This window comes from Adiantum capillus-veneris, chromosome 7 (genome assembly GCF_014529385.1).
Source record: "Adiantum capillus-veneris isolate H3 chromosome 7, ASM1452938v2, whole genome shotgun sequence".
In the NCBI taxonomy this organism is placed as follows: domain Eukaryota; kingdom Viridiplantae; phylum Streptophyta; class Polypodiopsida; order Polypodiales; family Pteridaceae; genus Adiantum; species Adiantum capillus-veneris.
In genome coordinates, this window is record NC_140937.1 from 33,145,841 (window position 1) to 33,217,929 (window position 72,089).

The 72,089-nt window shown below is 39.2% G+C and overlaps 2 protein-coding genes and 1 pseudogene across 2 annotated transcripts in view; 2 read left to right on the forward strand and 1 right to left on the reverse strand.

Annotated features, from left to right (window-relative positions):
* The first annotated feature begins 17,646 nt into the window (after positions 1 to 17,646).
* Positions 17,647 to 20,015, forward strand: LAP3 (Calcium-dependent phosphotriesterase superfamily protein). The gene is made up of 5 exons (XM_086515779.1): positions 17,647 to 18,146; positions 18,556 to 18,849; positions 18,942 to 19,109; positions 19,197 to 19,355; positions 19,636 to 20,015. Exons 1-5 carry the CDS (start codon positions 17,740 to 17,742, stop codon positions 19,883 to 19,885), a joined length of 1,278 nt encoding a protein of 425 aa, XP_086371905.1. The 5' UTR covers positions 17,647 to 17,739; the 3' UTR covers positions 19,886 to 20,015.
* A 2,168-nt stretch (positions 20,016 to 22,183) lies between these two features.
* LOC147453656 (uncharacterized) lies at positions 22,184 to 23,075 on the reverse strand (annotated as a pseudogene).
* Positions 23,076 to 70,787: 47,712 nt separating this feature from the next.
* The window catches only part of LOC147453657 (protein NRT1/ PTR FAMILY 3.1-like), a 5,727-nt gene continuing 4,425 nt past the window's right edge, over positions 70,788 to 72,089 (forward strand). Inside the window, exons 1-3 of the mRNA XM_086515780.1 lie at positions 70,788 to 71,472; positions 71,576 to 71,793; positions 72,039 to 72,089. The exon at positions 72,039 to 72,089 is cut by the window's right edge and continues 497 nt beyond it. Coding sequence (XP_086371906.1) covers positions 71,283 to 71,472; positions 71,576 to 71,793; positions 72,039 to 72,089 — 459 coding nt within the window. The 5' untranslated portion in view covers positions 70,788 to 71,282. The remainder of the gene's footprint in view (positions 71,473 to 71,575; positions 71,794 to 72,038) is intronic.

Genomic DNA, 72,089 nt, shown 5'->3' on the forward strand with positions numbered 1-72,089 from the left:
GAACTAATGTGCAGACATGCTTGCGGCATCTAAGGCTCTCAATTACCAAATGGACTAGTCATCCATTCTGGAACACTGTCGTAGGGTAAAATAGGGATCCTCTACCCACTAGCAAACGAACTAATGACTAGGCTTTATCTTCTCTACCTCATAGTCAAGGACGACTATGATTTCAAAAGAGAGGGAATGTCATAAAAACTAAAATCTAATTCTCCCAGCTGATTTTCTCAAGTTAAACTGATCATTTAATATGGGGAAGTACTAGGGGAGTAAAAGCTAGAATATTGGTAAGGTTGCCAGACCGGTCTCTGTAGGAATCCAAAGGAGGAAAAATAAGCATCCAAAGGGGGGCAGTCTGCAACAGAGAAATGTGCATCAATGGAGCTTAAAAGACCTAAGGTTTAGCTCCATTAAGACTTCCATAGGCTAAGGTTCCAAAAATTAACTAAAAAGATCAATGGCCAAAGGTGGAAAAATTGGATGGTTATAGGAAGACTAAAAAGTCTTCCCACATCCCTAGGAAGGAGGGGGCAAGCCCTAATGATAGGGGATGAGAGAGAAACTCACACACACACATGCTCCCAAGCTCTCCCCAAAGGGAAGAATGGACACATGGCAGGCTTCAAGGCCAGTTGCCCCCAATCTCCCCTCAAATCCTATTAGATGGCCATAGAGGTGGATCAATGAGAATTAGGCTAGAGTAAAACTAGTCTAATCAATTTAAAAATTCTTGATAAAAGAACCAATAGAAATTAAGTTCCCTAGAAGACTATTGGACAGTCTATCAAGGGGTCCAATGAGCATCCAACATCCTAGTGGCTTGCTTGATTCCTATTGGCCAGAAGACTATAAGATCCAATGAGAGTTTAAATGAATTATTTAATTACCTAAAGATCTCACAAAAGGGGAAAGGGGGACACATGTGACAAGTCTATTCATTATGCTTCTAATTTGTGATTGACGAAGCTTTGTAGGAGCAAATGGGTAGCCATCAAGAGCAAAAAGGAAGAGGGGTCGACCAAGTAGAGAGAGAGTTGACATTTTAGTCTAACCAACCTTGCTCCACACACACACACACACACACACACACACACACACACACACACACACACACACACACACACACACACACACACACACACACACACACACAACTTATGTGTTGAGCAATAACTCCATCTCGTACTCCAAGCATTGAGAAGTAGAAGCCTACACCAACAACTCTTGGCTATGGAATGCAAATCCAACCAAGAGCCAAGCTTCAATGCCCTGCTCATCTCCTCTATCATGCTAATTAGTAAGCTAAGCTATGCTATTAAAGTGATTATGTGAGGAGAATACTTCTTTCTTGTAAGAGACACATTCTTCCTCTCAATCTTTCCTCATTCCCTGCTAGCTCTCACCATTTTTGAAGGTGTGTGAGGTCTTGGGACTGAGGCTAGGAACACTAGGTGTGTTTTTCAAGCATAATTTGGTGCATAAAGCTTCCATTTTCATTGCACCAACGAGTTTTGTCAAGGAACACAAGGATTGTATGGTACACTAGTCTCCTTTGGGAGAAGCTATAATACAAAGCCTTTATGGAGGGGGACCGGCTCCATGTAAATCCGGTCCTCAAATGTTGTCAATTGTTCCATTTCTCTCTCTTTTCTAGTATTGTCTATGCCAAACTACCTAGGTGTAAATTGCTATGTTGATTTCTCAAATAAAGTACTCTCTCTATGCTCATTAGGAACTTGTTCTTAATGAAATGCTCACTGTGTTATCATTTTCCGTTACACACAAGTTACTAGTGCATTAAATGTTAGAAGAGCCTTTGGGCACTCACTTTAAAGTAGGATTTACTCTTGTGACATCATGAACCACCTTGTTAATACCATCCACTTTGCTTCATCGAGTAATGTATCCACTTTTGGGCAATGTGGGCTTTCCTATAACAATACAATGGTGTATTATAAGAACCTGCCATTCGTAGTAGGACAGTAAGGACTTAAGAGAAAAAGTTAAATTGACCTACACCATATTGATAGTTAAATGCAAGCCAAGATGCAACAAACTTAAAGATGCATGAAGACATGAAACATGTTGACACTAGATGCACCATAGTAGGAAGAGGCAACAATGGAGTCTGGAAAATTCTTGCAATCATATCATATCTATAAATGACTTGAACAAAAAAAGGTGGTCTACCTTGGCACGCCCCCTTGTGTAGAAAGGAGGCGGGTACATCCTAGAGATGTCTATTGGGATACACATTCAAAATTTGTGGCCGATCGTTTTTTCTTTACACAAAAAGGTGGGAGATCATAGCCAAAGTCATCACTTGTTGACTATTGTGTATGCTTTGATTTTGGTGTAGCCTTCTTTGGAGATGGAGAGGTCTTTGTTTGAACAATTATTTCCTTGATCACTGCATTTGTCTTTGCCAATTGCATGTCCATGCCCAAATCTTTAGTTCGTTGACGTCAAGTTGGTAGTTTGGATCTGGTTGGAGTCTTCTTAGGACTTGCACTTCATTTTATTGTACTCCTTGGGGAGGCTCCTATAGGCACAATGGACCCATCTCCACCTTTTGTGGACATTGCATGTGTATTTGGATCTAAGAAAACTCTCTTGTCTCTCACCTTCCTCCATTGGTGTTGGCAAACTCACCCCGTTTTGAAGATTGGACTTCACTAGTTGTGTGCATCACATCGTCCAAGGCATCTTGCACATTGTCTACACCAATACTCTGCTCTAAACCATCCTCAGACAATTGTTATGCTGCCATTACAATGTGTTAGTTTAGAAAATCAATCTTAATAGGATTGGAGTAGATGACAATGTCATCAAAGAAATCTCCCAAGAAGCTTTGATGATATCTAAAGGCCTCTCCATCATCTATTCAAGGTGCTTGGTGTGTTAGTAAGCCCAAAAGGGAGTACCAGGTATTCATATAAGCCAACTGTTGTATGAAACGCCATCTTAAAAATATCCTCATGCAAAATCCTTATCTGATAATAACCACTTTTGAGATCTATTCTACTAAAGTAGTTAGACCCTTGTAACTTGTCAAATAGATCCTCTATCCTAGATACAAGAAATCTATTTTTTATGGTTATTCTATTAAGTGCACAATAGTCCATGCACATTCTAAAAGTACTATCATTATTTTGTAAGTTGATAAAGCTAGTGCAAAAATGAAAATGACATGGGCCTTACCATCCCATTTTCCACAAGCTCGTTCACTTGCCTCATAATCTCCTCTTATCAAACCTGTGAGACTCAATAAGGAGGCTTATTAGGAGGTGAACTACTAGTAGAAGTTCTAATAAGATCCTATTGTCCTCTTTTGGATGTAGATCTCTAGGATTGTCATCTATAAACACATCTTGAAACTGGGAGAAACAACCAATTCAATTTCTTTAGTTTGCACTAGCTTACCTCTTTAAAAAAAATGCATCCTCCTTAGACTGTTGACAAAACCATTACAAGAAGAGAACTTTCATTACTTTGTCAAAAAGTTGGAGTTTGAACAAGTGGTATAGTGCTACCTGAGCTAATTCCATCAAGTGTAACATCCTTGCTTCTATAGGAAAATAAAAAAATTTCTTTCAAGAAACTTCGTAGTGGTAGCCATGCGATCAAACCATGGTGCCCATAGGATAACACCTTCATGTTTGAGTGGGAATATACAACAATGCTCAACCTCTTCAGGTGAAAGTTTTTTTAAAACTTTGTAGTCTTTTACCTTCACCGTTTCTTTGTTGTTGTTGTTCTTGTTGTTTATTAGCCATGAAAGAATTGTACATCACGTTGTTCTGCCCCTTTTGTTCAATCAATTCCTTAGCGTATCCATAGTCTTGGAGCCCTTTTTACTCTCTTGTTGGAAGTGAATCCTTGAGGTTACCATCATGTGATGTATGACTATCGAAATAGTTTTGGGCCTTTGTGAGTTGATATACTCATCTCCTCATAAAGGCCGTCAAAAAATTGTTGCTTTTGTTTTGCAAAGTCTATCTTCTTCTAGACAGTGGCTTTGAGATGTAACTCCCCAAATGTATCTACATAGACTCATAGGGTGCCATCTTCAAGCTTCTCCAAGGACTTTGTCTTTGGCATTGCTTGAGAGGAATTGCTTCACGATAGCAATCCTCAAGGCCTTCCATGTATATAGAGCTTCACCTTGGGCACAAAGACTTGCCCACCATTGATAGGATGATTTTTGGAAATACATGGAGAGGTTACATAGCTTTGAAGATTCTGCAAAATCTTCATTTCCAAAAGCCGCATCAAATTGTTGGATTAAAGCCAACACTTTATCAATCAACAAAAAGACTATCAAAGCCCATCAAATGGCAACCTCTTTATATCACAAATCTTCAAGTACCACGGGTTGCCAATGTCCATAGTGTCAAATAGAGATCCTAGAATGACGAATAATTTTTGGAAGGGTCTCTTTGAGAAATTAGGTACAAGGGTAAACTTCTCTTCGGCCTATCACACCCGCAAACGGATGGCCAAAGTGAAATAGCTAACCTAACAATTCTTGATCTACTAAAAGATTATGTCAGAGAAGTAGATCAAAAGTCCCAATGGGAGAAGTACTTAACTTTAGTGGAGTATGCTTACAATAACACTGTACATACTTCCACGGGAAAAGCACCTTTTGAGGTGATAGAGGGAAGATCAAAAAGTCCCTTGCTACTTAAGGTACATGGGAAGATGAATATAGCTGATGCCTGCAAGAATCTTTCCAAAAGATTAAGGATGCTATATCTATCTCTCAGCAAAGGCAAAAGGCTACCGCTGATAAGCACAGAAGGACTCTAGCCTTTAAACCAATTGATTGGGTCTTGCTTAAGTTTCCCAAGGCTTGATTATGGCTTACAATGGGCAAGAATCCTATGGGGCACCAAAAGTACTATGCTAAGTTAGCAGAAAGGTACTATGGTCCCTTTCAGATTCTTAGGCCAATCAATGAGATGACCTATCAACTCAAGTTGCCCAACCATTGGCTCATACACAATGCTTTCCACATGAGCCTACTAAAGCCTTACAAAGGAGAGCCACCTCAAGAAGCAACCATTGAAGACCCACCGGAGATCGAGGACCAAGAAGAACTGTTGCAGCCCGAGTCCATTCTCCGACACGAAGACAAGGTATTACAAAGTGGTAAGACTATCCGACGATATATTATCAAGTTTAAAAATTATTCTTTTGAAGATGCTAGATGGATGCAAGGCATTCAATTAAAGGATAACCTAAACATTGTCAATGCTTACAATGATTCCCTAGAGTAAGCAAATGTAAATATGTATAAATGAACAAAGTTTTTGTCTTATAAGACTCTTTTTCTTTATTGTGCAGAAATGTTAAGAAGTATGCATGCTTAGGATCATGTTTGTGGAGACGATGTCTCCCGAACACCAAGTAGAGTTTGTCATTCTACTATGGAATATTGATACAAACTAATTTGCAGACATGCTTGCGGAAGCTAAGGCTCTCAAGTACCAAATGGACTAGTCATCCACTCTGGAACGGTGACGTAGGGTAAAATAGGGATCCTCTACCCGCTAGCAAACGGACTAATAACTAGGATTTATCTTCTGTATCTCATAGTCAAGGATGACTATGATTTAAAGGGAGAGGTAATGTCATAAAAACTAATATCTAATTCTCCCAAATGATTTTCTCATGTTAAAATGATCATTTAATATGGGGAAGTACTAGGGGAGTAAAAGCTAGAATATTGGTAAGGTTGCCAGACTAGCCTCTATAGGGATCCAAAGGAGGGAAAATAGGGATCCAAAGGGGGCAGTTTGCAAAAGACCAATGTGCATCAATGGAGCTTAAAGGACCTAAGGTTCACCTCCATTAAGACTTCCATAGGCTAAGGTAACAAAAATTAACTGAAAAGATCAATGGCCAAAGGTGGAAAAATTGGATCGTTATGGGAAGACTAAAAAGTCTTCCCACATCCCTAGGAAGGAGGGGGCAAGCCCTAATGATAGGGGATGAGAGAGAACACACACACACACACACACACACACACACACACACACACACACATGCTCCCAAGCTCTCCCTAAAGGGAAGAATGGACACATGGCAGGCTCCAAGGCCAGTTGCCCCCAATCTCCCCTTGAATCATATTGGATGGCCATAGAGGTGGACCAACGACAATTAGGCTAGAGTATAATTAGTCTAATCAATTTAAAAATGCTTGATAAAAGAACCAATAGGAATTAATCTTCCTAGAAGACTATTGGACAGTCTATCAAGGGGTCCAATGAGCATCCAACAGCCCAACGGCTTGCTTGATTCCTATTAGCCAGAAGACTAAAAGGTCCAATGAGAGTTTAAATGAATTATTTAATTAACTAAAGCTCTCACAAAAGGGGAAAGGGGGACACATGTCATAAGGCTATCAATTATGCTTCTAATTTGTGATTGACTAAGCTTTGCAGGAACCAATGGGAAGCCATCAAGAGCAAAAAGAAAGAGGGGTCGACCAAGTAGAGAGAGAGAGAGAGAGAGTTGGCATTTTTAGTCTAACCAACCTTGCTACACACGCACACACACACACACACACACACACACACACACACACACACACACACACAACTTATGTGTTGAGCAAGAACTCTATCTCCTACTCCAAGCATTGAGAAGTAGAGGCCTACACCAACAACTCTTGGCTATGGAATGCAAATCCAACCAAGAGCCAAGCTTCAATGGCATGCTCATCTCCTCTACCATGCTAATTACTAAGGTAAGCTATGCTATTAGAGTTATTATGTGAGGAGAATACTTGTTTCTTGTAAGATACACCTTCTTCCTCTCAATCTTTCCTCATTTCCTACTAGCTCTCACCATTTTTGAAGGTGTGTGAGGTCTTGGGACTGAGGCTAGGGACACTAGGTGTGTTTTTCAAGCATATTTTGGTGCTTGAAGCTTCCATCTTCATTGCAGCAACGAGTAAGGAACAGAAGAATTGTGTTGTACACTAGTCTCCTTTGGGAGAAGCTATAATACAAAGCCTTTATGAAGGGGGATCGGCTCCATGTAAATCTGGTCCTCAAATGTTGTCAGTTGTTCTATTTCTCTTTCTTTTCAAGTGTTGTCTATGCCAAACTAGCTAGGTGTAAATTGCTATGTTGCTTTCTCAAATTAAGTACTCTCTCTATGCTCATTAGGAACTTGTTCTTAATGAAATGCTCACTATGTTATCATTTTCCGCTACACACAAGTTACTAGTGCATTAAATGTTACAAGAGCCTTTGTGCACTCATTTTAAAGTACGAGTCACTGTAGTGACATCATGAACCACCTTGTTAATACCATCCACTTTGCTTCACCGAATAATGTATCCACTTTTGGGCAATGTGGGCTTTCCTATAACAATACAATGGTGTATTATAAGAACCTGCCATTCGTAGTAGGACAGTAAGGACTTAAGAGAAAAAGTTAAATTGACCTACACCATATTGATAGTTAAATGCAAGCCAAGATGCAACAAACTTAAAGATGCATGAAGACATGAAACATGTTGACACTAGATGCACCATAGTAAGAAGAGGCAACAATGGAGTCTTGAAAATTCTTGCAATCATATCATATCTATAAATGACTTGAACAAAAAAAGGTGGTCTACCTTGGCACGCCTCCTTGTGTAGAAAGGAGGCGGGTACATCCTAGAGATGTCTATTGTGCTACACATTCAAAATTTGTGGCTGACCTTTTTTTCTTAAAACAAAAGGTGGGAGATTATAGCCAAAGTTATCACTTGTTGACTATTGTGTATGCTTTGATTTTGGTGTAGCCTTCTTTGGAGATGGAGAGGTCTTTGTTTGAGCAATTATTTCCTTGATCACTGCAAGTGTCTCTCCCAATTATTTCCTTGATCACTGCAAGTGTCTCTCCCAATTGCACGTCCATGCCCAAATCTTTAGTTCGTTGACGTCAAGTTGGTAGTTTGGATCTGGTTGGAGTCTACTTAGGACTTGCACTTCATTTTCTTGTACTCCTTGGGGAGGCTCCTATAGGGTAAATGGATCCTTCTCCACCTTTTGTGGACATTGCATGTGTCTTTGGATCAGGAAAACTCTCTTGCCTCTCACCTTCCTCCATTGGTGTTGTCGCACTCACCCATTATGGAAGATTGGACTTCATTGGTTGTGTGCATCACATCGTGCAAGGCATCTTGCTGTAAGGTTTCCAGCTTTCGAAACCTTAAAGATTGTACTAAGTTTGCAAAAATTAATGGAAAACACTATTGCAGGACTCCAAACACTATTAATTTTGGTATTATTGGAATCATAAGCAGAGCTTTACTATGTTTAGAAATTTTCAGGATCTGATTCCGATAAAAACGGGAATAGTTACGGGTCCTGGAAAATTACCATAGAAATTTAATTAATAACAAAAATTGAATGGTTTCATTATTAATCATTAGCAAAGACTTCTTTACACTAAGGTTCTAGAGTTAGATAGGAAAGTCCAAATTTCATCATTAAAGATCTGCAAAAACCAACCAGGCAAACTCTGGAAGGTATGGGGTGAGTGTGGAAGCTGGGGAAACTTGCCAGGAGCAGTGATGGCTGAAAATGGCACAAAGTTCAAGCTGGGGGGCTGCTTGGACTAGGGGAAAGCTGCCAAAAGCTGCCAGATGCCCAGAAAAAGTTATAAATAGGACCTTTCTCTTCATATTTTGTCAGACTCGGAGCCTATGGGAAATATAGTAAAGTAAATAGAAACCCTTTGATATCAATACCAGAGAAAGAGTATACCTTGGGAAATCTATTCTTATATTAGGACTGAAATTAGCCAATTTAACCATGAATTAATGGTAAAAATATTAATTAGGATTAGATTAAGTTGAATTATTTATCAGAGATACAATAGACAATTATTAATCTAGAAAAGTTATCCTATAGTTTTCTGAGAAGTTTTCATAATTAATTAGGCCTAATTACTCTGTTTTTTGAACAATTTTAATAGGGGAAATTAGTAAATGGAATTCAAATTCTTCCATATAATTATCAGTGGTTAGTTAGGTGTTCAAGAACCCGTGATAATTAGGAGAAAGTCAAAAAATTAATCTAGCTAATTACTTTAGCTAAAATATCCTATTTTTTGAGAAATTTAAATAGGAGAAATTAGTAAATAGATTTAAATTGAATTGAGATGTTTATCAAAGGTTTATTAGACCTCAAGGAACCTGTGGAAATTATTCTACCATTAGAAAATTAGTTTAACTATATATCCCAGTAAAATTACTCCAATTTTTGGGAAAAAATAAAAAGGGAAATATAGTAAAGTAAATAGAAACCCTTTGATATCAATACCAGAGAAGGAGTATACCTTGGGAAATCTATTATAATTATCCGAACTTTAGATAAATAGTTTAGGAACGTATTTTGGTCAAAAGTAACCAATTTTTGTATATAATGGATAAGAAAAATTAAGAAATAAAATTATCTAAGTGCCAAAGAATTAACCGAGGTCCAAAATCCTTATTTTTGGGTAAACAAGGAAAAATAAATGTTATTCAATTAATCCTCTAATGGATTAAGTCTTTTTATAAGGCTGCCGAAATGGCTCCCAAGAGAACGAGGGGGAACCCTTTGACTGAAGATGAAGATGTTAGTAACAAACGCAATAAAGCAACTAACGACCATGAAAGCAGGGCCTAGCCATAGGCCCTGATTCATTAGAAAATTAGTTTAACTATATATCCCAGTAAAATTACTCCAATTTTTGGGAAAAATAAAAAGGGAAATATAGTAAAGTAAATAGAAACCCTTTGATATCAATACCAGAGAAGGAGTATACCTTGGGAAATCTATTATAATTATCCTAACCTTAGATAAATAGTTTAGGTACGTATTTTGGTCAAAAGTAACCAATTTTTGTATATAATGGATAAGAAAAATTTAGAAATAAAATTATCTAAGTGCCAAAGAATTAACCGAGGTCCAAAATCCTTATTTTTGGGTAAACAAGGAAAAATAAATGTTATTCAATTAATCCTCTAATGGATTAAGTCTTTTTATAAGGCTATCGAAATGGCTCCCAAGAGAACCAGGGGGAACCCTTTGACTGAAGATGAAGATGTTAGTAACAAACGCAATAAAGCAACTAACGACCATGAAGCAGGGCCTAGCCATAGGTCAACAGAGGAGATTTTACGGGCACCTGCTTCACAGCAGATGGACAACCAATCCTAGGTGGATTTCAATTATGCCATTAATAGCTTTTAGAGTTCATTTTAAGTTAAGCATTGCATACGTAAGGTTAGGAAGGAAAAAAACTGGTTGTAAATGGAAGGTAACTTCCACGAAACCCGCGAGCAATGATTGTAATTAGGAAAGGACTGATTGGGTTATGACTGGTTGAAATAGGAAAGAAATGTTTGGCCATCCTTAAGACAGCTTGTCTCAAGACACCTCTGATTCCTTGGAAATATTTTACTCCAGGTAATGAGTAATGATGGAGATACCATCATGGAGGAGTCGGTTACCTTGGCACGTGTGGAGTCTTTACCCCGTGCTCGTTTATGTTTATGGATAGTACTTTTAAGTTTATCCTAGAGGAACCACCCGGTTGTATGGGCAATTGGTTTTGGCGTATGGGCGCCCGGACTTTGGGTGAAGACTTTCCACCCTGGTTATATAAATAAGGAATGGGTGCTGTTTTTCACCCTTGTATAGGTGGTCTTGAGACAAGTTAGTACTGTTAGTGATACTTAGAAATGACAGTAGCTTGTCTTAAGTTTAAAGATGTGTGTTTTCTGAAAGAATGCTTTCAATACTGTTTTCAAAGGTTGTCTTAAGGAAATGCAGTTTGAAAAGTTAAAAAGGAATCATTATTTTAATTGTGAAAAGAGTGTGGTAGTAATTAAACAACAATAGAATCATGTGTGAGTGCGGGGTGGTAAGTGGGGATTGACTAAGGTTGTTAATCATGGATGGGTGGACCTGATTAGTCAGGTAACTATCCATTTCCGCGCACTAAAACGATTAAAAACTTCTTCACTTGGACAAGGAATCCACCAGCAGTTGTGCACTCACATATGCTAGAGGGAAAAAAGAGTTGGCTAAGGAAACCTTAATCTAAAGGATGAAGATTTAGGGCCGGATTTTTTTTTAGGGTCCCGTTTCCACTGCGAGACAGGACTAGGTCTCTTCTAGGGCTATAAACCTAAACCATTGTCAATGGTAAGGGTGAATTCCCTGGAACTTTTCTTGTTTAAAGACTTTGACCTTAGTAGGCCTAGAGACCTAGAGACCTGTCAAAGGTTCCATCCCGCTTTTGGGTGTCGGCGGGTTTGGAGACTTTACACTTGCACATTGTCTACACCAATACTCTGCTCTAAACCATCCTCAGACAATTGTTATGCTGCCACTACAATGTGTTAGCTTAGAAAAGTAGTCTTAATAGGATTGATAATGTCATCAAGGAAAACTCCCATGAAGCTTTGATGATATCTAAAAGCCTCTCCATCATTCTATTAAAGGTGGTTGGCGTGTTAGTAAGTCCAAAAGGGAGTACCAGGTATTCATATAGGCCAACTCTTGTACGAAAGGCCATCTTAAAAATATCCTCATGCAAAATACTTATCTGATAATAACCACTTTTGAGATCTATTCTACTAAAGTAGTTAGACCCTTGTAACTTGTCAAATAGATCCTCTATCCTAGATACAGGAAATCTATTTTTTATGGTTATTCTATTAAGTGCACAATAGTCCATGCACATTCTAAAAGTACTATCATTCTTTTGTAAGTTAATAAAGCTAGTGCAAAAATGAAAATGACATGGGCCTTACCATCCCATTTTCCACAAGCTCGTTCACTTGCCTCATAATCTCCTCTTATCAAACCTGTGAGACTCAATAAGGAGGCTTATTAGGAGGTGAACTACTAGTAGAAGTTCTATGGTACGATCATATTGTCCTCTTTTGGGATGTAGATCTCTAGGATTGTCATCTATAAACACATCTTGAAACTTGTTTAGGAAATCAAACAATTCTAATCCTCTTTAGTTTCACTTCTTACCTCTTAAAAAAAACGTGCATCCTCCTTAGACTATTTGACAAAACCATGTAACAAGAAAGAGAACTTTTCATTACTTTGTCAAAAGTTGGAGTTTGGACAAGTGGTATAGCGCTACCTGAGCTAATTCCATCAAGTGTAACATCCTTGCTTCTATAGGAAAATAAAATTTTTCTTTCAAAAAACTTCATAGTGGTAGCCATGCGATCAAACCATGGTGCCCCTAGGATAACACCTTCATGTTTGAGTGGGAATATACAACAATGTCCAACCTCTTCAGGTGAAAGTTTTTTTTAAACTTTGTAGTCTTTTCCCTTCACCTTTGCTTTGTTGTTGTTGTTTATTAGCCTTGGAAGAATTGTGCATCACGTTGTTCTCCCCCTTTTGTTCAATTAATTCCTTAGCCTATCCATAGTCTTGGAGCCCCTTTTACTCTCTTGTTGGAAGTGAATCCTTGAGGTGACCATCATGTGATGTATGACTACCGAAATAGTTTTGGGCCTTTGTGAGTTGACATACTCACTCATCTCCTCATAAAATCCGTCAAAAAATTGTTACTTTTGTTTTGCAAAGTCTATCTTCCTCTAGACAGTGGCTTTGAGATGTAACTCCCAAAACGTATCTACATAGACTCATGGGGTGCCATCTTCAAGGTTCTCCAAGGACTTTGTCTTTGGCATTGCTTGAGAGTAATTGCTCCATGATAGAAATCCTCAAGGCCTTCCATGTATTTGGAGCTTCACCTTGGGCACAAAGACTTGCCCACCATTGATAAGATGTTTTTTGGAAATTCATGGAGACGTTACGTAGCTTTGAAGATTCCGCGAAATCTTCATTTCCAAAAGCCGCATCAGATTGTTGGATTAAAGCCAGCGCTTTATCAATTTCTCCGAAGGTCTATCCATTCTAGAAAATAATTCAAAGCATGCATGCCCTCATAATGATTTTATGTTGGTGCATACACATTAGAAATTAGTTTAGTATACATAATTGAAGCTTTATAGGCATTGAAAAATGACTACATAGTGAGATGATTAAAGATATCAAACAATTGAAACCAACTAATTTGCAATAGATTTTGTCGAGAAAAAATTTGTATAGTGAGTAACATAGAGCGCTAGTAAAATAGAGTTTCACGAGGCATGTTGGGGCCGTAGGGGCACGAATTTGGTCTACTAGGTTGAACAAATTGATTCCTCTTTGGAAAATTAGGACTTCAAATTAGTCCTCTATCAAAATGTAGTTGTCTCTAGTAAATGGAGAAATATTGGGTTTGCAACAAGCAATCACAACCCAATTAATACATGTTGGTAGATGCACCTTGATCTAGTGCACAATTTCTTAGTTGGTTTGACTACTAGAGTGGACCTCTGCAAATTGATGTAGACCCCCATAAGCAAAGTTTCTACCTTTGTGCTGGCCTATTTATGGAGATAAGTGAGTATGTCAGCTCACAAAGGCCCAAAACTATTCCGGCAATCATATATCACATGATGGTCACTTCGGGGATTCACTTCCAACAACGGAGCAAGAAGGGCTCCAAGACTATAGAAAGGCTAAGGAACAAATTGAGCAAAAGGGCAAGGACAACATGATGCAAAATTCTTCCAAGGCTAATAAACAACAACAAAGCAAAGTTTATTCATATTCCATCCACATTTTCAATGACTTGGGCACTTTATACCATTTCCTCATCATTGTCAAGGAGCTAGAATATGAAGAAACTACACTTGAAGCACTTGTTATCCTTAGATAAAGCTCGACCTCTTTACGTGAAATTTTGTTTTCACCTGTGTAGCCTTTTCCCTTCACCTTTGATTTGTTGTTGTTGTTTATTAGCCTTGGAAGAAATTTGCATCATGTTGTTCTCCCCCTTTTGCTCTGTTTGTTCCTTAGCCTTTCCATAATCTTGGAGCCCTTCTTACTCCCTTGTTGGAAGTGGATCCTCAAGGTGACCATCATGTGATGTATGACTCAGAATAGTTTTGGGCCTTTGTTAGTTGACATACTCACTCATCTCCTCAGATAGTCCAACACAAAACTTTTGCTTTTGTTTCGCAAAGTCTATCGTCTTGTAGACAGTGGCTTTGAGATGTAACTCCCAAACGTTTTCTACATACTTTTATATAGACTCATAGGGTGCCATCTTCAAGCGCCTCCAAAGACTTTGTCTCTGGCATCGATTGAGAGGAACTGCTTCATGATAGCAATCCTCAAGGCCATCCATGTCTTTGTAGCTTTACCTTGGGCACGAAGACTTGCCCCCCATTGATAGGGTGATTTTGGAAATTCATGGAGAGATTACGTAGCTTTGAAGATTCCGAGAAATTTTCATCTCCAAAAGCCGCATCAAATTGTTGGATAAAAGCCAACACTTTATCAATTGCTCCAAAGGTCTATCCATTCTAGAAAATATCTCAAGCATGCCCTCACAAGGATTTTAAGTCGGTACATACACATTAGAAATTAGTCTACTATACATATTTGAAGCTTTGTAGGCATTGAATAATGACTACATAGTGAGATAATTAAAGATATCAAACACTTGAAATCAACCAATTTGCAATAGATTTTATCGAGAAAAAATGTGAAGTCCATCTATATAGTGAGTAGCATAGAGCACCAATAAAACAGAGCATTAGGGAAAATTTGGACTCTCAAAGGGGCCCTGTAAAGAGGTTTGACTTTGCCTCTCTTGTCCAAAGTGGGCAACTCGGTGAAATACATAAACGCTTTGTCGAAACCCTATCAATCAACATATCATTGGAAAGATCTTAGAAAGTAGGTTCTAATCCCCAAACTTAAAAAATTTGGAGTTAATTTGTAGAAGTGATGTCCTCCCCACTGAAGCTAAAATGTGGAGAGAGATTCCATTTATAAGACGGAGTTGTCACATAAAAAATAGAATCTTCTAAAATATAAGGAATCTGATGGCATGTTATATATCAATGGATAGATTTCGATGAGTACATTCAAAATCCAAAAGGTTCGACAAGTTTTGATTTCTTTTGTAAATTTTTTTATAGTGTGCCCATTTTGAACAAGAGGGAGAAAGTCAAAGTCCTTATAGGGCCCATTTAAGAGTCCAAAATTTCCCTAATGTTTCAGGAGGCATGTTGGGGCTGTAGGGGCACAAGTCTAGGCTAAAAAATTTGATTCCTCTTTGGAAAATTATGACTTCCAAGTAGTCCTCTATCAAAATGTAGTTGTCTCTAGTAAATGGAGAAATATTGGGCTTCCAACAAGCAATCATAACCCAATTGATACATGTTGGTAGATGCACCTTGGCCTAGTGCACAACTTCTTAGTTGGTTTGACTACTAGAGTCGACCTCAGTAAATTGATGCAGATCCCATAAGAAAAGTTTCTACATTTTCCTATATTCTAGGCAATGATTTTGAGATGCTCAATTGTGTGTGTGTGTGTGTGTGTGTGAGAGAGAGAGAGAGAGAGAGAGAGAGAGAGAGAGAGAGAGAGAGAGAGAGATTTGTGTTGTGTCAGTGTGTGGCTATTACACACATGCTCCACATATTTTTAAGGCTCCCACAACTATTAATCATTAAGAGTGGAAATAACAACTATTCTATGTTTTAAGTGTCTATAATAAACTCGTGCAAAATAATAGCCTCCTTAGACAAATTTCACATAAGTGCACACATAAAGTTACATGCCAACTTCTACAATAGTTCTCAAATTTCCCTTAGGGGGGGGATGACCTCTCTAAACGCGGCCCTCATCATGTATCCAATACGTTCTTTGATGGTTTGCAAATGGTCTTGACTAATGCAATTTCAACAAATGCACAACAGCTGTTGTAACAGATCCTTGAACATTTCTTTCATTTTATCACATATTATCTACCATTTACATTATTTTTGCCTTATTTTGTTACGAACATGGAGCCTAGATATAAAAGACGTTGTACTCTTCACCTTTTGCCATGTAGTGCTATGTTTTTATGACTAAGATTTCTAAGAGATATTTTGAAAGGATGGACCTCTTACAACTACCAATCATGAATATGTGGTTACAATACATGGCCATATAGAGATAGAGCTATGAATGTTGCAACATGGACCACTCAAGATATAAATGTTGCAATATTCTTCAAGGTGACTTACCACCTACACAGAGTAGTGAATTGTCCAATTTAACCACTCTTGTGTATTGCATATTTTATATACCTCTATGAAAAAAGTATATGATTCTTCTAAGCATAGTTAGAGAGCCTATAAATGAGGATGATAATGATGTGTGTGTGTGTGCGCATGCGTGCACGTGGATGTTTATGTTGTGTCAAGTTGCTTGCAATGTCAAAGAATCTTACAGCTTAATTATGAAAACAATGGACAAAATACAAAAGTTGAAGTGCTAATTCATCGCATAAGTAGGATCATTGTTCCTCGTGCTTTGACAGCTCTAGGAAAAGAGTGAATTGCAAATTAAAACAAAGATGAATTTGCACCTATTATGAGTATGATGCTATTGCACAAAGGAATAAAGATCACCAACTTGTGTCATGCCAACTCCTTTTGTGCCATCAAAAAGCGATTAGTAGACCATACTTTAATTGGATCAATAAGCTACAGTGCAACTCCATACAATCTCATGACATGTGCTACAAACTTATCTTGTACAAAATGCAATATAAATCTTGGCTAAACTTCAATTATTTCTCTTCTAGACATGTTTGAAGATTTTGCAATAAAAAAAGTAGATTCAATCTTTAAAAGTGAGTAGGCTGCAAAAGCTTCTTTAGAGAAGGGGTTTAGTGACAAAAGTGGCATTTTCTTCAGTATTTGTATATATTTTTGACATTTATTGAATTCCGTATGTAACAAAATGTGCAACAGAAGGCTAAACCACTCTTCAACCAAAAGTGGGATGATAGTTTTTTGCACATCCTCACTAATCACAAAGCATCAGATTAGTTTCTTTTAGGCACTATCATGTCTCTCTTGTGCTTGTGCTACAATTTTAATTGGCTTTTATGTTGAACGTCTATTTGGGCCCATTCTAATATAGGGGGAATTTTCGGGAACATCATTTGGGTTAATTAAGCGATTGTTTTAATGGTTTCAATAGGAAATTTTTCACTAGCTCTGAGACTACATGACTAGCTCCCACGAGATCTTTAATGATGTGGAGTGAATTTTTAAGCACTCTTTTTTTCCCTTGTGAACTACACGCTCATTTGCCAGTCGTTGATTCCATCATCAAGGTCATTGAAGACCCTGTGCCCTTTAATGTCCATGGTAGACAAGGCTTGGCAAGCTTTCATCGTCATTGGTGAAACGATAACTATCTTTCCATGTTAAAATACTTAAAGCATTGAATTCAATTAAATTTTGCATGTATATCCAACTTGTGAGAGGTTGCTCTCTCTCTCTCTCACACACACACACACACACACACACTCTCACACTCACACTCACACTCACACTCACACTTTTCCAAGTCAAAGAGCTTGAAAGATATATGTACCCAATTCAAAAGTCATTGAAGGATGCACAAAGATAATGAGCATACGCAGAAAGCATATAAGCGTGCTTTTGAAAGAGGATCATGCAAGAATGGCGAGCTATGAAATTTTATAAATAGAGCGAGACACGAGCTTGAAGGGGACGCACGTAAGTCTGTCAACAAAAAAGCAGCGTGCTATATTAAAAAGGGAGGGAGGGAACCTACCAGGTTCAATGCCATGAGTGTGATTGAGTTGGCTACTTTGAAGCAGGGCGGTGTGATGATGATGGAGAGCAGCAGCAGCAGGCAGCGATGGCTCTTGGCCTTCATCGCTGCTCTGGCTATGTGGGTGGCCGCAGACCCACTGGGCATGGGCCCCTTGGGCGATTTCGCTCACCACTACCGCCCCATGACCCACCCTCTTGCCTCCTACCACGAAGTCATGTCCTCCTGGCCTCGTGACCCCGCCAGTCGCCTCCAGACCGCCATCATCCACTCGCAAGGCCCCCATATCCATGGTCCTGAATCCCTCATCTTCGACACCCATGGTTTTGGACCTTATGCTGGCCTTGCCGATGGCCGGGTTGTCCGCTACTCCTCCTCAAACTCGTCCTGGGACCTGTTCGCCGTACCTTCTCCTCGATGGTAAGCATGTCCAACGCTCGGTAGCATGTAGAGCTGTGTGTGGATGATGAGCTTTAACTATTCATGTATGTATTCCTACCTATCTGCAATGCATGTTAGTTCCTTGTGTTAGACAGAGCAAACGCCACTATTTATGCATTGATGATGAGGTAGCATGTGCTTATATGCACACACACAATTGAGCTCTTTGCCACAGCAGTGTTAGCACCCTATATGCACTCACATAAGTAAACTATTTGGCTGAAGAATGATAGCACCCCATCTTGCTTTTGACTGTCTCATTGTACAAAGCGACAAATTGCCCAGTTTGATGCATATGTGCTTTTGCAAACTCGTTCTGGATTGGCAGTTGCTTGTCAATCCTGTTGGATACCGATGTTGAGCTCTTTGCCTCATACGGATGGTGCAGGAATACAAGCTGCCTCACTAGCCCAAGCAACTCATCGACGAGAGCCGAACGCACAGAATATGAGGAGCGGTGTGGCCGCCCATTGGGGCTGCGATTCAACAAGGCCAATGACAATCTCTACTTTGCTGATGCCTATTATGGCCTTTTGGTAGTTGGTCCAGAAGGTGGAGTTGCAACGGTCCTTACTCAGCAAGCTGGGACACCGACACAACCAATCAAGTTTGCGAACGACTTGGACATCCACTCTAATGGATCCATATTTTTCACAGATAGCAGCACCCGCCACAATCGATTGTATGAGCACATATGGCTACTAGCTACTCTTAACATCTCTCACATGTTCGATCAACGCAAGCATATAAATTTTGACAATGTCTGTGATGCAGAGATCATCAAAGAATCTTGCTTGAAACCGAAAACACTGGAAAGCTGCTGAGATATGATCCAAGCACCAGTGAGACATCAGTGATCCTCACCGGTTTAAACTTCCCCAATGGAGTCCAGCTCTCGGAGGACGAGTCTTTTCTTCTCCTCACCGAAACAACAAATTGCAGGCATATATATTTGCCCCTTTTTTTTCATGATTCTGATTTCTAGCAACGCCTTGCTGATGATCTTCAGGGGATTCTTGTTTTGCCCAGAGTGCTCAAGTATTGGCTTGAGGGGCCAAAGAAGGGGAGCTTGGAGGTCTTTGCAAATTTGCCCGGATTCCCTGACAATGTGAGAATGAATGCAAAGGGACAGTATTGGGTTGCAATCGACTGTTGTCGAACCCGCCTTCAAGAGATCTTCAGTACCAGGCAATCTCACTATCTTTGTGAGCTTGCATGTTTGTGTGTGTATTTGTGGGCTTCAGATATCTATACAATTTTAATTTCTTTTTGGGTAAAGATGAGAATTGCATTAGTTAAAAGTGTGGAAAGTTACAATTAAGCTTTGTAATGATCTTTGTATGCTTTTAATTTAGCTGTTTCTAGCCTAGGGTTCAGGTAATGTTTTCATTTGTTCTCTAAATTCTGTCAGCTTGTAACCCTACTTGATATGCTTGCAATGCATCCTCACAATCGTCTCTTCATGTAGGTTGTGGCTTCGACATGCGTTTTTCAAGTTACCGGTACCCATCCGTTGGCTCTACAAGATTGTAGGCATGCGAATGTATACGGTTATCACACTTTTTGATCATCAAGGGAACATCATCGACTCATTGGAGGATTACGAAGGACGGGCAGTCAAGCTCGTGAGTGAGGTGCAACAAAAAGACAACACTCTATGGATCGGTTCTGTCTATCACAAGCAAGTGGCAACCTTCCACTATGAGAACTGGGCTTGACATATAGAAAGACCATGTACAATACCCATTATACAGAAAATGTTTTGATCACATTTTAGATAATGTATAGGTAGCATCATCCTGTTCAAATCTTTTATATATTTCAATTTATTTTTCACATTTTGATTGACATTGAATAAGACTGCTCCGCTTACTAAATCAAGAGAAAACTATGAAACTTATACTCATATTTACAAAACCTTGTATTAACTTTTGTAGATATAATTGAAATTTCTGTATTTGAAGAATCCCTAGTGGATAAACCTTGTGTACCTCTTTTGAAAAGATTCCAATTGTGGGTTTGTGGATGCTTATGTAGCTCTTGTCAAAGGAACTCTTCTCATGCACATGCATTCAATTTCTCAACATAAATAAAAGATACATAAGAAAGTTATTTCAACAAGAGCTAAGCATGCAGAGGGCTTCGACAAAGATGGCTTCAGATATCTATACAGATTATACAAACCCTCTTTTTTATCGTGCTTGGAATTTGTTTGTTTATACAAAGAGGGTATAGATATCTATTTCAACAAAGAGGGCTTTAGATATCTAAGCGTTGTCGGGATGTGTGCGGTCTAGCTGGCAAGGTGCAGGACCTTTGGTTGTGAGAGTTCGTGATGAGAGTCACAGACACTTTAAGAAAAAACGTTTATGTAAAATCATCAACCTTCTTTCTAAGGGTGATTTAAAATGTAACTGTTCGTGACAACAAAGTCACAAACCCTCTTTCTTATCGTGCTTGGAATTTGTTTGTTGTTGTAGTTAAGATTATGATGAGAGGATTACCATCACACTCAACTTCACTTAAAAAGACCGACTAAAAACACTACAGTTTCAGCCATGAAACCTCAATGCTCATACAAGCACAATCTCAATTAAAACCCAAACCTCTTTCATGGTATCATGTAGCCTCGTCCCCAATTACATAGTCGTAGCATCAACCAGTTGAAAGGAATACACAAGCTTTCACCTTCACGGTGACGATTTTTTGATTTTGAGAGATTTATGAGCTTCTAAATTGAAGCCCGCACACCATTTTGATAAGAGGAAACCCTAATTCACTCCTCACAATCTCAAATACAAGATTGCCAAGAGGCGGGATGGCAACCATGGAAGCTATCGCCCAGTAGAAGAAAAATTGCTGGTTTTTTCAGTAAAAAGCAACCCTCTCTCTCTTCCCCGTGGCAATATGAGTTGATGTGTCAATATTTGGACCATTTTGTTACTTTTAGACCGAAACTAGATCATTCTCAGGTCATTTTTGACCCAAAAATGTTATTTTTGATGCGAAAAATTCTAAACGAAGTCAAAAAAATCCTAAATTTGTGGGATCACTCGCATAAGCATAAAATGCACAGATATGCATTCAATTTTCATCAATATATCATTTTGAATCACTTTCCATGCAATTTTACAACGTCGTCTGTTAGCTACTATTTTCGTCAGTTTTTGCTTGCATCAGTTTTTATAGGCGAGATGAGTGTGCCACCACGAAACACTTGTAATACATACATTGTCAAACCAAATTAAGCATCTTATCAAGTGAAAAAGCACGCAATGACACCACATCCAAGGCCACGATTCGTTGGATAGGTATGTACATGATAACGACAGCAATAGCTGCTTTAGCATATATCACAATATGTACATTATTGCTTTTCTTTCCATGCATTGAGAAGTGTCAAAAGTGAAGTGAATACATGCCACGACACGACATCCACCCCCTTCGAACCTGCACATTCTCCGGTATGTGCCAACTTGATTGCTTCTTTGTTTGCATACACCTCGATTGTAAACATCTAATAAGAGACACAACAAGAACATAGTTCCAACTTCAGCACAGTGATTCACAGATGACTGAGTCCATTGCAAAACCAGCGGCATCTATCAATCAAGAAAAGTTTATCAACAAAATGGTCAAGAGGTTAACTCCTCTTGTACAGTCTGATCCAGGGGAGCTTAAGTGGTGCGAAATTGAGAGAAAATGGACAAACCATTGACAAAGACATAGCTACATTACATATGTCATTGCACAATGTACTATGAGATACAGGGCCGTTTCTACTGCTTATATAGAGAGGGTTTCAATCCTTTCTCTAGGGTTATGAGTTATGAGGATCAAAGATGTCTTGGGCTATATCTACTTGAGGTACACATATATATAGACACTTTACTGGGGAGAGATAGATAGGCATAAGATTAGAGGAATATCCATCAAGAACATCAAAGAATTTCCCTCTATCTAAGGGCGTAAAAATACTTAAACAAAGTCCATAAGCATCATAATGTCCTCCTAGGTCATGTGGTAACATCAGATTCCCACATATGCCACATAGCATGAATTTCTAGTGAATTTGTATGACCCCCTCTAGTATCCAAAATTTGATCATGCATCTCTAAATCATCAAGCTCCATATTATCCATTACCTCATTTGGTGCGTCATAAGCTACATGCATAACTTCTCTTACACGCATGAAATCATGTAAAACCTCATCCAAGAATATCATAAGATCTACCTCATGCTCATCTTCTTCTTTCTGTAGGTCACATATCTCATTGTACTTTTGGAAACCCCTATCATAAGAAGCTTGAAATTCCTCTAGAGCATCATCTAAAAGAGCCATAAGCTCCATGTCCTCTTGTTCTTGTTCTCCCAATTCATGACATGATTGATATCTTCCAAAACCCTTGTTGTATGTGGCATGGAAACCATCCAAAGCGTCAGCCAAAAGATACATAAGATCCTCTTCAATGGGACCCTCTTGAGAGCATATGCCATGCTGCAATGGATCCTCATCACATGTGATATGCATATAGGCCATATTTCCTTCACAATTTTTCTCTACCATCACACCTTGTTTCAAGTACCTTTGTACTTCAATCTCACAAATATCAGCATGCTTCACAAAGATGGAAGTCAACTCTTTTTCCATTTCATCATCGTAACCCTTCCACTCATTAGTAGGAGTGGGTGGTTGCATATCAACTTGTATCCCCTCCAAAAAAGAGCCTGCGACTTTGAAATACATCTCATCCACGAATCCACAAGCATATGCATGTATCACATGGAAGAGCATTGGCATCACAAAAAGTATTATTTTCATTTGGAGATTTTTGAACCTCTTTGAAGCATGAACCAACTTCCAAATCACAATACTCTATGTTATCCTGGGTCATTACGTTTTGCATGTTTACATCTCCTTGGCTACATCCATGCTCTACCACATGCTTTGCAACATATTTGTCATCCTTTTCTTCATAACAAGACAATTTTTGCATAACTAATTCACCAAAAGCAGTGTAAGCATCACAAAAAGAAATCCATTCCAATGAACCCCCAATAGAAATTGAGCTCACATAAGCATCTTTTGAAGATTGAGTGCCATCCATAGTATCTTTGACTATAGGTCTATGTGCAAACTCCATAGCATCACAGAAGGAAGCACAATGCTCATGTGCCAAAACTGAGACACCAAGTTTTGCATAAACAACTTTGAGTATATCCTCATCTTTTTCATATAACAATGTTTTGTCCTGAGCTTCTAAATTGAAGCCCACACACCATTTTGATATGGGAAAACCCTAATTCACGACCCTCACGAGCTGATATAGAAGATTGCGAAGAGGCAGGACTGCAACACATATAGATTGGGCAACCATGGAAGATATTGCCCAGTAGAAGACAATTGCAGGTTTTTCAGTAAAAAGCAGCCCTCTCTATCTCTTCCCCATGGAAATATGAGCCAATGTGTCAATTTTTGGGCCATTTTGCCACTTTAGACCCAAACTCAGTCATTTTTAGCTCATTTTTGACCCCAAAATGCCATTTTTGATGCGAAAAATCCCAAACAAAGTCATAGAACTCCCTAAATTTATGGGATCACTCGCATAAGCATAAAACCCATAGATATGCATCATTTTTCATCAATATATCATTTTGGGTCACTTTTCATGCAATTTTGCAACAACGCCTGTTAGCTGCTATTTTCGACAATTTTTGCCCGCATCAGTCTTTATAGCTGAGATGAGTGTGCCACCATGAAACCCTTGGAATATGTACATTTTCAAACTAAATTAAGCATCTTATCAATTGGAAAAGCACGCAAAGGCACCACATCCAAGGCCACAATTCCTCGATAGGTATATACATGATAGCGACCGCAATAGCCGCTTTAGCATATAACAATATGTACATTACTCATTTTCTTTCCATGCATTGAGAAGTGTCAAAAGTGAGGTGGATGTTTTTATTTCACATTATGTACATTCCACGACACGACAGTGCAAGTCTGACCGACTTATTGAAGACTATTTTCCCCTTTTCAAAAATAGAAATTTGGAACTTCCAAGCGGATGTGGAGTCATCCAAAGTATAGGAGTATGAATATGGAGATTTAGACTCTTTTGGAGGCAAATTAATGTTCTAAGCCTTCATGCCAATCCACATGCCTACCTTGCCTCCCGTTTCCACCCACAATAAGCCAAATTTTTTCGTTTTCAATTCTTAGATGCACTTATAAAGTGGGACTCATCTTCTGCCACTTCCTTAACCATGAGTACACTTCCTTATAAAGTGGGACTCATCTTCTGCCACTTCCTTAACCATGAATACACTTCCTTACATACCTCATTGCCCTTTGACATGTGCTTTCTCTCTCTAGTATAGTCATTTTTAGAGAGGGAAAGACCATGGCAATGTCTAAATTATATCAAAATGAAATTTTGGTGACACAAACGAGTTTTGATGAGTACTGGATTACTTGATTTGGTAGTCGTGAAGTTGCTTGAGGAGTACAATATTGTGGCCAAGGAATTACACTTGCAAATCATGAAGAAAAAACTAGATTGGGATGATCTTAGCTATTTTCTCACCAAATGAGGAAGCAGTCTCATCTCTCAAGATAAGGTTTGAGTTTTGATTGTGATTGTGATTGCGAGTGTGTGTGAGATTGGGATTGGGACTGAGATTGAGACGTGATTGAGAGTGAGACACACTATCTGATCGATTGTAAAGCTTGTCAATCGTAAATTTGGTCGAAAATCATACACATGGATAAGCAACCACGTGTTTGCATATAGCATACATGTCCTGTGGGATTTACACCCAGGAAAAGTATGATCTATATCGCAAACTTCCTATGAAGATGTTACTCGCTGAGAAAACCTACTTCTCAAAAAGGCCGTTAGAGCCGCGTATGTCATTGGGTATGCGTGATGGAGACGAAATTGAAGCGCAAGAGGAGAACCTTGCTATATCAAGGAAATGGCCAGATATAACCTGTCTTTCTATCTACCTATGTGTGTGTGGTGCTGCTACGAAGGGGATGTCGGAGGTAAGCCGTGCTAGACCGTCAATGGCAAAGATGCAATGGGATGCGGATGCCAAAAGGCCGGATGTCAAAGTCCACTGTCAATGCCACAAGCCAAAAACTGAGTTTGCCAATGCCAAAAGCCAAAGTAATACTTGTGATGGCAAAAACCTAGAAGGAGAGGTGTTTGTGTGTATTCGCAAGCACACCCTCACAAAAAAACATTACAACATGATACTCAACAATTTGATATGCCATACATTTCAAGGGAGTTGAGGAATTTCACTTGTATGATCGTACTTCAATAGATGAGAAAGAGCCAAATCACTTTGAAAAGCTACTTTTACACATAGGAAATAGCACAAGTATGCTCATTGCCAATGGTGTAGCTTTATGGAGTGAAACTGATGGATTTACCTGTAAAACACAATGGGTAAAGTGTGATTGACTATATGCTACTCTCCGAAGCCATCATGTATCACATAAAGAGTTTTACGCTTGGACCATGGACCCCATAACAAGACCATCATAACTTATTTATTGACCTTACAAGCATGATAATCCCAACCAAAAGGGAAGAGAAGTTATCTCTGTGTATGGATTTCAAATGAGCCGGTTGATCAAAAGTTGTGGATAACAAAGCTTCAATATGATGTACCATTGGAAACTAAATGGAAAGCTTTCAAAAAAATTGTTTGTTCTTGTGCCAAAGAATGCTTCAAATGCCATAAAGCATGTCCATGGTATCAACAACGTTAGATAATGCAATAGGTGGTTTTATAAATAATGTCAAGATGCTCAAAAGTCCTTGATAAAATGCGATACAAAGAAAACTATCAAATTTATAAACTCAAACAAAACCTAAATACCAGGACAAGGATTCAACCATGACACGAGTTGAACGGAGAAACAAGTATCAAGAGTTGAAGAAGGGTCTAAAGGAGATATATACAACTGAAATGGAAACCACCCAGGAGGAAGGTAAATATGTAATGAGTGTTCCATCCCATTATAAGAAATATACTCTACAAGACCGAAAAATCATAGTCGAACAACCTGTCAGGGAACTAAGAAAACAGGGCAAGTCCTACGAAGGACCTGAAAACGCAAAAAAAATAGATCGGGCCAAACCAAGAGAAGAGCCTAGACCTGCCTATATTGCAAATAACCTGACGGAAGAAGACGAAGAGCTTTTGTTAAGTTTACTGAAAGAATACCGAGATATCTTTGCTTGGTCTTATAAGAATCTCAAGGGTGTTGATCCGAAAATCTATCAACATACCATACCTATGAGAGATGATGCAAAACCAAGCAGACAAAGGCCATACACTTATAATGAGACATTTTCCATAAAGATCAAAGAAGAGATAGAAAAGCTAAAGGAAGCCGAATTCATTTATGAAATTGAGCACACAGATTGGGTGTCTCCAATTGTGGTAGTACCCAAGAAAAATGGAAAATTAAGGGTGTGTGTCAATCTCAAGAAAGTGAATGCAGCTACCATTAGTGACAACTTTCCTCTTCCAATCACTGAGCATGCTTTAGAACGAGTTGCAGGAAAAGAAGCTTACATCTTTTTTGATGGCTTTTTGGGATACAATCAACTTTTGGTTGACCCCAAAGATTAGCATTAAACCGCCTTTGCAACTGAATGGGGTATTTTTTCCTATCGGGTTATGCCTTTTGGGTTAATTAATGCTCTTGCGACCTTTCAAAGATTAATGAGCCATGCTTTTGAATACCTTCGGAATTTCTTGGAAGTATATATGGATGATCTATGTGTACATTCATCAATCCGGGCTGATAATTTTGAACACCTCAAAAAGGTATTTTTAGGATTTTCTTAAATCCTGAAAAGTGCACATTTATGGGTAGACAAGGAAAATTTCTTGGACATATAGTGTCTAAAAATGGCATAGCTACTGATATGGATAAAACTCGTGTTATTGCTGAATTACCTAGACTGACAACAGTCGAAGGGGTTCAAGATTTCATGAGACATTGTGGATATTACAGACAATTCATTTACATATACGCATCAATTGCAAAACCTATGTACAGCTTGATTACACTCTTTGAATGGACTGATGAGTGTGAAGAATCCTTCATGAAGCTTTAGCAAGCTCTCACTTTAGCTCCAATATTGAAAGCACCAAATTGGAATAAGATATTCCACATATATGTAGATGCGTGCAATTTTGCCATTGGGTGTATACTAGCTCAACTAGGAGATGAGAAAATTGATTTTCCTATTTCTTATGCTAGTAGACATTTGATAATGGCAGAGAAAAACTATACAACCACCGAAAGGGAAGGATTATGAATGATCTATGTCGTAAAGAAGTATAGATATTACCTATTAGCTAACAAATTTGTGTTCTTTGTGGACCACCAAGCCTTATTGTAATTGGTCAACAAGCCATGACACAGGAAGAATAGTGAGATGGTTCATCATTCTTTTGGAATTTGATTTCACTGTAGTTGTGAAAAAGGGCACCACTCATCAAAGAGTAGATCCATTATCAAGAATTATTTCAGGAGAACCATCCAAGGGAGTAGACGATGATCTACCAGATGCACATCTGTTCTCCGTGGAAATGATACCTCGATGGTCGAAAAATATGGTATCATTGATGACCATAGCTCAAGTGGATTTGGAAATACCACTTCCTATTACAACTGGATTAATTGAGCAATTGGCTACATATCAATTACTAGATGGAAGGCTATACAAAAGAAATCGAGATGGAATACTATTTTTGTGTATTAATCCTAAAGAGAAAACCCAATACCTAAGTCAAGCACATATTACCATAGTGGGGCTTCACTTTGCAGAAGATCAAACTATGCAATGGATCTTGAGACTTGGAGTATTGGCCAACTATGAGGAGTGACGTTCACTCATTTGCAAAAAAAAAATCCTCAATGCCAGAAACACGCACCCATACCTCATGTGACATTGTTCCAAATATCACTTGTTCCTAAGTGAAGTAACTATCTAGTTACTTACTTATTATCAAGCCGAATATTTCCTGAGGATATAAGCAAACGCCGCCAAAGAGAAATTGAAACTGAAGCAAAAGACTATGCTCTTATTGGAAACCACTTATATCAAAGAGGAAAATATCATCATCTGCGTCTTTGTGCAAATGAAGACGAATATATTCCCATTATAGAACAAGTACATGCTGGATTAGCTGGAGGTCACTTTTCTAGTGAAACCACCGCAAGAAAAATCTTAATGGAAGGCATATGGTGGCCAAAACTTTTTGCAGATGCCAAGGAATATGTTCGAAGGTGTGATGCATGTCAACGAGAGAAAATGCCAACCCTTGTAGATAGAATGCCTTTAAGACCAATGATGGGGGCTAGAGCTTTTGCGAAATGGGGTATAGACTTTGTTGGTCCAATATAGCCACCTGCTTATAGAACCCAAGATCAACATATCATTGTAGCTACAGACTATTTGACCAAGTGGGCAGAGGCTATAGTAACCCTAAAGAATGATGCCAGAACCATAACTGCATTCTTGTAAGAGAATGTGTTCACAAGATATGGACTGCCAATAGAAATTGTCAGTGATAGGGGAACTCATTTCCTCAATGAGGTAATTGAGTATCTGCTTAATGAATTTATGGTCATCCATAACAAATTGGCTCCCTATCACCCACAAGCAAATGGACAAGCTGAGCATACAAATAAAATTCTTAGCTTTGTATTGACTAAAGTTGTTAGTTCAAGATGGACAAATTGGGAAATGAATCTCCATGCCGCTCTATGGGCTTATAGAGTTCCATTCAAGACAGCTTTAAATGCTACACCCTTTAACCTTGTTCTTGATGCCATACTGTCGATAGAATTTCTATTGCCGACACTAAGGGTAGCTAGGGATCTTGAGTGTACTGGACATGAATTGTCAGAGAGGCTTGAAGATTTAGAAAATTTTGATGGGCAAAGGCTAACAAATGTAGCTCACATCTATGCACAAAAGCAAAAACAAAAACAGTTTTTTGATTCCCATCTAGTTACTATAATCTTCAAAAAAGTGGGACTTAGTTTTAGTCTATTGCCTTAAGCATCACATTCCCAAATTTAAGAAAAAGAGAAACAAATCGTTTATCATTGAATGCGTATCTCCAAGTGGAGCAGTTAAGTTGTCCACCCTAGATGGTGAACCCATGGCTAATTGGATTAGTGGATGCCGTTTAAAGAAGTACAATTTGCCACTAACCAATGAATTGCTAGAAAAGATGCATGCAGCAAAGCAAAGAAAGATAGAATGACAGGAGGTTATTGATGAATCCCAAGAGGAATCTAGGATTCGAGTACTCAAAAGGAAAGCTGTTCTCAAAAACAACAAATACCTATTCCCATCAACACTATGGAACTGAATGAAGGACTATGGGAATCTGGCAAAAGGATGCAATATCAACAGATGATGAATGGTTAGATGGAATGGACCTTCGCATCAAAGTATGGCTGAACAATCATAGCACAAATGCGTTGGTTGATACATGAGCTTGAGTAAATGCAGTCAGGTATTCCACGTACAAGAAAGCAACGAATCAATCTTTGACATCAGGAATATCGACTATCAAAGGATGCAATAAGAACCCAACACCGACATTGGGAGTAGTCAACTTAAATGTGATAGTACATGGACGTTCATGCCCTTGTCAATTTGTATGCTTACCAGATGAACACATGAATGAAACCATGATTCTTGGAATCTCATGGATGCGAACGTACAAGGCAGTACCAGATTGGGATACCAATTAGCTCAATCTATCACCTAAAGGCGGACAACTCATTATTACAATTGCACCAAGCAAAGAAGAATGGAAAAGACATTACGAGCAGAACAAACCACAAAGAAGCAATCAATCTTCTCCATCCTATAGACAAGCAACTGCTACAAGTAGCATGCAAGGAGTCAGGCAGATCTGGATACCAAAAGCACAACTTAAGGACAAGCCGCTTCAAATCTGGGTGACCAAAACATCATCTAATATACCAAAGACAGTTCCAAGGTTCATAACACAAAGAAGAGCATCTTCAAGTAGGGAATCTAAAACAAGATGGGTTTGGAGGGAAAAAGAGCATTTAAGTAGTGGAGAGTTAAGTCTCAAAACACTCGACCACAACATTTTATCCAAGGAAAACCAAGATACCAATGGCGAGTTAAAGCTCAACAACCATCATTCTTGATACCGAAATCTCAAAAAATCAGCGTGCCAAAGCATCCTGACGGTACAATAAAGCAAAGAGCACACAAGCTACAAGATTTGCTCTTTGGGAGACAGCAAAAGAAACCCTCGACCTCAGAAACCCTTGAGTTAATTACTCAAGACCCAACTCTTAATGGATTGAATTGCATTGATCTTCGAAGCATGGTAGATCCAACCAAGGATATGCATAGAAACGATTGTTCAACCCATGCACACAGTCGTCCCGGAGTACGCCATCTATGAGGGGTGGAAGGAAACTAAGTAATTAAGGGCAATGTTTGAAGAGGGAGAAAAAAGTCGGATGTTAACGTGTTATTTTTTGTAAAATTACCTAACAATTCCCTTAACAAGTCATCAGTAGGGAAAATTTAACTGATAACATCTCCTCAATGAGTGTAAATAGTGTATATACTATCAAAAAATCATCAAAATGATCTTTTTTTGTTATTTTCATCATTATTTCTTGATATTGGGACTTAAAAATAGACAAATCTACCAAAAAACAATAAAGCAATGTTTCTCAATGGATTTTTTTTATTATTGATTTTTCACTTTTACTAGCGTATTTTATTATTTTCTTTGATTTTTTCAAAAAACAGGTCAAAAATTAATAATAAATAGAAAATGACCCAGATGGAGAAACTGAAGATACGTTGATGATCAAAAGGACAAGACGGACATGCACAAAAAATTTCAATCGAATCGACAGATGGAAGCGGGAAGCTTAGATTAAGCTGCCAAGGCCTACTTTCGCAAATTCTTGCAGAATGAGCTAACGGAATCTGATTGAAGAAATTTTCGAGTCTTAGATTTCACGGCCTAGTAGGACTTACAGGGGAATTTGGGGAAAAATAGTTTAAGAAGTCTGTCCTACGACACAAATTGACCATAGTGGCATGTCAGCTCAACCAAATTGGACGAGACTTGAACTGTAGCATGCCCCTATATAATAGAGCACTTCTATATCACCAGATGACCATTTGGCAAAGGTTGCGGGGGGGGGGGGGGGTCCCAAGTAGATAATCTAGGTTTTTGCCATACGTCAGAATTGGATTCTGACTCCAAGGACAGCTTATAGACTGGGTCTATACACAATGTACATGGATGGTTTCACGAATACAATCAAGACAAGCTCTCAGACAACAGAAAATAGCTCGAATGCTACAAAGCGTCAAATTTGACATATGAAGTCAAGTTGACTCCAAATGAGCCAAAACTGGATAGTTAACATCAAGACTATGTAGAGGACAAGTCCATAGCTTCAAAAGTGACTAACCAGCTCTACAGGCCATCTAGTCACAAAATTCGGTGATTTCAAAGTCAACAAGAGTAGAAAGTGATGTCGACATGACAGAACTTTACCAAATTCATTTTAGGACTTGTTTTAGATGTATTGATTATGTCTAGGTCATCAAATTGTCAAGTCTTGCAAAAAAAATTGACTGCTATAAATAATTACAATTATTTACTTTTGTGTTTGTTTGGCTTGAAAATGATCTCCTCACTTCACCTATCACTTGTACACATCTATTTCATGCCACATTTCAAGTATGAGCCAAAATGATCAAGAAAAACTTGAAAATTGTCAAAAAAAATGCACCAAAGTCTTTCCAATCCAATTTTTGAGTTATTTGTCACATTTGTTGATCCAAATCACCCCATATCTCATACACAGAGTCTATGTCATTCTTAGAACCAAGTTGCAACAAAAAATACACATTTTGATGAAAAAGTTAATAATCGCAATTATTTACTTTTTTGCCAAGATGGGTGCAAATGGCAATTTTGACCTTATGGGACTAAAGAACATAATGTCCCAAGTCCATTGATCAAGTTTGAGAAAATTTAGATCTCAAAACTCAAAATCTCTTTATATCTACTATTTCAGAGTCTGAAAGCCTAAAAATGACACCATTTCCACCCAGGGTACTCAAATGAGCCCACACTTCACTCAGAGCACCTAAATCTATATGTTTCAAGCCTATGATGTTAAAAGTGCAAAAACTTGGAAAAAATCTCAACTGTAAATAATCTAGATCATTTACTTTTGTTGCAATTTTTGCCTAAACTGTATGATTTTGATCTCTACATGTTTTTATGCATCTATGCATGCTCCCAAACTGATTTGAAGTAAAATAGACATCAATTGTCAGCAATTCAGACTTAAGGCATTTCAAAGTGAATTTTTGACACTGTATTTCCTTAACAGAAGCAATGCAAGTGACGGAGAAGGCAAAGAAAAGGGTGTCCTAGAAAGAAAAGCTGCAAGAGTTGCCACCCTACCAATTAGATCCAGTTTCAGTGAAGACAACAAAAACAACTTACGTGGCAAAAGAACAGCTTGAAGAAAACAACACAACTGTTTTCACTGGTAGATTCAAGACCGAAGAAGGACACCGAATAGAACTACAAAGCTAGCAAAGGAGATATATGATGTGGCTACAAAGCTAGACACCAAAGAAGCCACAACACAACCCAAAGAGCCACAAACTGAAACGGCCAAAACCTCTAAACAACCTAGGTAGAGCCTAAAGATTGGGAAACAAATGACGAAGTCATCATGCAAGTAAATGAATACGCTAAGCAGATGCAACTGATGATAGATAAGATGCGAACAGTAGCACTTAGCCGTAGTTCTAAGGATAAGGAGCTTGAGCTAGTCATTGATGCTCTACAAGGAGAGCTGGATGACAGTATGAACATCATTTCATATCTTCAAAGACAGATCAAAGAGCTGAAAGATGAAGCAGAACAACACTAGCTTGCAAAAGAGAAACAAAAAAAAGAGATGGAAGAGCTGGGAGAGCTTCTAACTAAATTGTTCGATGCATGCAAAAGCAAAGATCAACAACACACAGAATTAACCAAGGAACTTCTAACCACTACTTGTCAGTACAAAAGATCCAAGTGCAGCTCGATGTAGCAAATGCTTCTTTGCAGTACTCAGAGCAACGGATCAATGATCAAGCAACATCCTTAAGACAAATAAGAGAAAACCCTGCTATCACCTCAATCAAGGGAACAAATGAAGTTTATAAGACTTTAGAAAAGAGGAACAAGGACCTTGAGTTAGAGCTGAAGCTGGAGCAATTGCAAAGACGAGACCTTGCATTGATGTGGGTCCAAAGAGAAGAGCAATTGCTCAAAGAGATAGCAGAATTAAAGAGAGTCAATCAGCTGCTAAGAGAGGGACAACCACAAACTCAAGAAGAAGCAGAAACATCTGAACAACCAACCAGCGACATACCCTCAGTCTCTTTTGCTGAGATGGAAACACAACCGTCAGAAGGACTAGTAGGAGAGTCGGACTTTCAAGTACCACTCACATTGAAGCCGAGCAGGTGCCCATGGTCCAACTTTCTAAAGCTGAGGAAGTTGCACTAAAAGAGCAAATTGTCCAAGAGAAGATGCTAAATGGAAAGCAACAATGGATTGGGAGTTGAGAGTCCTCCACTCAGTAAATTTAACTCAACTCACTCCCAACCAAATCAATTCTTAGTGGCATCAGCAATCACTGCCATACCCATTGATCAAAGTAGAACTACTACAGGTTAAAGAAAGACTATACAAGGATATACAGGCAAAAGGCTCAGAGGATATCCACCCCAAGTGGAGAAAGAATTGGTTGAGCAAGATTCAAGATATCTAATTTTGTTCACAAGAGCACCTGTAGCCATCCAGAAAGATCCTAAATTATGTCCTGTACCAAGGGTAAGGACATGGAAGGCATACGAAGCACTAAAAAAGAAGAGGCCAACATGGCTGAATTACCCATGACTACCATCTTCAGAGCAAGAACAACAGAAGAATATATGGTGAAAACCCTAACGGGCGCCATGACCTTCTTCAAGAACCTCCCTGATCTCTCATGTGCAATGCTGTGTAAGATTTTTAGAATGCTTCTCACCTACATTCAAACTTTTTACGAACTTGAGCTCACGCTGTGTTTCTATTATCCAAAACTTTTTTTTAAATACTTTCAAAAATTGGCTTTTATACCTTAGCTAAGGTTTTTATGGTCAAAACTAATAATCTAGGAGCATTGTGTCGTCCCTTGACACAGCTTCATGGACTGAAGTAGTCTTCGGATTGACGGTTGGCGACGGTCTTTAAGCGCATGTGATGCTTTCTCATATCTGAGTCGTCTTTCTTTGTCAAGCACTTGCAAGAACTGCATGGTGACTCTGTTTTTAAGTTCAATGGCTAATATAGCCAAAAAATCTTGATAAGGTTACTTATCACTGGCCCAAATATCTTCGTTCACCAAGTGAAGAAACCTGTATAGAATGATTCCTCAAGCGCCAACATATTGCTAAAGGACAGAATTATGCATCTGGCATAGAAGTCGTAGAGGACTTCTTCTGAAGGCTGTCCACTTAAGTCATAACATAGACCTTTATTGCCTTTGAGGAAAGACATCCATGGTGCTCCTGCTTGCTAACGATGATCACTTCTGTCCTTCTCGCGCTTCCTACTCCCTTCTCGGTTGTCACATTGCAGTGCCGTCTATTGCGTTGCAACCACAAGTAAAAGCTCTACGCATTGACATAAGCATTTCATGGTAATCCGTAGCTTTTGGTGCCGCCAACCCGTGGCCTAATTTCATCTCATAAGTAGGAGTTTAAGCTTCAAAATCATAAAATAAGTATAGGCGGGGTATTGGGACATCATTGCTAAGCATTTAGATGCATTCTGGGTCGAAAACGACTGGGTCAAAAACTCACTGCTATTAATAATCGTGATTTTTGCACTTGACCTAAAGTGAGATTTGAGACCATAAGCATCTGTGCTTAGGTCTAATAAACATGTCCTAGAAGTTACGTAACGTTTGGATGTCGTTTGATGATGTAACAGTTATGATTTGTTTGCCAATTAGCGACTAGCTTTTGGTGATTTCTGTCATTTGAGTCTAGCTTGAGTTAGATGCGAGTTGTTTGTTGTTTTCCAAGAGATTGACAACCTCTTGTAGCCTCTGTGCACTAGTCGAATTAGCTTCGTCCCATGGATTGACAATTATATTCTTGGTTCTCGCTATGTCTGCAATAAGATAGGAATGAGGTTAGACACCCGTCCCACATGAATTTCATATATTCATTCTTTAAAATACGCACAGTCATAATCATTAAGATATAAAAGAATCAACAACACTTCAAATCTTTTGAAATCTCTCAAAGATATGCATTTAATACATTCATCATTGTATTAATTTATTTTACTATAATTAAGAATATGCACAATATTACGTTAATAGCAAATATATTATAGTGTTATATAGACAAGTTATACTAATATATACAAGTTATACCATGTATCATATACTATACATGAATTCTATATGTATTATATAGCTAGAATAATTTATATCATTATTATATGATAACATAATATATACGTTATAATATATACTGTACACTATAGATAATTCTATATACTACATGTATTATAGAATATATACTATATAATGAATTTAAATACAACTATGTGGTTGTATTATATTATATTATATATATATATATATACTATAATAAATATTAAATACTCTATTATATATCATACTATATACTATAGAGACGTTATATATATTATATAATCTATACTCTATAGTAGTATATACAATATATAATATATGTACATATATACTAACTACTCTAAATACTTCATACTTACAACTCTATATAGTATATAGCTATAGTATGTATATATATATATATATATATATATATATATATATAATAGTATGTAGTCTATACTTTATATATTATGTTATATTATAATATATATACTATGTTATAATATATTATATATTAACGTAGTATATATTATATAAAATGTATATAGCATATATAACGTTGATATTATACAATGTATGACATAAATATATAACGTACTTCAAATTATATAAATGTATATATTATATAATGTATTATATAATCTATATAATATATGGTTATATACTATGTGTTGTTATTTGTGTTTTTTTGGGCGAACATAATATGAATGCATAGATTTAGGGTTTTATCATATAAGGAAGGAAAAAAAAACATTGGTCATCTTTTTGGAACAAAGGAAGAAAGTAAAGGTATGGGATCTCTCCTTGACTGCATTTTCTTCTCCTCTTGAGCACTCTTCCTGCTGATTTTTCCGTTTCGCAGATCCGCCGTTTTGCATTAAAAAAAAGCGAAAGGCAGAGCAACAAATTCTCAAAAATTTGCACTTATTTTACTGAAAATTTGACATTATTCATTGAAGAAAAAGGGGAACAGATCTCCCTCATCATTTGCCCGGCGCGGATGATGGGGGAGCTCTGTCACTCCCTTTTTTTTAACAAATTTGCAAAACTCCATGAATATTGATGCGCAAAACATTTGTAATCACTAATGCGTAATTATTTTTGATTACAAATGTGCAAAAACTACTTTATATTGTGTCTATAATATTAATATATATATATTATATAATAAATATAGTATATAGTATACAATATAACTACTACATATAGTATATAGTGTAGCTATTACATAGTATATATAATATACATTATAGTATAAGTACTACATAGTATATATAATATACATTATAGTATAAGTACTACATAGTATATATATAACTACTACATAGAATACATAGTATATAGTAAATATATTACGTAGTGGTTCTTTAATATAGTATATATAGTAGCTAGTATATGGACATACCACCTAAACTAACACATATAAAATATATTATAGTACTTATATTTATATAATATGTATATCAAAATTATAGAAAAATAGATTACATTTATCAATTAATCTAAGTATAGTAGTGTATTAAAACATAATGTTTTAAAAATTGTAATACATGAAGAAGCGGAGTTTCTTCTTGCACTTGACACCTCCAATGTGTAAGTTTTCTAATCGTATACTAACTCTCATATTTTTACAAACGATGCGTGTGTTCATCTCTTTCTTTTCTGTTTGTTTACATACTTTCAAGGGCACATGTCATGCCAAACATCACTCATGAAGTTTATATGTTTCAAAAATTCGGTATTGCAAATAAAGAGTCAATTCTTTAGAAATTGACACCCGATATGAGAGAATGGGCCAGGGTGGAGATGAATGTGGAGGCAAGGTACTACCATGGTGCTGCACCATGATACAACACTCCATGTAGATTGATATCTCAACTTGGGTGGAAGGTGATACTTACAATACATGTTTTTAGATTAATGTCAAACTTTTTTATGGTTTCAATAAAGTGTTGTGCATTAGGATGAGTTCAACGCATTTATTTCCAATGAAAGAGCAAAGCTTGATGCACTTGGACTAAATGATGTTGAGAAGAAGAAGAGACTAGAGACAAGGCCACAAAGGTAGAAGAGGAACAATTGAAAGATAGGGGACATAGGTACCTATCAATCGCCAATCCTCTCAATGGTGATGATTTCTTCAAGTTGCTTTATCATTAAATGAGATGAACCTGGCATGCTAAAGATCACTGGAGATAAGCTCTATTGCTTGACAATAGAGCTTAAAAATTACTCTTGAGAGGTAATCACTCCTAACAAGCTCAAAAATGACTCCTGAGAGGTAATCAAGCTATTTGTTTCTCATTTGATAATTATGTTCTTTCTATTTCATTTTTCCATATGATAAATTGATATGATAATCTTATTTATTATATACAGAAGATAATTTTGCACCTCATGAGTCTCACTAAGTCTAAAGATCCACAATATCTTCATTTCGGTGACTACAAACTTTTTAGAAGTTACACGAAAAAGGAAACTTATTGGGCTCACTTGAATGGGGAGGGTACACTTATGATTGAAAGGCTTCAAGTAGAAGGTCTAAAACCTCCAAATTCTTTTGACCTACTCTACAAGATGAGCATGAAGAATCATATTTTGCAGGAGACATTTGACCATTATTTTTTATAGAATATAGACATGTTTTATTTTACGCAAGATCAACTCGAGTGTGTTTTTTTAAAGGCTACTACGTATGTAGGATTTTATTTATTTAATGGATGCAGTGAAGTATTTCGATACTAGTGAGAAGATGCCGAAACTTGTGCTATTGGCTAAGAGAGTTATTTATAGGTTTGCATCTTTGCCTTGTACTCTTTGCAAGAAAATAACATTTAAATTGTTTGCCATGGTTTTGTGATGTTGGTCATTCTGAGTGTGATGGAAAATCATTTTGGTTTTACAAAAAGTCCTTAAATCCCTTGTGGGAGCCCTATATGGGGTGGATGGTTTTTTTGACAAGACGGTTGTGATTAATGTCTATGCTAAAAATCCTTAAATCCCTCGTGGGAGCCCAAGATAGGGTGTATGGTTTATTTTGAAAAGTGTTTTCCATACAAAAAAGACTCTAGGAATTTCTTTTAAAGATACATGTCATTACTTATACCATTGCTTGTATGTGTTTCTCAAAGAAAATGATACTCTAAGAAATGTATAGATGGATTGTGCAATGCGTAGAGGCACACGAATTGGATGCAGCCCCATTATTCACTAGAGAGTGGATTAATGTGCATGATGAGAATACAATGTAATCTCCCTCTTTGCTTGAGAGGAATGTGACAACATGGGAGGCCAATGTTTCTCCTTTGTGGTTGGATTATCTAGTAGGAGTTATTCCAAAGCAAGAGATAGATATATGGAAGACTAAGTACCTTAACACTTGTGGCTCTTGTTTTCTTGAGAGTGATCATATTACTTTAGTGCTAATATATGTGACATTGTGCTATATGGTTGTTAAGTGAAAGGTTTCAGAATGAGAGTGATGAGTACTTAGATGAAACACAAGAAGAGTCGCTTCCTCCCGTCCCTCATGGAGTTACTCAAAACACCGTTCGGAGTGGCTCTCAAGGTAGTCCACAAGCAAGCAATGTACTCAAGAAGGGTAAAAGGAAAATGGAGCCTCCAAGTGTGAGTGCACAAATGCGGTGCGTGTCCGGAGAGTGAGAAGGGGGGGGAGAGAGAGAACACAAGATGTAGGGTGGAGCTCCCAAATCTCACTGTGTGAGCACAATGTGAGAATAAGTGAGAGCTCCTTATTCTTTGTATGTATAAAGAATACGGAGATAAATGTGGGTGGCCAAACACTGGCTGGCGGACACGGGCAAAGCACGATGAGGCACACCACCTTTACCTAACATTCTCCCACTAAAGGTTGTGTGCCGATAAGTCGCGAGAAGACTAGCCTACAACCAGTATATACAAGAGGTGAGAGAAGATGGCTCTCAACCAATTCCCACTGTCCCACTCCAAAAACGTGAGTGCATTTGTAATCGCTCTAGTGTAGATGTAACATGCATACCACTAGGGCTAGAGCCACGATGACACTCCTGATGCAGGTATCAAGTGACGACCTGCATGGCTCCACAATGCACAATGCCAATGTCAGCCATCGCACAATTGACAACTCCCACTGCAAATGTGCCAACCGCATAAGCAAGATTAGCTCTCAAGACCAAAAGGTCAGACATGAGAGACCCAAAAGTCAATAAAACATGCACTATGTGTGCCAACCTATCCCTGTCAGCAACCTCAATGCCATATGCATCCTCATCAGAAATCACCTGACTATGCATTACCATGTCAACATCATCCGACAAGGGCATATCTATTGAGAATGACGACAAAACCAAAAGATCAACACCATTGCAATCACACATAGCTGTCTGAAGGACATTGCCACCCTCAAACATATCAGATGCATCATAGAACAATGCATCGGTCTCTAGCTCAACTCATGTCACCTCAACTGATGACTGCCCAAGTTGTGCATCCCCAGAGGTACCACTATCTGCATGAACATAAACACAAGACAAATGAACAACCTACTCTCTATGCAACACATCCGCAAAAGAGACACGCCTCGTCTCTCGCTCAAAACATGGTTGCAAATACACAGAGACTACACCGTCTTGTGTGTCAAAAAATATGCAAAGGGTATACAAGACCACTCCTAGAACCTCTGGCTATCACCAGTGATCCCCTATGCATTTGAAATGACCACTCTGCAAGCAGTACACAATGTCCACTACTCTACAACTGAAGCATTGAAATGAGACTCTAGCTAAGTCCTGGTACATAACGTATATCTTATAGCATAAGCAATGCATTGCTAGGTAAAGACATGCATACATCTCTAGTACCCTCTATGTCATATGCTAAACCATCAGAAAACTGCACATAACCAAGTCTCCCACTAGAAAAAGAGCAAAACAAGTCACTACGTGGCGTCACGTCAAAAACTACATGCTCGTCTAGTAGAAAATGCGTAGACAATGTGCTATCCTAAGACACAAAGTAGCTTAAAGGCAAGCTAGACTCAAAAGTGACATGCTCGTCACATGCATACTCTCTAGCATCTTTCCTCATAGTAGCACCATGCATCTACCTCTTCCGTTGCCTCATACGCCTGAAGCAACGGCACCTAATATGCCCATCGTGGTCGCAGTGCCAACATGTCAGTCCGCAATCGTGAGCAAGAATTGCCTCTAACCTGAAGCGTCTCCATATCCATGCCAAACCTACGGCAAAAAATGATCGAGATCACAAGACTCTCCCATCTGAGAGCAAACCATTGTCTCAAGCAAAGAAGATGAGCAAATGGTGAAGCTCACTAGCTTTTGTAATAGGCATACATATCTGGCAATATTTTGGCAGAGTCTCCTCTGTAACTAGAGCAAAAAACTCAACAGTAAATCACAATGGAGACATGGCCAATCCAAGAATGTACTCGTCCAGAATCACCTCACAAAGTCATACAGAGAGCCAAACCACTCTAGCCGGAGTATCACTCAACGACGCCACAAATGACATACATATGTGAGTGAAAAATTGTTGTCTAAATGTGTCAATGATTGAACAATGTGCCAGAAAACCATAGCATACACAACCTGTGTAAAAGTGGGAGTCAAAACTCAACCACTAAACCATCAGAGAGAAAACTATGGATACACATAAACCATGGCAAGAATTTGGGATCCGACAGAGTTTTCCCTGAAAAATGAGCAAAAACTCAAGTGCAATCTCTACCAAAAACCATAACACTACTGAATGCCAATGAGTAGAAATGCCAAAATGGCTCCACACTTTCACATATAATGGCAATCCACACTCAACGTTCATCAATGGAGTGACTGTGCATAAGCAAGCACCAAAGAGTTGCAATCCGGAAACTTGATCAATGCGAAAACAATGTTGTCAAGAGAGCTCACCGGCACTTAAAAGTGCTCGCCAAAATGCATGTACAATGGGCATCAACCATGCATCATAACCATATGCAAATTGATCCGCAAAGACCATGAATCCAAGAACAAATCACTACCAAAGTATCCTTTGAAAACCTGTGAAAGAAGCTCCACCTGTGTGCTCCAAAAACCGTGTCTCTCAAGAGACCGCTTCGATGGTGTGTAAACTTCTCAGTGACTCTTAGCCCAAATCTAACAAAAAACTCTCAAACCACAAGCTTTCACAAGTTGAAAGTGCATCTTCATATCAAAATTTATGCACCTAACTTCGAGCACCTGCCGTGCTTCCAAAAGTGCATCAAACTCGCACACTATGCAAAAACAAAAGACCTGTAATTTTTGTATAGAGTTAGTATGAGTTGAATATTAGCAAAACCATGAGGAATTCACAAAAAAATTATTCTACAAAATTGTAGACCACATCAAAACGGATAGGCCATCTGGGCGGAATTCTAAAGTCTGGACTCTATAGGGAGCAAAACAAATCTGAAAACAGTGCTGCTGTGCACATAGTTTTTAGGACATCACCTTCACTTACACACAATCTTCCACACTCCTTTTGGAGCTTCCACAAGAGCATACATCACTCTCAACTGAGCTCACAAGCTCCCATTTCATTCTCACAAAGCTTCCAAGCTTGCTTGATCTCTCCACCGCCACCAAGCTCAAGCTGCCATAGCCGAGCTCCATCGCTTCCGTCTCGTTAGGAAGCCACTGTGCACGTCGTTTGCCACCGTAGCTCTGATACCAATTGTTTGAGAAAATTGCCGAGAGATTGTTTCCACTAGATTGTAGCTACATGATAGATGATTTAATCTTCCCCATGGAGACTGATGGTGTTATGCTTAGAGGCAGGGTAGAGCGGTCTTCTTTGTTCTTTCTGTAAGACTAGTCCAATGTTAAACACTGTTCAATGTTGTAGTGTATGTGTGTGTGCAGTAGGTTTCTAATTGACTTTTTATATGGTCAGGTGGTTGTTGGCAACATTTACCGAGCCTCACAACTATGTTTTGGACTTGTTTGCAGGGTGTTGCAGGTTGGGCCAAGCTTGTGTGGAGGCTTTGAGGCATTACATGTGTCTAGAGCTAGATGATGTACTCTATAAAAGATGTTTGTTTGACATTGCATGTGGACCTGTGAAATGTTGATTGCAGATGCACATTTGGTTTAGGAAACTCTATTCTAACAATACATTTTGATGTTTTGATTTATGTGTTTTATGTACATGAATTCCATATGACATTGACATGGAATGTTGGTGTTTTTGTAGTATGAGATGTATGACATCCTAGCACTTGGAATGTAATTTGGTTTATAGGGTCTCTACCCCCCCCCCCCTTTGAATTTGAACTCGTTGAATATCTCCAAGGAAACTTTATCTGTAGAGCTTTTAATCTTGCATCCTCTTGAGGGAAGAACTATTTTAGACAATATATTTGTAATGGAAATAGCCTATGAGCATTGAGAATAACGGAATTAAGAGAATTGTAGTGAGAATTTTTATGAGAATACTTTGAGAAAATAGAGGGTGAACTTAATTAGCGGTAGCAACATAACCATTATACTTAATTAACTTGGCATTAACAATACTTTGCAAGACAGAGAATTAGAGAACTTGATAATATTTGAGAACCGGATTTATGTGGATCCGGTCCCCCCTCCAAAAGGCTTTTGTATTATAATTTCTTCCATAAAGAGAGACTTGGTATAATACAAGCTTGAGGCCTTGATGGTGCAATGAACATAGAGAGATTCATGCACCACAATTATGCTTGTAACTTAGCTAAATGAAAGCATCAACTTGTCCCCAGCCTCAGTCCCAAGACCTCAAACGACTTTGAAGGTGGAGAGAGCTAGTAGGGAATGAGGGTAGGGAAGAGAAAGAAGAAAAATGCTTATGAGAACGAAATAGTTCCTTACTTATCATCACTCTTCTTGCTTAGCATAGCATAATAGCATAGTAATGAAGATGGAGAAGATGGCAAGCTTTAGCATTGAAGCATGGCTATTAATTGGATTTGCATTCCATAGCCAAGAGTGTTGGTATAGGCTCTCAATTTCTCAACAAGCTTGGAGAAGGAGATGGAGTTCTTGCACTTTCACCAAGTGAGAATGAGCACATGTGAGTGTGTGTGTGTCTATGTGTGTGTGAGAGTGAGAAAGACAGAGAGAGTATACCCCCAACTTGCCTTGGTCGACCCCTCCTTGTAGCTCAAGATGAAATTGGTTGGATCCCTATAAGCCTAGCCAATCACATGCTTTAGTCATATCAAGCAACAATGCTAGCATTAGAACAAGTGCCCTTCTTACTCCTTTGAGAGAGAGGACTTGATAAATGCTTAAACATTAATTTAATTAGCTAAAAGCTTATTGCACCCCCGTTTAGAGGCCAACCAATAGGCTTTAGGCACCTTATGAGGGCAACATGGAGAGGAGTTTGACATGTGTCCTTGTCGCCTCTTTAGACTAAGGCTTGCCTTGAGTGAGGGTGTGTGTGTTCTCTCTCATGTCCCCACTTGTAGGGCTCGCCCCCCATATGTAGGGATCCTTGTTGACTTTTGGAACACCTTAAGCCCCTCAAGAACCTTAGTCATGAAGCACCTTAAGCACCTTAGTCATGAAGCACCTCAAGCACCTTAGTCATCAAGCACAACAAACACCTCAAGAACCTTAGTCAGCAAGCATGAAAAGCACCTCAAGCACCCTAGTCAGTAAGCATGACAAGCACCTCAAGCTTGGGCCAGGTTCCTACCTCAAGTACAACCCTAGCTTGCCTAAGGTCTTAGGTCTAAGGACTTTTAATGCTAACCTTTGGAGGTCTTTGATGAAGCTAACCCTAAGATATTTAAGCTCCATTAGCTAGCATTTCTCTTTGACGGACCATCTCTCATTTGGACCCATTGACTTTGGCCCCGTGTTGAGATAGATCCATAAGCACATGTCTATATTCTAACTCTTGTTCCTGTTTATGTCCCATATTAAATGATCATTTTAATATGAGAAAATTATTTGGGTTAGTAAGATATTAAATTTTATGACATTAGCTCTCTCTTGAAATCATAGTCGTCCTCGACTATGAGGTAGAAGAGATAAAGCCTTAGTCATTAGTCTATGTTTCTTAGCTGGTAGAGGATTCCTTTTTACCCTACGACATCATTCTAAGATGAATGACTAATCCATTTGGGGCTTGGGAGACTTAGCTGCCACAAGCAAGTCTGCTACTGAGTCCATTTCATTCTCTCTAAATAGAGTGACAAATTCTACTTAGTGTTTGAGAGACGTCGTCATCACAAACATGATGCTAAGTATGCATACCACTTAAAGTTGTGCAGAATAAAAAGAGAACTAGTCTTATAAGACAAAAACATTGATCATTTAAAAGAAACATTTGCATTTGCTTACTCTAATGTAGCATTGTAAGCATTGACAAGGTTCATACTATCCTTAAGTTGTATTCCTTGCATCCATCTAGCATTGTCAAAAGGATAATTTTTGAGCTTTAATAAGATACCATCGGACAATATTACCATGCCGTAGTACCTTCTCTTCATTTTGAAGGATAGCTTTGGCATGTAGCACCTCTTCTTGTCTTCAATTTTTGGGGGGTCTTCAATAATTGGGTGGCTCTCCTTTGTAGGGCTTGAGTAGGCTCACATGAAAAGCATTTTGTATGAGACAATGATTGGAAAACTTGAGTTGATAATCCATTTCATTGATTGGCTTCAAGATTTGAAAAGGACCATAATATCTTTTTGCTACTTCAACATAATCCGTTTGATGGCCCGTAAGATTTTTGCCTGTTGTTTGCCTCAATCAAGCCTTGGGAAACTTAAGTAAGACCCAATCATTTTCCTTGAACGTTAAGGCCCTTCTATGCTCACCAGCAACCTTTTGCCTTTGTTGAGAGATGGATATAGCCGGGGATATAGCCTCCTTAATCTTTTGGAAAGATTCTTGTAGGCCACGGCTATACTCATCGGCAACGAAGATCTTCCCATGTACTTTAAGTAGCAAGGGAATTTTAGGTCTTCCCTCTATAATTTCAAAAGGTGCCTTCCCCATAGTAATATGGACATTATTATTGTATGCATACTCTACAAGGGTTAAGTACTTCTCTCATTGTGAGTGGTGATCTACTTCTGTAACATAAGTCTTTAGTAGATCGAGAATCATAAGATTGGCTATCTCACTTTGTCCATCCATTTGTGGGTGATAGACCAAGAGAAAATCAATCTTGTACCTAGATTTTCAAAGAGACCTTCCCAAAAATTAATGGTCTTTCTAGAATCTCTATTTGACACAATGGATGTTGGCAATCCATGGTGTTTGAAAATCTGAGATATGAAGAGGGTTTCCATTTGGTGTGCCTTAATAGTCTTTTTGGCAAGAATAAAGTGTGCTTGCTTGCTAGACCTGTCGATTACTGTCCATATTTCCGTATTTTGGTGGATAGACTTGGGTAATCCAAAGATAAAATCCATGGATATACTTTCCCATGGCGAATTAGGGATTGGCAATGGTTGGAGTAATCTAAGTTGTTTCCTTTTATCATACTTTGTCTTTTGGCATATCACACATTTGGATACATACTCTTGTATGTCCACTTTTATGGTAGGCCAATAGAAGTACGTTTCTACTCATCGAAGTATAGGTTGAATCCCTTGATGCCCCGCACAGGGAGGAGCATGGGATTCATGCATAACTTTCTCACAAAGGGAGTGAGTAACACATAGCTTGTTGCCATGGATAAGATAACCATCCTGTAAGGTGAATGGTTCCTCTTTCTTCCCTAATGCGAGGGCTGACATTATGTCTTTAAAAGCAGGGTCGATAGCATACTCATCTATCATGGAAGATGGATCATTGTGAGTTGCTATAGACACCGCATTAACCCTTGGTCATTGTGATAGTGCATCAGTCACTTGATTATGTTTACTAGCAATGTGAGCAATATGAGCATTAAGTTGCGAAAGAAAAATTTTCCACCTCATTTGCTTGTCAGAAAGCTTGGTTTGCGTCATGAAGTACTTGAGACTTTGGTGGTCCGTCTGCAAAATAAATGGAGTCCCCCATAGATAGTGCTTCCATGTGTCTAGGGCATGTAGAACAACTAAAAGCTCTTTTTCATATATGCCCAAGATCCATTCATCGGCATTGAGCCTTTGGCTCTCATATGCTATGGCATGCCCTTCTTGAAGAAAAACAGCTCCAATGCAATCACCACAAGCATCACATTGGACCTCAAATGGTTTGTGATATCCAAAAGCGTAAGCATTGGTTGGGAGGTAAGCTTCTCTTTGAGCTTGTCAAAATAATTTTTCTCTTTAGCAGTCCATGAGTACTTAATGTTCTTCTTTTTTAAGTCATGTAATGGTCTTGCTATTTGAGAGAAATTTTCTATGAAGAGTCTATAGTATGCACACATACCAATAAAGCTTCGTAGCTCATGTAGATTCCTTGGATTAGGCCATGCTTTTATTACGTCCAACTTCGATGGATCCATATGGACACCATCTTGAGAAATAATATGAACTAAGTGTTGAATCTCTTGATGGAAAATTTCACTCTTCTTTTGATTGATAAAAAGCTTGTTCTCCCTCAAACCTTGAAAAACTTCCTGGAGATGTTGCTTGTGATCCTCCAAGAAGTTGGAGTAGATGATGATATCATCAAAGAACACTCCAGTAAACTTGCGGTGGGATCTAAAATTTTTCTCGAATAAACGATTGAATGTGGCCGAGGAATTAGTCAAGCCAAAAGGCATGACTAGATATTCATAAAGACCAAACACTGTATGAAACGCGATCTTCATTCACTATCCTTATTTGATGATAGCCACTTTTAAGTTCAATCCTATTGTAGTAGGTTAAACCTTGTAGCTTATCAAACAGATCTTCTACCTACGGTACAAGAAATTTGTTTTTGATAATGATACGAGTTAGTGCTTGATAGTCCACACACATGTGGTATTTGCCATCTTTCTTTTGCACTAAAAGGACTGGAGAGCAAAAGGGAGAGGAGCTAGGCCTCACCATCCCCTTGTCTACTAGCTCATGCACTTGCCTCATAGTCTCCTCTTGTTGAGCTTGAGCAACTCTATAGGAAGGTTGATAGTCCACACACATGTGGTATTTGCCATCTTTCTTTTGCACTAAAAGGACTGAAGAGCAAAAGGGAGAGGAACTAGGCCTCACCATCCCCTTGTCTACCAGCTCATGCACTTGCCTCATAGTCTCCTCTTGTTGAGCTTGAGCAACTCTATAGGAAGGTTTACTCCCAAGTAGAGACTCTATGATATGGTCATCATCCCCTCGTTTTTGAGGTAGCTCCATAAGGATGTCATCGATTAAAACGTCTTGGAATCTATTTATAAAATTAGACAAGTATAATTATTCTTGATTCCTACCACTTTGTTTTGTTAAAACCTTAGCATCATTAGAGACTCTTTGATAAAAATAATGTACGAGGAGACTGAGGTTTTCATTGACTTATCAAAAGCAGATGAATTTACAAGTGGTATAGTATGACCGGACTGATCTTTTCCCTGTAGGTGAAGTAGATTCTCCTTTCAGGAAAATTCATGCTGGTAGCCATGCGGTTGAACAATGGTGTCCCTAGGATAACATCATCATATTGGAGAGGAGAGATAAAAAAGTCTTCTTTGTCGGCGTAGCTTTGGACATGAAGCCTCAACTTCCCAATCAAGGGAGTAACGGAGGCTTGTGTCCCTTGAAATTTCCATCGGTAGTTACAATATCTCCCATCTTGAAAGCTTGAATGCCCAACTTAGTGGCCAACTCTGTTGATATGAAGTTGTGAGTAGAGCCACGATCAAATAGGGCGAAGGCATCATGCTCCCTCACCTTCCCCCAAGCATATAAAAGGGATGATCCTTTGCAATGAGCATCCTCTTTTGGAGCTTCGATCGTGGAAGCTCTAGGAGTCTCATTGCAAGCATTTCTTTTGGGGCAAGAATGATAGCCATATCCTTGATCCCCACACTTAAAGCATTTGTGATCCTTGCGAAAAGCCTCTAGATCTTTAGGAGAGAGTTTTTTAAAACCTTTGTAAACTCCTTTCTCGTTGGTCTTGTCAGTGATGTTGTTGTTGTTGTTGGAATTGCCTTGGGAATAATTTTGAGTATTGCTCTTCCCCTTGGCATCATTTTGATCTTTGTTTTCCATGGGATTGGCATTCCTTTTAGCCCCTTGTTGGAAATTGATACAAGATGCAACCATAGTGTGGTGGATGACTTCGATGATAGAACCAAGCCATTGGGAGGTGACATATGTTAGTAGGTCGCCGCGACGGACGTCTGTAGCATAGCTATCGGGTACTAACATAATGTCAATACTGAGGGAACTGACTTGAATGGGGCTTTTAGATCGTCAATCTCAAGAAGTGAACCTTAGCTAACGCATTAACTCGTCAATCTCAAGAAGTGAACCTTAACAAGCTAATGCATCAACTCGACAAGCAAACCAACACTAAATGATCAGGGAAATCTGCCTATGTCCTTTCTCATAGCTCTAGGTCATCACGCCATTTTGGCACTCGAACGGACTCGAAATGCAATGAAACTTTAGGATGAGGTCTAAGACACCTAGGGACACTATTCTACCAAGTTTGGTTGCAGTCTGACAAGGTACCAAAATCCCGATCCATCATGAAAAAGGTCCTGAAAACTGCAACAAAACTATCCAAAAAGGTCACCCTATGGTCTAGGAACACTCTCCTATGGTCAAAACAACTAAAAACAGTGATTTAAGCACTCAAATCTGCAATTAAGGCTCACAAAAGTGTAGTCGCAAACCACAACAAAACTGGCAATGCTTACACTTAAATGAAATACAAAGAGAAAGGAACACAATGCACGTTTCAGAATTGAAAACTGATTATCCAATTGTTAGAAAAGCTGATTACAAGTTGAAGCAGCTTCGTAGCTTGGGTGTACATACAACAAAGCTCTTTCTTCTCTAAAGATAAGCCTTCTTTTCATATTAATGTTATTGAAATTTATACCTAGGGCATTCTAAATGGCCAGTGGTCTACTCGAACCTTTACAATTATCATGACATCATTACAACTCAGGGAATCGATTGCTACTTTGGAATTAGGATTTATACAGAGTATCACTACTCTAGCTCGACGAAATAATAGAGTACAAATGTGGTGTCTGGCTACTTGTCCAGCTGGGTGGGCACCCGTTCGATTTGTCTCCTAACATTCTTGCCTTCCTTAATCGTGTCGTCTCTTGACACGACCTTGTGCAGTCTTGTCATAGGGTTGTCTTCAGCTTTGTCTTCAAGGTTAATCTTCATCTTGGGAAGTGCGTTGTCATTGATGAAGCTCCCCCCTTCCTTGAGTGATGCATAGCTGACATGTTGTTGATAAGTGTTGAGCTTTGATTGTCGAGGCAACTTTTCTTCTTGTTGTGCATTCACCTCTTTGTTTCCAATTTTAGCCGCCGTAAAGATGGATGTCCTCTTTGTGGCATGGACTTTATGATGGATTTTCTTTCAAGGTCCACTACAATTTGAGTCGTCTGCTGCAATAGGTCACCAATGTTGAAGCACTATGTGACATACGTATGGTTGTTGTGGATAGCTCGCTTGTTGAATTTTTCATTGCTTATCATTGTAGGCCATTCTTTGGCTTGTTATTGTTTGGTAGAGCGTTGGTGTCAACCTTGGAGATACCTCACTGTGTTGAGTGCGTGAGTGTCTTTTGGACTTCCTCCTTCACTTCACGACTATTCTACAACGAGTGTGACTCTTATGCTCACCTATACCAGCATGAGCGACACAATGTAATTATGCTCAACTCTTCCAGCTTGAACAGTACCTAGAATAACTAAGACGCTTAGACCACAAAGAATATTACATGAAGTTTTGGGACTAACACCTTGCTCATTTAGTGGCTTAGATGTCTGACTGTGAAATTTATGCCATGTATTTTTAATGGCGACTTGGACTTCCATGTTCAAGGCCAAAAACCCAATTCCACAAGTTATGGAAATTTAGGCCTCTTCCATTGTGTTGGTCTTTGGATGCCACCGTTTTGTCAATTAGGCTGGCATACTTTGGCTCCTCTTGACTTGCTTGGCATATGTTGACACTGCTTTGTGAAACAAGTCCTTCAACTCTTGTAGGGATTGATGTAGCATTTTTGTTATTTTCGATGAGAAGCGGTTTTTGATGTGTGCGGGTTCTTTGTGATTGAGTTGTCACTAGGGATTTTGGAACCCACCTTGTCTTTGGTCCTTGTGTGACTGTCTTTGGCATTTTCTCTTCTTCTTTGGCTTGATGGACACTAGGCTTTGATATCCATATCTAATGATTTTTTTTGTAGAAGCCTTGTTTTTGGAGTTGATGACAAGGTATCCATCTAGAGATTGTAGCAGCCTTCGTTGCAATTGGCTTCTGTTGGCTGTTGGTTATCTTTGCTTTCTTTTAGGCGTAAGCTTGTGCTGCATGATTTCTCTTAGTTGTTCCAGATTGAGCTACAAATTTTGGTAACCATATTTGAGTGTTATCTTCGTAAAATCTTTGTGCTTTGAGTAGCTTGACTGGGATCATTGGATGCTTCACTTGTTTGCATTGTGTAGCTTGGGTAGCTTGGCTGAGTTTTGACTTCGGCACCCATACTTTTTGTGTTGCTTGCTTGGAAGGTCTTTTCTTTTGCCTATTGTTGTTGTTCTTTCTCCTGCTTGAGTTGTTTTAGTTCCATTGATAGCTTGACTTGCTTCTTGTATAACTTCTTTCTTGAGGTGAGTAGATCCTAGCTGTTACTTTAGGCTTTTGGCCCAAACATGAGCGTTTCCTTGAAGTAGCCTTGAGTAGTGATTGACTCATTTGATACTGCCCACCATGTCATCTTTTGTTGTTGAGGTTGAAATTGTGCTTCATGTATCCAAATTGGGTCTTTGACTTTGATGTGCTCTTTGGATACCAACACTTGGTTGATTCTCTTTGGCTTTGTTTTGATTCTTTTTTGTGAGGAAACTTTGGTTGATAGTTTTTTTTCTTTTGGTTTCCATTGCATTGTCGACGGTTTGCCTCTTGATGTAGAGGCTTCACGGGAAGTTTGATGGAAGCTCGTTGAGGGTAAAGTCATCTTGCAAGATTGATATACTTCAGTGTTTACCTTTTATTTACCTTTTTTCGCGATGGTTGGTGATCTCTTCTCTACATGGATTTGACAAGCTTCATGGAGTCTTACCATTTTCTTTGTTGAAGCTTTTGATTGTTTTCGAAAGAAGATGTTCCTCCAGTTTTCTGACAAGATCAGACTCTCTTTGATGTGATGGGAGTCGATTATGTGGAAAGTATCCTTATACTTCCCGGTACTCAACTTGAGTACAACTTCTTCCACTTTGAAGCTAGGAATCGGCTTTTTTGAGCTTGTGTACATGATGTCCTCTAGCTCTTTGATTGGTGGCTTTCTCATCATGATCCACGTTCCATAACTCATTAAATTCTTTATCGCTTCTGGATCTATCAGAACTGAACATGTGATGTTGAGTCCTGTTTCTCCGCATATGCTAAATTTGATTGTCATAGTAGACAAATAATCTTCTTTCTTATTCATGTTCTTGTCTTGATCTTGCATTTGTTGAAGTTTTGCCATTGAACTTGGAAACTTTTCTCCTCCATCTGCTTTCATTTGCACTTTTTTTGGAGTCAACTTTTTTGAAACAACTTTTGTCGATTCTTCAGGTATGTCAATGACGACATATTCTGGTTGTTGCTATGCTTCCTTCATGTGCACTTTGGCATCATGCTCCATGACAAAGCCATCTGTTTCACATTTTTTGCTTTCACACTCACAAACCTCGTTAGCTTTCTTCAACACCTTTATCGTAAATAAGGGAATTATATCATAGCCATCTTCATTGCAAAATATGGTGTTGGTCACCTCATTTACGCAAACATCAAGAGTCTCCAAGATTTGATCCCATCCAAAGGGTTCAAATAGCTCCTCTAGAAATGGCTTTGGTACATATGCCTTGTCTTGTATTGACCTATCATGAATGCAATCTTCTTTTTTCAAACTACCACCCTCAAAAGCTCCACATGTCCAATGGTGAGCTTTGTTTTGCAGCCACGCAAGTATTTCTTCTTCTTGGTCAGTTGTGGAGTTTATTTACTCTCCAGGGGCTCATTCCACATCCCTATAACTATGGTCCGTGACACCGATCTTTGTAGTGAAATCCTTGTTTCTTAGTAGATATAGTCATAACCCCAATCTTGTACCTTTTTGAGCTAACACATAAACGCTCTGTCCAATATGATATCGAAAATTATGCTCTCATTGAAATTCATAATAGAGAATGTGTGTTCATATGCGATTCCGCAAGAGATTACTATGATTTGCTCCAAAATGCCAATAGGTCTTTCCAGGTACCCATCCGCTAATTGAAGTTTCATTCTAGTTTTCCTTACAGCAAGCTTTCCCCATTTTTCCCACATTGCTTTGGTGGCTATGGCAATTCTGCCTCCACTATCCAACATTGCTACTGATTTTACTTCTTTGTACTCCATAGGCAAGGTCGTGTTTCCTTCTTCCCCTTCACAATAGTATCCTACCTTGTTCATTGGTATCGGCTCATGTTTGGTTTTTTCCGGGGTTTGGTTATTCAGTGTTTTTGGAGAAATATCTGGTGACAGAATCACTAGCCCTATTTTCTCCAAGTTTTTTTCCACCTCTTCCCAAATATGAGGTCTAATATGGAGTAACTCTGATAGAGTTATCATACAACGGATAGGGGACAACATCAGCTCATGAAGAGTTTTGGTATCCATCATCTTAGGATTAGCCTTCCATTAGGATGGTATTTTTTTTACTTCTAATCTGGTTTCATGGTTGCCAATGAATGAAGGTAACATCTTCAACGATTGAGGTTTGTTGTCCCTCGCTCCTTTAACTCTTGATTTTTTTAACAGATTAACACCTCAGTCCTTGGATCAGTCAGAACTGGTGGTTCCATAAGAGCTTGAGCGGCCTGGATGAGCTCCTTGCACATCTTTAACCTCTCTTTTCCATAGCCAGGGAGAGGGTACTTAGCCACCTATCCTCCTGGGTTTGGTTGGGTTTTAGCTTAGCTTCATAGGCCTTCAAAATTGCATCTAAAGATTCAAAGACTTTGTCCACCAAGACTGAACCTCCCGAGTTAGTCTTTGACTCTTTAGGTCCCTTGGCGTTTTTGTTCCTTTCTTGCTTGTGTCTAAGCTGTTCTCTTCTTTGATTCAATTTAGTTTCCAAAGAAAATTTCTCTTGTAGCCTTTTTGCTTTCATCTTGTCTCGTTTGGCTTTCCATGATTTTCTTTTTGTTCTCACCGATAAGTTTTGGATTGCTGTTTGAACAGGAAATGTGGCTTCCTCCTCAAATGATTGCATTTTTAGCAGCTTCTTGAGCTTGAGGTTGAGCTCGAGTCATCACATTTAAAGGAATGACAGGCTCTACCTTGGATCCGCTTGAAAAAGGCATCACGCGTATAGCATTCATTGTTGCTCCCTTTGTAGTTTGGATTTTTAGCACAATGTTGGCGTAGATGGTCTCTCACACAACCGTCACAGAATACAAATAATTATATTTGTGGACCCTTGTTTGGAAAACTCTGTGCCCAATGATCACCTCCACACTCATAACATGGACCTTCTTGTTTCATAGCTGGTGATCCAGCCAATGGTTGTTCTGGCCTGGTAAGAATGTTCTTCGAACCATATTCTTGATTTGCTATTATGAACATGAGCGTATTCGCATCCATGGAGTACTGGATTCCACGGATTGTGGTACATGTGCTGGTTGAGCATAGTTGACTTTCACTCTACCATTGTTTAGAAGTGGTTCTTGTTGCCCTAGCATACGTTGCGGTCTTGGTTGAGTGCTACCCATGGAGTGGGGTGGTCAATTGAGGTTGAGGTTGTCGCACATTTAGGTTTTGTTTGTAGCCTTCATTTATTCTTCTAATCACCTCTTTGACCACTTGGTCAAAGCTTTGCATCGTAGAAGTTTGAACATCTTGCTTTTTTGTAGGTTCACTCTTTGGAGAAGAGGTACTACTAGTCACGCTTTCTATGTTGTACGCTACCTCTATGTAGGCCCTGCAATTGTCAACTAGATATAGAGCTTCTCTACTGACTTGCTCAAATGTCATGCATCCTTTCAAATGTAGGTCCTTTTTTAGATTTTCATCCCTCAAGACCTCTATGAAGATAATTGATAATCTCTCATCTTGCGATAGCTCTCTCACAAGACATTTGTCTATGTACTTGAAGCGAAGCAGAGCTTCCTTCACTTTTCATCCTTTTTTTGTTTGAAAGCATAGATCTAGGACACTGTGTTGTGTTTGATTCCCCTTTTTGAGAACTCCTCTATGAATTCTTGCAAGAGTTGATTTATGTTGGGAAAATCATCTCTATTTAGTGGTTGGAACCAACTCAAGGTTCCTTCCAATGTCAACCAAAATCCCTCATATTGTGTATGGAAATCCGAAATCTGTTCAGCTCTCAAAAGTTGTTTGGAGAGTGAGACATGAGCATATGGATCCCCTGACCCATCATATTCTACCTTGACACATTGAGTCACTTGATACGGTCTTAATTGTTGTGGTTCAGTCACCAATCTTACCAATATGTGGTCTCTTGGAAAGACGTCGCTCGTCCTCTCCTCTAGTCTTGGAGAAAATCCTGGTGGGATCCTCTCAGATATGTGCTCAAGCATTGTTAGGCTGAAAGTAAGTAGAGATCGGAGTACCCTTGTATGTCTATCGTTCTAAGTCAATTGGATTGACAATTTTGTACTCCTCCCATACTTATCTACCATCAAAACTTGAACTTCATGGGCATCTATGCATAGAGGTTTTTATGGAATGTCAACTCTCCAACATTGGGTTCTACACACCTGTAGAAGATGTATTGCTCTCTGTTTGTGAACCTATATAAGCCCTCATGAGTATAATCCGTTAGAACTCCCATGGCTTTGTTGGTTTTGATGAATCTCACATTCGGTTTGTTGATCAAAGGATCCCTCTCCTCTATGTATTCTCCCGATCCCCCTGTTGTCGGCATTGCAACATTTTTCATGTCTCTGAGTGGAGTAGGAAACCCTAGTGGTGGATGATTTGTCATAACAAAGGCTCACTCAAAACTCTCAAGATAGTACTTGACAAGCCCGTAATTTATCCCTTTTTGCCTTTGATCAGACCTCTCAAAAGTTAGGAATTTGTGGTTGTTTTTCTCTCTGGAAACTAGTCTTGGGGTATCCTAAAAGTTTGGGTCCTAGAGCCCAAAAGCTTTCTTCCTGGCTATACCTGACTCAATTTGGAGTTGTCTATCAAAAGTTAGAGCACTTTTACTGAACTGGACTTGAAACAGTACTCAAAACAATTTCAGGACCAGAACACAAGAACTTTGGCTTGTATCTTGGTCTCCAATTTTTAGCTCAAACTTGAGATTTGGGATTTCCTCAAGTATGTCTACAAGATTATCAAGTCAGATACCCCAACTATGTTGAGGTACATGGATTGCAATCCATGTTCCCTTGTCATAAAAAAATTCTCCAAATTTTCCCAAATTTTGATTGTGTGTAGACAAGGTCATATGCAGGCTCTATACCAATTTTCATCAAATTTTGAGGTTCAGGTACATGGATCGCGATCCATGCTCAACCACATCTAGACTTGATCTCTTGGCAACTTGTTCATGACTATGTCCACAAGCTAAATCTCAAATATTTTTGGATTTGGACTTGTTTTGAGAAGTCAAATGGCCAATACTAGGTATGCACTGTGGTTTTCAGTCTGTCACTTGTTTTGCTCCCTTTTGAGCCAAATTACTCAAATTTTTTCACAACTAGGTTTGGGGATATGTTTCCTTGTGTATGCACTACTGATATGGAAAATTTCAGGTCAAGCTGTCACTATGGGTACATGGATCGCGATCCATGTTTGAAGCCCAAATTGACTTTTCTTGGTATTATCAAATTCAACATGATTAGTAGATCCTATGGTATCATTTTTAAAAAAAATGAACCTCTAGATTGAAAGTTAGGTCAATTCTGGCACTTTGTTAGAGTACTTGGTAGTTCCCGGCTTTTGGTTTGGTTTTTGATATCCAAATCCAGTTTCAAAAAGACCACTAGACTCCTTCTGATGTCCTCTAGCTATGGTACAAGTTTGGTATGAGTCTGTGACATAGGAACATGGATAGCGATCCATGTACCTATGTGTTAGATGGTAATGAAACTTGACTCACAACTTGCCCTTGGTCCACTGATCCCTGCTATATAGTTTTTGTGTGATTTGGAATTGTTTAGGTCATGCAAAAATCAATTCAAAGGTTTGTTTTAGGTTTTTCACCTTGAACAGTTTATGACACTTTTGATCTAACTTTTGAACTTTTCTGACAAAATTTCTTTGGGGACTTTTGTTCACAATGGTCTCTGCTACAGGCTAGAAAAATTTTTGTCCAAAAATCTATCAAGGTTACATGGATCTCGATCCATGTTCCACCACTTTTGGATCTGAATTTTGGTGTGTTGATAGCTTATGATGTTTATAGCCTGCTCATCAAGAAATTTTTGAATTTGGATAAGTTTTGCCCAACCAAAACTGACTTCTACAGTCTGCTGTGACAATTTTGACAATGTTCTGTTTTTGGCTCTTTTGACCACTTTTTCCAACTTTTTTGCATATAGTCCTTTTGGGAAAGTTGTTCCAAATGATACCAGCTGCCTACTGCTCAAATCTCAGCCCATGTTTGGAGCCCAAATTGGCTTTTCTTGGTACCGTCAGGATCAGCATGTTTACTAGATGCTATGGTATCAGAAGTTTTGGATTTGGACTAATTTTTGTCATTCAAAAGCAAGGCTTTCTGTCTATGCTGCGATTTTTGACTAGTTTCTGTATTTGGCTGTTTTGAACAACTTTTTTCAGTTTTTTGACATTGTGCCTTTTGGGAAAGTTGTTCCACTAGGTATCAGGGATGTACTTGTCAAATATCAATCCCAAATGTCAAAAGGTACATGGATCGCGATCCATGTTTGGCAGTATTTTTTTATGAATTTTGTTCTGGAGGTTCTCTATGCCCTGTAGAAGCCAAATCTCACCCCTTTTTGAATTTGGATCCCAAAAAAACCCTAAATTTTGTGTCTGAAATGCCTTTTTTTGCTGTTTTTGCCCCAATAGCCAATTTTGATGTGATTTTTGAGTTTTTCTTTCAAGAAAACTTGATGTGAGCACTGTCCCACTGATGCTTAATGTCACTGATCACTTTTCACCAAAAATGGTCTCTGGGGTACATGGATCGCGATCCATGTTTCTCCACATAATCTATCCAAACTTTCTAGACTGCTTCTAGAGAGTCTCCTAATGCCCTTGATCCACAAATTTTTGAATTTGGACCACTTTTGAGGTCTCTACCGTCAAATTTTTGGAATTTCAGAGTTATGGTAATTTTGGCCAAAATATGGTTCTCACCCTTTTTCCCCTTAATTTTTTAGCCCAAATTTTATGGTGATAGTTTCTACTTACCCTACTCCTAAGTACTGAAATGAAACATGAAACAAAAACAAACAGAATGGTACAAAATAAAGTTGAAACGAAAAACGGAACAGCACTCTGAAAGCATAGAGAAAATCGAAGAATGAAATGCTTTTGGCTATCTCACTCACAACCCTCTTTACTACTCAAGAATAGATCTAGCAAGTCCTCAACTTCTAGACTCTATCAATCACTAAACCCCATGTCTAACTGCTTCACTGCTAAGATGTAAACAGAAAGGAGAGACAAATCTTCAAAAAATAACAAATCTTCTCCGATAGCGACGCCAATGCTCTAGGTCATCACGCCATTTTTGCACTTGAACTACTCGAACTGCAATGAAACTTTAGGATGAGGTCTAAGACACCTAGGGACACTATCCTGCCAAGTCTGGGTGCAATCCAACAAGGTACCAAAATCACAATCCATCATGAAAAAGGTTTTGAAAACTGCACAGAACTATCCAAAAAGGTCGCCCTATGGTCTAGGAACACTCTCCCATGGTCAAAACAACTAAAAACAGTGATTTAAGCACTCAGACCTGCAATTAAGGCTCACAAAAGCGTAGTCGCAAACCATAGCAAAACTGATAATGCGTACACTTAATGAAAGAGCAAAGAGAAAGGAACACAAGACACATTTTGGAATTGAAAATTGATTACCTAAATGTTAGAAAAGCTGATTACAAGTTGAAGCAGCTTTGTAGATCGGGTGTACATTTAGCAGAGCTCTTTCTTCTCTAAAGATAAGCCTTCTTTTCATATTAAGGTTATTGACATTTATACCTAGGGCATTCTAAATGGCCAGTGGCCGGCTGACACGGACCGTTACAATTATCATGACATCATTACAACTCAGGGAATCGACTGCTACTCTGAAATCAAGATTTATACAGAGTATCACTACATTAGCTCGACAAAATAATAGAGTACAAATGTGGTGTCCGGTTACTTGTCCGACCAAGTGGATGCCCGTTCGATCTGTCTCCTAACAACATACTCGGCCATTTCTTCAGGTAATCCCACACAAAATTGTTTCTTTTGCTCAACAAAGTCTATCTTTTAAAAGACTGTATCTTTGAGATGTAAATCCCAAAACTTGTCTACACATTTATGGATAGACTTGTTGGAGAGCAGCTTTAAACTCGGCCATTTGGTGAGCACTTTATCCATGACATCGCTCGCTAAGAATTGCTTCATGATGGAAATGCGTAGAGTCTTCCATGTGTTCGGGGCCTAGCCTTTGCCACGAAGGCTAGCCCATCATTGACGAGAAAATTTTTGGAAGTGCATAGATACATTCCGTAGCTTGAAGGACTCCGTGAAGCCCTCGTCTCCATAGGCCACATCAAATTGCTGGATAAAGGCCAAGACTTTGTTGGTAGCACCAAACGTCCCATCATAGGTGAGAAAAGAGATACTCTTTCCTCCCTCTTTGATTTTCTTAAGCTTTTGGTGCCTTTTCCAAGTAGGGTAGGATTTGCAATTTCCTCTCCTCTTGTATTCTTTAGGAGAATAACCGCTGCTTTCGTTGGAAGAGGAGGAAGGTGAATAAGAGGGAGACGAGGGTGACCTTTTTCTTGACTTTTTTTTACTTTGTTTCCTCTCTTCCCTTTTGAAGTGACGATGAGAAGGACTATAGGATGATCTTTTCCTCTTGGAAGGAGTTGGGAATCATCGAGACCGCCGTCTTTGTGGAGCCACATCTTCAGAGGAATTCGGAAATTCACTTCTTTCCCATTCATTGGATTCCTACTCATCTCTTATCGGAGAGAGTCTTATTTTGGAAGTCTCTACAAGAGGCTTCCTAAGCTCTATCTCTTCTTGGAGAGGTAGGGAAATCTCATAAGCACAAAGTTCTTGGGTAACTTCAGCTTGCAAAGCATGGTCGCCCATAGCTTGTTGCAACCTAGTAACAAGATAGTTAACAAACATTGGGACATCATCAGTAGCACCTTCATGTGCAAAATCAAAGTTGTCAATATTCATTCTACTCTCTTGATTATTGTCAGCCATGCTAATTAAACTTATGTATAAGATACTTTGTGCTTTGGTACCCACAAAAACCTTAGTTGCTACTCTTGTTTATCTTTGAAAATTAGTTCTCAAGCAGCCACACTTGTAGTTTAGAGACTGTTGATTGCAAAGAATAGTGGAGACGGTCTAACATTGCTCGGTTGATTACAGTTCCTGTTGACCTTGCTAGTAGCTCAATAATGGTTAATCCAAAGGAAAGCTCCGAGAGACTCCATTATTGAGACTATAGTTTCCAACGTTGTACCTTGAACTAAGTCCTTTTCAATCAAGGTAATAGATCCCTATCCCTATTGCAATAAACAAGTCCAACATTTAATGGACAACTTAAGGACCTCTATTCTTAAACAAGAAAAGAGAAACCAATAGCTTTGATACCAATGTAATGGAAATGGCCTTTGAACATTGAGAATAACAAAATTAAGAGAGCTGTAGTGAGCATTTTCATGAGACTACTTTAAGAAAATAGAGGGTGAACTTAATTAGCGGTAGAAACATAGACATTATACTTAATTAACTTGGCATGAACAATACTTTGCAAGAGAGAGAATTGAAGAACTTGACAACAGAGGAGGACCGGATTTATGTGGAGGTGGTCCCCACTCCAAAAGGCGTTTCTCCCATAAAGAGAGACTTGGTACAATACAAGCTTTGTGTTCCTTGAGACCTTGATGGTGCAATGAAGATAGAGAGATTCATGCACCACAATTATGCCCGTAACTTATCTAAATGAAAGCGTCAACTTGTCCTTGGCCTCAGTCCCAGGACCTCAAACACCTTCAAAGGTGGAGAGAGCTAGCAGGGAATGAGGGTAGGGAAGAGGAAGAAGAAACATTCTTATGAGAAAGAAATAGTTCCTTACTTATCATCACTCTTCTTGCTTAGCATAGCATAATAGAATAGTAATGAAGATGGAGAAGATGGCAAGCTTTAGCATTAAAGAATGGCTCTTGGTTTGATTTTCATTCCATAGCCAAGAGTGTTGGTGTAGGATCTCAACTTCTCAACAAGATTGGAGAAGGATATGGAGATCTTGCACTTTTACCAAATGAGAATGAGCACATGTGAGTGTGTGAGAGAGAGAGGATACCCCCAAGCACAGCCCCAACTTGCCTTGGTTGAACCCTCCTTGTAGCTCAAGAATGAAATTGATTGGATCCCTACAAGCCTAGCCAATCACATACTTTAGTCATATCAAACAAAAATGCTAGCCTTAGGAAAAGTGTCCTCCTTACCCCTTTGAGAGAGAGAGCTTGATAAATGCTTAAACAATTTATTTAATTAATAGCTAAAAGATTATTGGAACCCTTTAGAGGCCAACCAATAGTCTTTAGGAACCTTATGAGGGAAACATGGAGAGGAGCTTGACATGTGTCCTTGTTGCCTCTTTAGACTAGGCTTGCCTTTAGTGAGGGTGTGTGTGTTCTCTCTCATGCCCTACTTGTAGGGCTCACCCCCCCATATGTAGGGATCCTTGTTGAATTTTGGAACAGCTTAATCCCCTCAAGCACCTTAGTCATCAAGCACGACAAGCATCTCAAGCACCTTAGTCAGCAAGTACGACAAGCATCTCAAGCTTGGTTCGGGTTCCCAACTCAAGTACAACCCTAGCTTGTCTAAGGTCCTAGGTCTAAGGACTTTTTATGCTAATATTTGGAGGTCTTTAATGAATCTAACTTCAAGGTCTTTAAGCTCCATTAGCTAGCATTTCTCTTTGACATACCATCTCTCATTTGGACCCATTGAGTTTGGCCCCGTGTTGGGATAGATCCATAAGCACATGTCTATATTCTAACTCTTGTTCTCGTTTACTCTCCCACATTAAATGATCAATTTAATATGAGAAAATCATTTGGGTTAGTTCAACATTAGATCTTAAGATATATTTAGAGCTCTGTCCACACACTAAGCTGCTTTAATGTTGCTGATATTGAAATCTCTTTGAAGCATCATTTTTTACTTCAAGCTATGATTATGCATCTGATCACCCACCATTTTTATTCTTGCTTTAAAGAATGTGTGGGCATTTCTTTTGAGCACCAGTTTTTTGATTTGCAACAAAAAATTCAATCCAAGGTGAGTCAAGTTAGTTTTGAAGTCTTTGGAGGGGCTCTAGTTAATTTTGCTAATCTTCGAGGCATGCCAAAACTTGCACATAAGATTGAGGAGTATTTCTCTACAGGTCATATTAGTCTAAGACTTGTACTCTTTCAGCTTGAACCTATGGGTATTTTTTGAGTATGAGGGACCAATAATCCATTTACACAACTCTCCATATCCATTTCCTGGCCAACTTAGTGGATATTCTATCTAGATTGAGAATCCCTAATCCTCCTTTGCTTTTAGGAAGATAGCAGGTATCCCAAGAAAATTTGGATATCTTGGGATGATCAAGATCTCCTTCCCATAGAACACAATCTTATCAAAGTGTAAATCTTGTTAATTTGGTACTTGGCTAATTGCCAACAAGAGAGAAAATAAATTAGAGAAGGTAAAATGTAGTGGTTCAAAGCAAAAGACCTGGCTGAGAGGGAAGTTTGATAGAAAATTTTTCCCTAATCCCATCTAAGCAAAGGTAATCTTAAAGCGCATAGGAATTCATAGCAGCCTGAAAACTTTCCCATCCTTAATGATCTTACATCCTGCATCAAGAACTATCTATGGGACAAGACTTGTAGAAATCTTGTAGCCAGTTTTAGAATGGTTGATAATGTAGCCGCTTGCCAGATAGAAGAAGATGTTAAGACATTTCCAAATTCAACTAATTGTTTGCCACCATTGCACATCATAGCATTTGTATCATCTGCAAACTAATGTAGGCATAGGTCTTTATTAGCACCTGGTATTTCAATACCTTGAATTCTGTCTTGAATCATTGCATCGTGAACAAGATAGCACAATGTCTTAGAGCAAATATCATAGTGAAGGGGGATATGGGACATCCTTGCCTGACAAATTTTCTCAAAGGGATAACATCAATAAGTTCACCCTTTATATCAATCCTTGCAAAGGCATTACCAAATAATGTCTGCAAAAACTTAAGAAACATTTTGTTAAATCCAATGTCAAAAAGGGATTGAAATATGAAATCCCAGACGATTCTATCATAGGCATTGTCGAGGTATATTTTTAAAAACATAAACTCTTGTCCTGTGCATACTCTATTGCTTCCCATAAAGTGACAAATGTGTCAAAGATAAATATGCCTTTAATGAATCCTTTCTGTTCAGGCAAAATAATGCTATGCATGATGGGGCTGATTCTTCTAGCTAGGGAGAGGGAAAAAAAATAATGCTATGCATGATGGGGTTGATTCTTCTAGCTAGGGGGAGGGAAAACAAGTTATATAAAGAATTTAGATAGGTTATGGGTCTCTTGTTCACTAGGTCCTCCTTTCCTCCCCTTTTGTGAATTGATCTGATCACTCTAGTGTTCATTGTAGTAGGAAGAGCTCCTAGTCTCAAGGCCTCATTCCAAACTCTAAGCATATAGGGTATCAAAAAATGTTTAAAATCATGAAAAAGAACTCATCAGGGGAACCTTGCTACAAAATATTGGATTTCACACTGAAAACTTTTTTTTCCATCAAAACATTGGTAAATATATCAGAGAGAGAAAAAAGAGTACAAAGACCACAAGGGATATAGGGGGAATAGGGGCCTTGGATTAGAGCATATTGTGGGGTGGGGGGGGGGGGGGGGGGGGGGGGGGGGGGGGGGGGGATCTAGGGGTGGTGATTGGGATGAAGCATGTATTACAATGGGGGGTGCATGGGAGATTGATATAAAGAAGTAGAGTGGTTAGTAGAAGGGTCCTTGGGCATGAGGAAGGCGGGTGAGTTAAGGGAGGCTAATGATGGCCTCCTAAATGTCCTCCATGCGCGTGATGGATTGAATGACCAGTTGTATGGCCTCCCTAATTTTGTCCATATTCTCAGTTGGCATGTTGATAAGTGTGGATGGTTTGAGCTCCGCTGAGTTGGCTTGCTCAAAAGTGTTGCTCAGGATCAAATTTCGTACATTGTGGGTTGTCACTTCAGCATGTTTTGTTTGAACCACTTGTAGGTTAAAATCAGAGAATAGGCATTTCAGGTCTTGAAAATGATAAGAGTAATCAAATAGAGCTTTATTTATTTCCAAACAATCCATAAGAATTTTGCTCTTATTCTGTTCTAGCATGAGGAGAGGATTCTGATGGAGTCCCCAAGAAGAAATTGTTTCCATGTGGGGGTGACTTATGCTCCAAGACTAGAGGGCGAGTGATGGTTTTTGATTGAGGGCAGTTGTTTGAGGAAGAGATGGGAAAGGGTTTCAACTTTGAGATGGCATCTTGTGGAAAGGACGTCTAAAAGGCCTACTTGTAGGATTTTTTCTCTTGTCCACACTGCTCTGTGGAGGATTAGCCACAGAAGAATGAAATTTTTGGGATGGATGGTGGTGTCCCAAATTTTGGCAAATGTGAAGGCCCACTATCTCGTATCTAGGGAGACACTCCATCTTTGATTGAGGACAATGTGGAGGGAAGGGGAGACAGGGTAGGGTGGTGGCTAGGGGTGGGCTAGAATGAACACATCAACCCACCCAAACACCTTGATGGGGACCTAGGCTATGACTAAGAGTTGTCACGACTCACGTGGAGGGAACTGGGTAGTTCTTGCATGAATTAAGGTGATATCCCACGGTTGGAGAGGGGTTGAGAGGAGAAGCTCATCAGTTGTTTTCCACCTGTCCTCAAGGAAGTTCTAGAGGTCACCCCAATGCTTCAGGCCTTTGTTATGATTTCTAAGTGCAAATCTTTCTTGGGCCGGGAAGATGGGAGGATGGGCCACCAAAGTGAATCCTAGAGCCGGAATTTCTGAGAGTGATGAGAATCCCATTTACCCTGACGTTGATTCTGAACGTGTTCCATGATGACCAGAGGGATTTCAGGAGATTCGATCCTTTGGCCTTAAATTTAAGCAAGATAAAGAAGATGAAGACCGAAGAGAAGTTCTTCCAGCCTTTGTAAGACATCAGGAAGAACTCTTGTAGGTGGCAGAAGAGGAGGATTGACCACTCCCGGTCTGTGTTTTTGAGAGCTTTGGTGATCTAATGACTGCGAGCTTGTCAGCCCAGGCTGAGACGTCCCATATCTCTAACCCTTCTTTTTTCTTTGGGGAGGCAGCAAGTGGCCCATCTGACCTTATCTACTACCTTCCCTAATTAACACTAGGTTGGTAACCTAACATGACATAAAAGTGTCCTTTCAGGGTTTTGAAAAAAACCTCCTAAACCATAGTAGATCCACTCATTTTGTAAAATCCTTTCATGAGGTTATAGTTCAAGGCCTACTACACATGGAAAAAATAAGAAACTTGTAAAACTTCGCATCTTTTGGTCACACCAAGCCTCCAAAGTTGATGGACCAGTGCATTTTCATCAAAATAGTCATTTCTTACGTTTTGTTGCATAAAAATAAGATTAGGGATTTTTGTAGGACTTGATATAAATTCCCTAGTTAACTTCTATGGGTTGGTGATCAGAACATATGATTGCTTCTCACTCACTATTTTTTGTTTTGCCAAAATAAATAGGTACAAAAAAGTTGAATTTTTACCATTCTGCAAACCTATCATCAAAGTTTCTATAGCCACGCTCAATACAAATAATATATGCACGTTTTCTTAGTTCCCTATTGTCCTTTATGTTCATAAGGAGCCATGGAGCATGTCAAAAGAATAATACATCTCTTACCAAGGGGAATCTTGGGGACAAAGATGAAGTGTTAAATACAGCAAACATGAAAAAACTGGGTTCAACATTATGAGTTGTAGAATCCCATAGAAAATATTCAATATCTAGCCAAATTTGATCCTTATGACTAGATATGGTTACTACCTACAAAATGCATGTAGTTGTCACAAAAAACTAACAATATTGAAAAAGCTATACTTGATATACTAGAATGTTTCGTTTTCTTCTATAATTGAAAAAATCAACCATCATTGTGTACTATGCAAAATAGGGTATTAGGTGCCCCAAAACTCAAGGAATATTAGCTTTATGTTACAATATGTGACATAGAAAATCAAAAATGCATTTGGATATCATGAAATCCACCAAAAAAATCATAGAAGAGCTAAAATTGGCTAAAAAAAGGATTTGACAATTTTTGTAATTTGGTCATAACTTACAACTTTAATATTTATTTCTCCCTAGAAGCATCAGGACATGTTGAGGACTACTAAAGATAGTTCTCTAGCATTATAGAACTCACAAACACGAATTCTAGAGTGGTATAGTTGCAAAGATTTGAAAAAAGGCAAAAACAGGACCCGTTTTTTCACACAGTTTAGGTTGTGAAATGTTGTGCAAGGACAAGGTTAAAGATGGAATTGATATTCCAAAAAAATGTCGAGTTTTTTTCAGCTCATGAGACAACTTTCTAGATAGATAGCACCTCAAAATCCATTTTGAAACTCTTGACATAATTCAAGGAAAATGGTCACTTAACAGGACATAAAAGTGTCCCATTACCAACCTAGTGCTAAAGGGTCTCCTGCCCAAAGAAAGTTCGTGCAAAAGGAGCTAGCATGTTGGAGGTGGGAGCCAAGAGGTCTCTAGGAGGAGAGGAAGAATAGGATACAAGCTGAAAGGAAACGATTGATGACCATGACTCTACCTGCCAGTGAGAGTTGGAGGCTAGAAATATATGGAGTTTATCTTTGAACTGGAAAAAACCCATTCCCGTCGTTGCTTCAAGGAGACATGGAATCCGAATGGGATCCTCATTAGTCTTAAGATCTCACCTTCATCGATGATGTTGTAACCTTGTTGGACAAGCCACTTGGGAAGGGAGGACTTGGAAGCCCTGATGCCTAATTTGTTGTGATTCACTTTGGAGCCCGAACCTAGACAGAAGCTTTGCATGGATGCCCAAAATTACCTGAGGGAGGACTCATTGTTGGAAAGGAGAGCGCGAGAGGCACATCTGGCTGTTGTTATTAGCGAGATGAATTCCTTTGATGATCCCTTGTTCTAGTTTACCCTTTATCAGGTAGTTGAGGCCGTCGGTGCCAACGACAAAAATAAGAGGAGCTAAAGGACATCCTTGTCTCACAGATCTGTTGACGTCGAAGTACTGAGATAGAGCGCCATTGAGGGAGACTTTGGCTCTGGCATTTCCAAAAAGGGTGGCTACATATCTGATGAGATTGGACAAAACCCATCCTTTCGAGACTTTGAAGGATGAAAGACCACTCCAACTGATCATATGCCTTATCAAAGTTAACCTTGATGAACACATAGTCTAAGCCTTTCTCTTTCGCATGCTCTATTCCTTCACATAGAGAAATAACTACTTCTAGGATCCTCTTGCCCTTGATGAAAAGAGGACAACCACTTCATAAGTACTGGGGTAATTCTATTGGCGATGGCTTTGAAAAAAATTTTGTACCCGGTGGTGAGCATGGTGGGGGGTCTCCAATTGCTCAGTTGATCCTTGCTACCTCGTTTGTGAAGAAACTTGATCAAGCATGTGTTCAATGAAACGAGGAGAGCCTAAAATTTGAGGATTTCATTCCAGACCAGAAGGAGCATTGGGAATAGGGTCTCCTTGAAGGTTGAGAAAAATTCAGTAGGTAGTATGTCGATGCCTGAGGTCTTCTTTGGTTGGATGCTCTTCATAGTGATATGAATATCCTAGAGCGACAATGGTTGATCCACCAGAGCTTGGAGCTTGGGAGAAACTACTAAGGTCATGTGGGTCCAAACAAGGTTCCTGGCTTGCTGGACTTCGTGAGTCACGTTTTTGGGGTGGGGGCGAGAGCCTAGAAGTGGCTTTTTACATACTCTAGGTTTTCTTTTTCTGAGGAAGTCCTGCCCTGGGGGGTGATCAAGAGATGGATAGAATCTCTCTTTTGTTTTTTCCTTAGGAATTTGAACATTTTCTTGGCGGGCCTATCGATCTAACCCGCCCACCATTCCTTGAAGAACATGGAAGCTTGTTTGGCGGCTAGATCTTCCTCGTTTTCTAATTTTCTTGTGTTTGAGTATGGCCTATAGAAGAAGAGGATTCGTAAAGCCCCTTAATGTTCCATAAGAGGAGCTTCATTTATGGGTTTTCTTGTCTTTCCTATCCTTGTTGTGGGTGGCTTTGGAAAGGGTGTTGGAGATCGCGGCGTGAAAGCATTTATTATCTTTTTGGACCTCCATTGGGGGGGGGAGGAGGGAGTTTTCTTTGTTAGCTCCTTCTGGGGGTGGGGTTGGGGGGGGGGGGGGGGGGGGGGGGGACCTGATTCATATCAATCATCATGTTGTCATTATTGACTTGGGTTTCAAGTGAGGGAGGGAGAGATTCTTTGTCCTCGGATTGAAGCTTTGGACTCAGAGACTTCACTTTCCTTGTAAAGGGGGAGGGATGCCAAGACTGCAAATCGATTAGGTTGGCGATTCCTGGGATTGGGGTTGTCCTTTCTCTTATCGGACGGAGGAGAGGGGTTTCTGGTGCAGGGCGGGGCGCGGGGGGGGGGGGGGGGGGGGGGGGGGGGGTGAGAGGGAATTTGATAGGGCATTTTTTGACGAAGTGTCCTTTTGCTCCACAGTGGAAACAAGCGATGGGGAGGTACTTGTATAGAAGAGGCTGTTCAAAGCACTCTCCATCATCTGTTTGAATGCCGATGGTAGCTGGCAGGTCGATTGAGATGTCCATTTCGCTAAGGACTTAGAGGTGCCACGAGGGAATGTAATCCAACGTTGGCTTGGTGCCAAGGACTTTTCCTAGCTTTGAGCCTTTGATGCCCAGATGTGTAGTTGATGAGGGCAGAGCGCTTGGGATTGAAGTCTTTGCTCCACCTGAACAGGTTGAGGGGGAAGAATTTTAAGGAAAATTACCAAAATACCCCTCTAATTTGTTGAAATTCCCAAAATACCCCTGATTGTGAGATTAAATTTCTCCAAAGATAAAACAATTTCTAGCTTTTTATAGAAGACCGATTGTGTATCAATACAAGATGCTAAAACTAGAATGTGATTTTGTTATGTAGACTTTTGGACATGAATTGCTTCATTACTCTTAAACATACTTGCCTTGAGGTAATTTGTGACGAATCACATGCTAACAGATCTCAATTGTCAAAAAGGAATAAAGATTAGAAAATTTTAAACAATCCAACCAAAATAGATACAAGGGTATTTAAGGGATTTTTTAAATTTGAGCGGTATTTTGGGAATTTCCACAAATTAGAGGGGTATTTTGGTAATTTTTTCAAGATTTTATTATCCACTATCCATAGCTAAGGACGTTGAGTGCCATTTGTGGGTTCTTGAAGACAAAGCGGTAGTGGCTTTTGGGAAGGTCCTGGATGGTTTTGACCTTGGCTTTGATGGCGCCTCGTCCCACTGTGTCCTTATCCAGGACCGTAGGATCTCTCCAGGAGGGTGTGGGCATGCTAAGAGGCCGATGAGGGCCCGGGCCCCAAGGTCATGTTGTACTTTTCCAACTTGAGCGGAATGGAAGGTAACAGAGGGCTTACCTCTTCCATTTTTGTAGAGCGACTTTCCAAAGGTGCTTTCGAAATTTGCTTTCTCAGCTGAAAAGGTTTTTGGGCAGCATATCCTCCTCTCTATAGGGCGCTTGTGAACGATCAGCTTTATCTGCACCTGTAGAGCCTTCGGGATACTGCGACCGCGTTTGCCAGCCATAGAAGTTGTCCAGGTCGAATGGAAGGGTCGCTGGAGCTTTTGGACGATCTCCACTGGCAGTGCGTCCACAACCTCCTTGTAAAGGGTGGCGAGGAGAAGGGGTTGGCCTCCATTTAGAGGGTGAAGAATTGGGATTAGACAGGCGCCAGACAGAGTCATGAGAGGGGGCGCGAGGAGAGAGGGGGGGAAGTGCCTCCCCTCGAGTGGTGGCCGTGAAGTGACAGCTTAGTCGGCGACTAGGGTTTCTTAGGTTTCACACTCAAACACACATGTGGATTTGCACCCTTAAACCTTAGGGAAAATTACCAAAATACCCCTCTAATTTGTTGAAATTCCCAAAATACCCCTTAAATTTCAAAAATTCCCAAAATACCCCCAATAGTTTGTCATAAATTCCCAAAATGCTCTTCAAATTTTCCAAAATACTCCTGATTGTGAGTTTAAATTTCTCCAAAGATAAAAAATTTTCTAGCTTTTAATAAGAAGACTGATCAATACAAGATGCTAAAACTAGAATGTGAGTTGGTCATGTAGGCTTTTGTACATGAATTGCTTCATTATTTTTAAACATAATTGCCTTTTTTTGCGAGGTAATTTGTGACAAATCACATGCTAAGCACTCGAAAATGGATCTCAATTGTCAAAAAGGAGTAAAGATTAGAAAATTTTAAACAATCCAACCAAAATTAGATACAAGGTTGTTTTGGGAATTTTTTAAATTTAAGGGGTATTTTGGGAATTTCCACAAATTAGAGGGGTATTTTGGTAATTTTCCCTAAACCTTATTTAGTCCAAAAAGTTGGGCGTCGAATTTAAGGCCTGCCGGCGGAGGCGGGGCCGCGTAGGGGTACCTCAGCAATGTCGATGGCGAGCTTGGCGGGTTGGTATAGGAGAGTAGATTCCTGTAATTCATCAGAAATATTGTATTGTAGGTATGTGGTGGTTGTACATTAGCGATTGTCAAGCGCGCCAATTGCGTCTAGGCAGAGACTAGAGGTGAAGAGCTGCCCAAATGGGCGGATATTGTGTTTCATGCATCCTCAGTGTGTGCATGCTTTCCCTAATACGAGGGCCCCAGCTTTCCACAAGGAGAACCTGTTGAGACCGAACTACCTAACAACCTAACTTTAGGGTTTTATAGCGGAAGCACATGCCCATTCGCATGTAAAAGAATCTGATCACAATATATGCATATTTAGCTTTTCATCTGTGTGTTACATGTGAATTTTGGCTTTTCTGACCTTGTCAGAAAGAAGCAGGCATTAAGTTGCCCTCAAGGATGCAGCCTTTGTAGAAGAACAAATATTGAGCAAAGGAAGCACAAGCAACCGGCATTGGCGCTGAGAATTTACATGGCAACCGACGACAATCCTGTCACTAGCAGTAATTACTGCTGCTTATTCTGTCCCAATTCCAATTCCACTCTTTCGTATTTCTGCTGCAGCACTTCAGTTAGTATCAGCGACCCAGCATCATTAAAACCTGATTTTGAAACTCCCGAGCGTCAACGTGGTGGATGGAGAAGCATCCCCTTTGTATTATGTAAGCAAGCATTTAGTGGCTATGTAACTCTTCATGTTATATGGACTACAGGAAATCGGCAGAAACATGGATCATGACAGCACACCTTTTATGGATCTTGCAGTCAATGAGCTTGTAGAGAGGCTTGCCTCGGTTGGACTTTCCCTCAACCTCATTTCCTATCTAATGGGGTCCTACCACATGAATCAAGTTATGGCAGCCTCCATCATCAACATTGTGGGTGGCACCGCAAGTTTTACACCCTTGCTTGGGGCATTTGTTTCGGATGCGTACTTGGGCCGCTTCTGGACCATTCTTTTGGGATCGATTTCTCACTTGATTGTGAGTGCATTTTGCAGGAAATGGGTGCTCAACAAGTCAAGATGACCACAGTCTTTGACGTTGATCTGCTTTGACTGTTGTGTACGTAATGCTGTTCGAGTCGTAGATAGTTCAAATGTCGTTCTCACTAATATGCTGAAATGAAAATCATAAGCGCAAGCATAGCAAACATGCTTACATGTAGGTATATGTCTGTCACACATATAATGTATTGGTGAGGATGATCACATGTTGTGGACATGTAGGCTTTATTGCTCCTTGTTGCAACGGCAGCTTGCAAGTCACTACGACCACCT

Coding starts and splice junctions, on each gene's coding strand:
- LAP3 (XM_086515779.1), top strand. CDS start 17,740: ATGAGTGTGATTGAGTTGGCTACTTTGAAGCAGGGCGGTGTGATGATG. Junction 18,147..18,555: donor GCCGTACCTTCTCCTCGATG/GTAAGCATGTCC, acceptor CGGATGGTGCAG/GAATACAAGCTGCCTCACTA. Junction 19,356..19,635: donor CAAGAGATCTTCAGTACCAG/GCAATCTCACTA, acceptor CTCTTCATGTAG/GTTGTGGCTTCGACATGCGT.